Raw genomic sequence first — 72089 nt, forward strand, 5'->3', positions numbered from 1 at the left:
CTCTTTCAATATGTGGGATTCTAAATTATAACCACATTTTCATAGTATCTGAGCATAGCTTGCACAGTGACAAAGACATTTTTTAATTATTATATTAGTATCTATATACTTTTAGTATATTACTGCACTGTGTTACAATTATGGCTGCAGTGATAATGTACAATTGTGAAAGGTTGAATAGAGGGAATTTCCCCGGTAAGGGATCAACAATGTCTTATCGCATCGTCTTCACACATCACTGCCTGGAAAAAACAAAGTATTCTTTTAAAAGCACAGAAAAGGTTCTACATCTTAAGGAAACTAAGGAATGTCACATTCTAAAGTATGGTAAGTTCTTGTCAACTTTTACAGAAGAAATCATTCTGGCTGGAAATATCACAAACTGGCATGGTTTAACACAGCCCAGGACAGGAAGGCTCTACAGCGGTTGCTTAAAACCACCCAGAACATCACTGGTACCATCTACCGAACATCAGTGACATCGATGAGGTGAGGCATCTGTACAGGGCCCAGAGGATACTAAAAGACAACACCCGCAACAGTCCATTCACCCTGCTGCCACTTGGCAAAAGATACAGAAGTATTCACATTATACAATACAATAGTGATTTCTTTTAAGTTTCAATTTTTGCCCTCCAAGAGAAAGGTTTGGGCTGCCCTGCTCTAAGGCCCGTTTTGAGGGAGCTTCTTATGGTATTTCCATATTACAATATAGCCAAAGATATCTGCTGAAATTACCTAAAACTGAATTTCAGTCAACAGTTTGCAATTGACCAGGTAACCATAGCAACAGAACATGGCTCAACAGTTAACTAAATGTTGAAACTAATTAACAACGACTAGTGGTAATAGTCAGATTTCATCATTTAATAAAAAACACAACATTAAAAGATTGTTTCCATTTTTTCATTCATACTTTATCAAAGGTAATATGTTGTGGTTTATTTCTTGTGACAAAGGTACTTATTGTAAGTCACTTTGGACAAAAGTGTCTGTTAAATGTCCTAAATGTAAATATGAATGTATAAAAGATGGAGGTAAGGATGATACTGATGTAAAGTTCAGACATACAGAGTAAATGTAATGCACCAGGCAGCATTAAGGAGTGATGTCAGTCAGTCCCAGATCTTTGGCTTGAGCTGTCCTGTTGTGTGATATTACCAGAAACCTAAAAACCAATTAGAATGGTACAAAGTAGAGTGCATACCTATGCCAAGGCCCAACAGTCCCCTTTAGTCCAGTCAAGGCTATTCCAATATCAAACTCCATAGCCCTGTATCACTCTAAATGTTATATCTTCCATTACTGCTCAAACATACTGTAAGATTACCCAATCTGGACCAGCCAACCACTAAGACAACAAAACAAGACACAACCTCTATTGTGTGATAATAGTACAAGTCATTTAAATACACTTGATTTTCATCAAAATCCATATATCATTCCCTGAGAAACCAAAATGTTGGAAAATGTTATAATCTTATAAAGTTAAAGTGAGAAAAGAAATGTAACCATTTCACTAGATCCACACCAGGAGTCAATGAGGTGTATTCTGAGTAATCCTCCATCCAAGTTTCATGGAAGTCTGTTCACTAGTTTTTGTGTAATCCTGCTGACAACCCAAGCAACCAACCATCAGATAAACAAACAGCAGTGAAAAAAAATCCCTCCTGCGTGGAGGTAGAGGAAATATTCGATTTTCACTGGTCATGGCAATATGCAACACCACTTAGATTTAAACACAGCTGCTTTTTAACTTCGTTAATGGTCATGATATGATATGATATGATATGATATGATATGATATGATATGATATGATATGATTTATTCAAAGTCTTCTTGACCTATCTTTTGTATTCATTTCTGTTTAAATCTCCCTTTGTGCTATATTTAAAGCCAGTGGATGTAGAGACTACTACTACCATTTCAGGTCTGTTGCATGTTATGTTTTAAAAATGTGTATGTTGAAGTAAACGTGTAAGTAACACTGTGATCCTACCCTCTTACTGAAATTACATGCAGAAACAAGTTAGAGAGGGGTGTAGAGGCTGAGACAGAGAAACCATTCACCCTGTTACAAGACATTGTAGCATCAAAATGATTTGGAGGCTATAATGTTGCTTTAAATTTGTGGATTTGAAGCAGCCCCAAATCCTGAAGTTGCCCGAAATGTAAATAATAGAATAATGAAAAAACAGCTGGAAAAGTAAGCAGCGGTGGGAGAAATACTCAGATCCTAACACATTTGATAAATACCACTTTTTTCTCAAAATGTACAAAAAGTAGTCGTTTTGCAGAATAATATATTGTATTATCAGAAAATATTATCATTGATTCAATGATATGCACCTTACTTTAATGTTGCAGCTGGTAAAATGGGGGCAACTTTTAAGTACTTAAATACGTCCCCAGGATCAATGCAGTCTTATCAACCTCTAATCATACATCATCATTTTTAAAAAATTATATTATGTGCTCTGAATTGTAGTGGAGTAGAAGTATGCAGTGGCACAAGTGAAAATACTGCTAAATATGAGACAACAACCTTGATTTTACATGAGATTTGGCACATTTCATGATTCCCATCTTCAAATCCAACATTTACAATAAACATAATTTTGGATGATTTATGTCAAGTAATAAACCATCTATACTCATACTTATACTCTTATACTAATACTTATTATGCTGTCACTGGCCTGTTCACCTAGTGACATAATTTATTCCAATATAAATTCTCCTGGAAATGTTGTGTTTAATAATACTGTAAAAGTTCTGTTATATGGTGGATATTTCTTTGTGACTATGAAATTACATGAGAGGAAGTACAACACTTTGAGACAGAATCATTATACAGTAACCTTTGTTGTCTGCTTTAATTAGAGATTCACTCCAAATCTCTGAATGTTCTTCCACAACCCCAATATAACTAGACTTGTGCTAAAACAACCGTTTGGCCATCACAATCAACTGTAGCATCATATCATCTACATGTCACTAGTTATTTGATGACATTACTTAAAAGACTCTAGACCCAGAAATCAGAACAACTTCCTCAATAACTGTGGAATGCATCACTGTTACAGACATTTATGCTGTTCCAAAGAGTTTTTTAAAAATGTCCATAATGTAATTTCTACTGCATTGAAATGTTTTGTTTTCCTTAACTTACCAGTAAATCCAACTCAGGATCAACATCACCTACTTATAGTTTGTTATGAGTGACATCCAATTGAAAACTTTTAAGACACTTTGATTTTCATTTTGAATTTTGCGATGAATTGTAAAGTAAACACTGTGCTCTAATTGCATTCTGTTTCATCATGGCCACATGTGGCACAACAAGCCACAAGAAGTTAATTTTCATCCACTGAACTGTACCAGAATATAAAATATCTAAAAGAACAAACAAACGATCCAATCAGCTCTGCATTATGCTACCATCTGTGACTGACAACTTACTGAAGAAGAAATACTGATTAAGCATCAAGACGTATGGCATCATTTGCCAAGTTTAAATTAAACGTATCACCTTTGGCTGTCTAACTGTGGTAAGAAAAAAAAAAAGTCAAATCTCTGCATTTAGGAAAAGCAGATCGAGCAATAAAATGACAGGTGAGAGAAGATTTTCTTGCAGTGCAGGAATAGTTTTTTGTTGTTTTTAAGTTAAACACCCCCAATAGAGAGAGGCAACTATTATACATGTACGTATATAAGAGAACAATCTAAATATGGATTATATAAATGTATGAAGACAAGACTGCAGGAAACAACCTTGCAGGCATGTCAGATAGCGCATGAGATACAGAGACAATTAGTAAAGAGGAAAGAGGTCTGAGAGATACACAGAGAACTAAGTTAAGGAGAAGGGTGGAACAACAGACAATGGGAAAGAGATAAAACGACAAAAACAAATGAACGACAGAAGAAATAATACACATCAACATCGTTCACATAAATTGTCAGAACTCACCGGTCTCCAAAACACAGGAAGATACTTCAGGTGACAGCCTCATTAAATCAGGAACTAATCTGTAGGCCAGAGACAGCAAACATTAAACGCACCTCAATGACTTGTCATTATGAATAATTTCATCATTGTAACTTCAGCAGTGACTGCCACTAACCTAAATAAGGTAGAAGACAGTTTAAGATGTCAAGAAAATGGATTACCATTGCTTTGACTACATCTCAGGTGAGCGGGGTGAACGACCTGCCTGCATCCGTTTTTTTTCTTTTATCCTTACTGAGTCAACAAGTGAGGCTAAGTTCACTTTGCACAAATGAAAGATAAAAGCACTGTTATTGCAAATAGTCTGACCTGTAATAATCCACAGCAGCAGCCTTCCCAGGTGTCACTCAGGTAATAATCCAGCCGATCCATGCAGGTAAAGTGTCCTTCAGCAGTCAGGTGCTCTCCTCCGAGACGCCCAAGCAGAGGAGCAGAGGATGAAAACAGTCAGCTGAAATCCTTTTCCTGCCCCTCGTAATCCTTCAGCACAATGATCCCTGCAGGATGTTTCATCTCCTCCTCTGCATCTTCATCTCTCCTCCAGACTCCTCCACGGAGCTGTTGCACCTCTGAATGTGGGGACTGGCCGGACGCACCTGCAGCAGGACGACAGGTAAGAGGAGATCAGCAGGCTTTAGTGCCGGTGAAACCATTCTTTCATCCCTCTTCTCTCCTCAGCATCGACAACTCTGTCTGTTCCTCGGAGTGTCTCTGCCAAGAGTAGCCGGGCACAGCCGTCCTGTTTTGCCGCTCTTTGCCAAACACACAAACACACACACGCACATACACAGAGGAGAGTGTTGTGTTTTTTTTTTTGTTTTTTTTTTTTCAGCAGCCGAGCTAACCCTGAGCCGGGGCCCGGTCTGCCTTTGAGATGCTCTCTAGCCCACAAACACAAGACGGCTTTCATTATCTTGCCCGTCGCAGCGCAAGGCCTAGCTTCTAAAAGCTACTGATTTCTTTCTTCCCTTAGCCCCCTGCACAAAGGGAGGGCATTTTGTAAATTACTTGCTCGTTTCAGACCAACAAAAGGTACTTTCATTGAACCCTCCCACCCCCCCCCACTGCTCTCTCTCTATCCTCCCGCCATTTGATTTTGCTCAAATTTGATTACAAGGCTTGAAAAAGGAGAGGAAGAAAAGAGAAGAGGAAATAAGAAAGCCCCACAGATGGCGTGTTCATTCAGTGCTGTGAATGGCTTTATATGGGCTGCCTTTATACATGTGGCAATCCAAAGACGCTTCAGCCGCTCCACTAAAAAAAGAACTTGACAAAATTATTGGTTTGGCGGCTTTCTTACACGACTGACACGGGGAACTCTGAGAAAGAAAAGCCTGCCTTCTCTTTCTCGTCCTTTCTTTCGCTCTCCTTGTCTCTGCACCTCGCGCTCTCTCTGGGTCGTACACCTTCATCAAAACAAACTAAACGAGGTGTTTGATTGTGAGAGAAAGAGCGTGTTTGCCTGCCTGAGTGTGTGTGTGTGTGCGTGTTGTCATATTAATAACCACCTGCCTCGGCCCTACACGAAGCCACATTCCAAGACAACAAAGTCGCACATTCAGCAAGAATGGACAGGCAGGAAATTATTAAAATGAGACACACTCTGACCACTAGATCTGATAGCACACCAACACACACACACACACACACACACACCAAGCTCAAATCAAACAGCTCAGACTGAACTCAAAAACACTAGCCAACACAAAGCGCAGAGCGTTCTGTTCTCTCGCAGGCTATAATCCGGTTTCCACAATGGACCACTCACTCTGCACTTGTTTTCCTCAGGAGGATAATTATAGGTCTGTAGTCACACACACACATACAGCTTTAGAGCTCCCATGCTTTCTAGCTAACACACACACATACACATACACTTGCAGCGGAGGACTTGCCAATACAGAGTGAACTCTGACTTTTTACGCCGTTACCATATCGTTACACACTACAGAATGTAGGATGAAGTGATGATCTTGGACCAGGCATGGCCACTCTGGCTCAGAGAGACTAATGGACAGGGGTCAGTCAATTCATGGATGCTCTGGCCAGACATCAGGGTGCAGGTAGCAGGCTGTGTCATTCCATCAGTGTGATAAAATGGTATCCATCGCTGAGGTCAATCGGCCAAAACAACTGGACATCTTTACAAACAGAGATTCAGTCGTTGTCGGTCTTTGTCTTCCTGGTGTAAAGAAGATTCACCCACTGAGCAGCTGAACAGCAAGAAAACTGAACATGCAATGAGTGTGAAGAACAGGATCTTAACATGGGGACACTGTTCTACATCGGGAATTGCTTCAATTTATTTATCTGAGCTGTTATTAAAGCTTTTGTAAAATTCCAAACCTCCAAGAAAAGCCTGCAGCTATGGTAGCAGCACTGTTCCGCTGTACTCAGGCACAGCGGTGCTTCGGGCTAAATGACAACGTCAGAACACTAACCTGCTCATGAAGACAGTAATAACAGGTTCACTATCTAGTTTAATGTGTTACCAGGAAAACATTAAGTACAGCTGCGGCAGATGGGAGTATAAGGAATTTGCAGGTTTTTAGTTGTAAACCGAAACCCAACTTGCCACTATATGAAACATTCAGGGATCATCAAAGTGGTAGCAATTCATCCCGATGGGGACATAAATGTCAAATTTCTTGGCAAGCCATCCGAACAGTAACGCACAGATCTCAGGTGGTCTTGCTCATAAAAACTATCGTACTGATTAGTAGCGAGTGGCTGATATAGTATCTTGACATTACCTGAAGCCATGGTCCAGCAAGATAAGTGCGTCTCTCCATTAAGAGAGACGCTGTGTTCATTTACACACAAGGCACAGCAGCTTAATTCCCAACACATCGATATAATCGGGTCAGGATATACATTTAATTCATGTTATGTGTTCCTCTACACAGGTTCATACAGTGAAACTGTTCAGAGTAAAGCCATCCTCCTGATAAATCCTGAGCTCCATCAGAGCTGTCTAAAATTGATTTACACTTTGTCCTGTCAAGTTCATAACTACAACCTTTAGTCTAAAAATGATTTATACGCTGTTCTGTCAAGTTTATTACAACAGCTTTTAGTTTAAAATATATCTATACTTTGTCCTGTCAAGTTTATAACTTTTTGCTGGACTGTGGCACAATTGCTGTCTGCTGCCACAACATATCAATTCACTATGAACCTTCTGACCACACCTCATTTTGTCTAAAGCAACTTTCAGTAATTCATACATAAACTGATAGCAGTGGCTGATATTCAAGGTGCTGAACAGCACATCAGGAGCTGGGGGGAGTATCTTGCCAGAGGACACTTCGACATGCAGAACAGGGGAATCAAACCTGAATCCTTCCGATAACAAGACACTGGCTCTACCCCTGAGCCACACCCATGGGTGCACCGAGAGGACTAAGTACTTAGTGTGGCAGCTAGACCTGAAACACTTTGCGCGCTATAGAAGACATTTTTCTACTGCTGTCACAGGCTGAGTAGTACTTTACTCCTAGGTGAACTAAAATCAGCGCACTACCACTTTAATTATTAACTTTTCTCTCTGACGACACTGAAAACTGTCAAATCAAACGTATAGTTTAACCTTGCAATTCCTTTATGTCATTATCATCACTATAATAATGAATCTGTCCTGATATTACAAACCTTTGCCATGAAATTCACTCCATTCCATTAAATTATGTCACACAACATAGTGCAAAAAAAATGAGTTTCGCAAACATTTATTTAAGAAGTCTGACTACGAACCTTCACAGAGTGCATTTCAAATGTTGTGGACATCATATTTGCCGTAGTATATTTACCAACTTAAATACCATTTTAAGAAGACTATTCTTTTATACACCTAGAAAACCGAAAAAAACATGTGAAAAATGTCCTCTGTATTATGGCAATATTTAACAGTCGTGAAACCAAATGTGCCTAAATCAAGTGAGTTTGATTTCTTGTGCATCTTTTGTACATAATGTTGGATTACACACATCAGTATCTAACAGTATCACACATATACAGCTTTAGTTACAAAGCCCCCTATTTTTCTTTAACAAATTAATCTATGTACATACTTAATGTGGACGTCTTACACTAATAAACATTACACATGAAGTTACTGCAGTTCTGGAAACAGCTTGGTAAACTGAAATACTGTCTGTCCATGGTGGAATATTGTTTTAACAAAAAGAAACCCTGAGCTGCGTAAACCCTCACACACACACACACACACACAGCTTCCGAGAGCAGATATATAAAGCTGTAAAATGCTGACAGGACAGAACAGCAGCTCTCACAGCTTCCATATCTACCACTTTAGAGATATTAGTGCTACCAGCCGTCATCACCGGCCGACCCACATTACAATTTTACCTCCAACCTGCCTGACTGAGGTTCAACACAGCACATAGGAGCACACTTTCTCAGAAATGGTGATTTTCTACTTCTTCTTTTTTTTTTTCAAATGAGGACAATTTGATTCTGTTATTACAGATGAGGGCAGAGATTCCCTCCGTGGTCAGAGAACATTCATAATCAGCAGTTAGGTCTCCATCCCGCAAACCTGAAGTAATTATTGTCTCAAGATAAAAACGGAAAGCAGGGAAGATTTTTTTTTTTTTTAAAGGGGGAGAAAATAAACTAGAGATAGAAATGACCTTAATATTATTTCTTACTCTGGGCATTTCCAATAAGAGTATTCCATCGGAGGGTTTGATAAAAGGATTATGTGGCAAGCTTTATGCTGCTGGAGTCAAATCTGGATATGGAAGGAGAGCTGTTTGATTGAATAATTCTTGTTTCCTTTCTGCCAAGCTAGCAGTCCTCTTTGCGAAAAGTAAAAAATCAGCATTATGCCAGATTTACACATGTGCTCTGACTGTCTGTAGAAGTCTCTCTGCCTGTGCTGTATGTCTGACTGTCTGCACGTTTCACTGTTTGCATGTCAGTGTCTGGGAAAATGTAGAAACACACATTACAATAAACATATTTATTCTGTATTTTATGGCTGTTGATGACATTTTAAACAAGCACAGTTACCTAATGTCAGACAGGACAGTCCAACAAATGTTGATATGGCACAATGAAAGAAAAAGTGTTAAATTTGTCTCTCTAGTAACCAGGTTTAGAACATGCACATAACAGAACAAAGATCATACATTATTTCTCTTAACATCAAGAGTAACAGTTTTAGCTTAGCCACAAGATAATAAAAGCAATCTTTCTGGACTCAAAGAGGCTCAAAAGTTACGATTTCCCAAAGCATGATCCAGCTTTATAGTTCGCCTGTGTAGTTCATGGGCTGTCGGAAAAATAGGAGCATGTAAATGCAGCATGAGTACCATCAATTTTGACATGTATATCTTATAGAAGATCAAGTCCAGTTTGTTTGTTGCTGGTACTCTCCAACAATCACAGGTTTTGTGTTGTTTAAAGAATGGTCATATAACGCTGTCTCAGAAGTTATTGGTAATGTACATATTTTTAGAATTTATGAGGATTCATTGTTTGACACCAAAAGAACCAGGAAAGGAACTTGCACTTAGATTAGTTTTGAAACACAGAAAGTTTTTCAGCAAGAAACTGTAACTCCAACAATGATCATGCTGTTAATTTGTACCCAGCCCTGTAAAACGGGCGCAGATTCGGTCCAATACTGTGGAAAAAATAAAAAAATGAACTTTCACCACTTTCACCATCAAGTGTCTCTGCCTTTTAATAAACTGTGTTAACTTACTTCAACACTACCATGTATCTCATGGAAAGTCAAAAGTAAATAAAAAAACAAAACTAACCAAAAAATAAGCATTCACGTAAGTTGTAAAATTAAACAATATCTTGTGGGGGTTTTTTCTTTATATGCAGGGTAAAATTGCAAATCTACTTTAAAATCCCACCATTTCTGACTACTTTCAGAGCATGACAATATTTTTATATTTTAACATGATTTGCTGTTTGTACTATACCGCACATGACATACACAACCGAAAACTAACCTGCAGCACTATGAAATTCACTGCTAGATGGGAAAGGAAAACAATGCCCAAAACATTTTTGGTCATTCAATGTAGGGTAGACCAGGTAGAGATAGGTTGGCTGGTGTGTGGTATAGGAAAAAGAGGCTGAATCAGATTCCATTTGTGGATGAATTTTGATTTAAACTGTTAAAATAACAAAGCAATGCTCATCTGCTATTATCAGGCATCATCAACAGGGGGGGCACACTGTCGTAGAGGCGCTTGACCTCAGAGTTTAGTTATCATAACAGGGTTGTGACCTCATGACCTGCAGTCATTACTGCTGCCTGCTCCAATCAGCCCTCCAAAGCCCTGATAACGCCCTCTGGGAGAAAACAGGCTGTCGGAATAGAGGTGACATTAGATTTATGAATGTGTGTGTGTCAGTAATGTTACTGTGCATGCACGCTTCTGTGTGTGAGGGTTCTATCATGGTCCTATACTTATAAGGACCAAGACATTGTCCCAGTAATAGAAAGATGAGGAAAACCCACCAAAGTGAGGATATTTTGATGCTGCTCACCTCCTGAAGGGCTTAGTTTAGGATTAGCTCTTTGCTTCAGGGTAAAGATCAGAATTAAGATGAAGTACAGGTGAGGAATGGGGTTAAAATTAGAATAGTTTGGTGTTTTAACTTAAGTTTACGTTAAACGGTTAGGTTGACAGACTGGTGGTAGGGTTTGGGATTGACAATTTAAGGTTAAAGCAATGTACATCACTATATTTTGATGGATTTAATGTCAAATAAAGCTATATTCTAAAAGTGCCACAGAAGTGCCATTTAATTGAACATGAATCAGTTTGGTATTTCTATAAGCTACTTTGGGGACATTCTTTGCCTTTATTTAAAACAATCTGGTAGAGAGTTGACAGAAAATGAGTGGAAGGAGCAGCAGGGGTAATGACATGAAACAAACATCCTTGTCTGGATGAGAGACTTGGTTGATATGGTAATCATCCTCAGGGGGATAGAAATTTTGACCCCATATGCATCAATCCATTACAAGTCTGAGGTCGATATTTCTGAGTCTGTTATCCTGACTTCCAATCTAAATGCATCCCAGTGTGTTTGCTCAGGAAAACATGGAAGCCAGCAGCAAACTGATGTTTGTATGGCTAATCTTGGGAGTTCTGAGTGCAATGGATTGCAAAAACAGCCACACTGTTCTGATGCAGTGCATTCCAAAAACGTATGTAAACCAAAGACATTTAAAATCCCAATGAACGTATCAAGTTTTTGAATTTCTAACCATTTTTTTTTTTTTTATTCAAGACTCACTGAAGTTAAAACTCACATTTTTCATGCATATGCACACTCCCTTTTTTCTAGATTCTTCAGTTACATTCAGGCAAAACTCAAAACATAACATGATTCACTTGGCTCCCCTCGAAGGGAGATCAGTATACAGGGCCTAACACGTTGTCGCATCTCTGTAAAACCCGGCTGCCTCTTCTTTATCAGCTCACAGTGGTTTTCAGATAGTTTTATGTGCGCATGCAAGTCAACCAGAAGTCAATTCATTCCTATTGCTCTCAAGTAAGTTGAAAATGTCTAACTTTTTGGACAGAGGCGTTAAAAGGGAGGAGACAAACTACTTAAAGCATTTTGAATAGATCAGTCTGTTAAAGCCAGAGGTGGTGGTTGAATGACACTTATCCTGTCCTTTTCTCCCAAAAGCCAGTGGTGGGCTTTATCCCAGGCAGACATTCACGCAAGCGCACAGTTAAGATACACAACAGTTTTTACCAATTTGATGCAACTGCAGCTGGAATTATTATAAGCAAGGAAATGGAGTATATCGTACTAATGCACAGGATTCCGAAAAAAAAAGAGGATATTCAAACATTAGACATTAAATTTGGATTTGATCAAGTGCTCTTGATGAGATGAGCTGACCCCTTCACGTTGGGGATTGAGCCATAATAGAAGTTCATGTTCTGAAACCGCGAACATGCGCAGTAAAAGTACAACCTGTGGGGAAAAGGCAAAGTAAAAAAGTCACTGAACGTTTTCAGCGCTTTTTGTTTTGTTTTTTCAGATTTGACTGATGATTCTATACATGCAGTTTTCATGTCCCAGTGACCAATGAAAGTAAAGTTATGGCCCTCTCCCTATTCATTTGATAGCCTGGTTAGCCTGAAATAACTGCCCCGGGGTGCACTGCCAAGATGGCTGCCAAGTGGAAAGACTGTGTCCCACAGGAAGTTAGCCTAAAAGCAAATAGGCTTGGTGTATGCAAAGCTATATTAATGCATTTTCTCAAACATCTTTTCTTGCAAATGCGGGTTAATAAAGGACGATATAGTATGTTATTTTTAAGAGAAAAACTGGAGATGTGTAGGAAAATAGCCATCTGAGTAAGTGAGCTTGTTTGGAGGGCCTGTTGCATCCATTGTCAAAACAAGTTACCGTCTCTCCATGTAATGTTTCTTATTAAGAATGGTCACACGGAAATACTTCGGACATGTACTGCACGTTTAACTACCCCTGTAAACTTGATACATCAGACAATGAAAAGTGCTAACATGATTTGACAAACTGAGATATGTTGATTTGCAACATTTACAAAATGAAGAAAGCAGATGAATAAACCAATGATTTCCCTTCAATTATATTATGCTAAATGTTTAATGATTTTTCTATTGGGTAAAGTTATTAGAAGTGTCAATACTTTGTACATTTTCAATACCACATGTTTAAAAAAAATACAATATTTGCATTTGATGGTATCAAAAGTACAAAAGCTATAGCAGCACAGCTTTTCAACACATGGCTGCACAGATTATATCATTAAAAACTAGTGGTATGTATTGAGTGACTTCTTCTGTATCAGCACTGTGTTGTTAATTTAAAACAAAATTAGGAATTATCCAGTTATGTTATCTCTGACTTTCGTCTTCTTCTTGCTGTGGTAACAACAGATGTATCCCGCGTCATTTTTTCAAACCATTTTAAAATTGTGGTCTTGTGACAACCTTAGTGTCAGGAAGGTTCTTGTTGTTTTTGCCTTCATGCTCAAATACTAAATCAAATCTTAGATGAGGAACTTGCACATAATTTAAGGGGGGAAAAGTGATTTGACTAACATGACTGACAAGGCTGTCAGCAGTTCTGAGGCTGCTGAAGGCTCTGACAAAATAAACCAAAGCCCTTGAGTGGCCCCAGAAAGAATTTCAAATGGAGTTTTACAAGCCATCAGTTATGTGAGACTGTTTTTATACAGTTGCCTCTGACAAATGTTATTAATAAAAAAGGTTTTGAGATTTTTCTCAGAAACATCTTCTTTTCCTTCTCCCACTGATGTTGAAATGCATTTCAAAAATCTGGATTCAAAATCAAAACAGTACATTATAAAGCTTGCTCTTTAACAAATCAATAGACATTATAAGATTAAATCATGAATTCAAAAAAGCAGCATTAACAGGCAACTCCTTAGTTAACATGTTATGGGTAGAAAATAAAGCATACACATGTGTCAAAAAGCCATGTTCAGATGTATCATGTCAAAAAGCCAACAGGAGCACCACGCCTACTTTTAGAAACGAGTCGCTCACATGAAGCCACTCCAGAAAATGATTGGTCGGGAAAATAATCCCCTCACAAGAGGTCACAGCACCATCCATCGAAACTTGATTTTGAGCCAACTAGTAGGACAGTAGGAAAGGAATTCATGACTTCCCTTACTTGTTTTTCTTAAAAGGGAAAGAAATAAGAAAATGTTTCAGGGTTTTTAAAAAAAAAAAAATTACGACCGCTTCACCAAACTGCGTACGAGCATCTTCTGCAACAGAGCCTCAAAAACTTGTGATCCACCACATGACAAACTTTTATCAACATGTGTCCTTCAAGAATAAAGACCGCAGTGCAAAGCTGACTTTTGCATCAAAGCGTGCAGGTCACCTCGGTCCACGCACATTTCAGCCTCCTCAGGGCACAATGCAAAAGTCAAACTCACAAAACACAATCAAATGCAGCCCTTCATGAATCAAAACTTAATATTATCCTTCCTCATCTCCTCCGGCAGCCTCACAGTCTACCTCCTGAGTGTTTGAAAAAAAAAAACACCCTCTCTGTCCCTAAAGTATCTTATTGTTATTCCTAATCACTCCTCTGAATCATAAACAATCTCACAACTTTTTTTCTTTTTTTTTTTTTTTATTCAGCCCTCTCTGTTTATGCAGTTCCCAGAAGGCATTGCCTTTTAGACTCTCCCTCTCCGGCGGCAAAGACGTCAGGAAAACAAATAGCGGCGGAAAACAAAACAAAACAAAGTCTCCTGAAATACCTTGTGGATGCCCAGAGGAAGGCGCTGGACAGACAGATGAGCAGATAGGTTTCCTCTGTCCTCCTCTCTCAGGCTGCCTCCTCTCTCGGCGTGCTGTGGAGAGTGACTGCTCACAGCCCGCCTGGCATATCTAATTAGAGCCAGGCTGTTGCCACTATCGGGCAGAGGATCTACCTCTCCAATCTCTCCTGACTCAATCTTCCCCATCTCTGATTTTCTTTTATATTTATGCTGGAATATTTAATTGTAGACAAAAGGTTACTCTGGGCTCTATTCATCGCACACAGGCAGAATAATCTCCTTTAAAAGGCTTGACATTTCAGGCTTTTCAAAAGGGGCTGAAAAAATTATATCCCCGCTTTTGTTAATCAATGAAGTAGAACTCCCCCGAACAAAAGAATTAAATTGCTTGGTTGGGTTAATAAAACACACAGAAATAGCTGCTTCCTGTGGGCTTTTGTGCTTGCCACTGGCTCCCCCCATATGCAACCAGCACTGTAATTCCATATGATTTGGGGGGCAAAACTCTCATTTCTCCACACAGTTGGCTTTTTAAATCCTATTGAATGAGCAGTCTGTGAGGCTGGCTGATTGGGACCTCTTGCCTGAGCCTGGCTGCCTGGCTGCCTGGCTAGCAGAACAGGCTCTCTCCATTCAAATATGACTTCCACTAAGGAGAGACAGCAGGTCCACTACAATTTACAATTTCTATACTGCCCCTGCCTCAGAAAAACATTGTAATTATGCAAATGATAGGGGCAATAATTAGGCCCTTCACTGTCCCATTGTGTTAGCTGCTGTCGCGTTTCAGTCCAATGGTAGGAGAGACGCAGCAGGGCACGTTCGGGTTGAAATTGCTCCTTACAGACAGCCTGCAGATGTTCACAGCATCTTCGCTCCTATAACTAGCCATCAATCTGAGCCAGGGTGCCTCTGCGCACTGTTGCAGCAGACTCTGGTTTAGCTGTGGGAGAGCTGCCTGAGACTGTCACTGCAACATACAGCTTTATAAGCCAGCGGCCTGGTGGGATGTGATACACTTCACTGCCGTCACTGCCTTTTTTACGAAAAAGCAAGACAACCTGTCTCGGCTGTATGTATTCGGGCGAAAGTCGCATCCTCTCTCCATGTGTTGTCACCAGTCTGTGGTCTCGCTAATGTCCTGCCCTAACCAAATCAATTTAGGAGTGGAGGTATAAAGTAACAGATGGAATAGAAATATTGATATGAAGTACCTCGTTCATTGTAAATTGTACTTAAGTATAGTACTTGAATAAATTGTAGTGACATTCCATCACAGGCTATTCCTAAATTTTAAACTAAAATGCGTATTATTAATGGTATTGAATGAATAATCTTGCAGAGTGGCGCACAGAGAACGATCTATTGCTCAACATCGGCAAAACAAAGGACCTGACTGTTGTTTTAAGAATAAAAGAGGCAAAGACACACCCCTGTCTACATCAGTGGGGCTGAGGTGGAGCAGGTGGACAGTGATGGGTTCCTTTGCATCCACAATACAGAGAACCTGTAACGGTCACCACACATCCCTGTTCAAAAAAGCACAGAAAAGGCTCTACTTCTGACGGAAACTCAAGAAGGTTAAATTCCTGTGCAGAGTTTTGGTCAACTTTTACGCAAGAGTGATAGAAAGCATCCCGACAGGAAGCATCACAAACTGGCATGGTTCGTGCGCAGCCCATTGCGTACGCAAAAGTTGTGATCTATAAAAACAAACTTGATGGGAGAATGTGCGCACCTGTAAGTAAACTCGGATCATTTTGGAGGGAAGGGGAACTGGCGATACAAAAGGTGAGGTGGTGAGTTAAAGCAGATTGTAGTGATGAAAGTGAGAGGCATTATTCTGTGCATATTAATACATCTTTGTGTGGCACAGTGGCTGCCTCCCCCCCCACCCTTCTCCAGTCTGACCATCTCCCATCCTGTACATCTTCAAAACCAGCACATATAGATTGTGTAATTTAAGACTGTGTGGACATAAAGTCAGTGACAGCTCTCGCACAATCTTTACACTCCATATACTCATTGTGAGTCGTCATAATAATGCAGGTGGTGTCCCCCAAAACTAATTTTCAATTAATAAATTAATTGTGTTCATGTATCAAACTTCCACTTTTAAATGATATCCTAGGGTGAAGGATAACACTGATCGCCAAGATCATTTTGGCAAGTTGGACAGTATGTCAGTCTGATCACTGTATACATATAAATACTGCTCGGGCTTTTGGGCGCAGGTACACTTTAAGCATGGATCAAGTGCAAAGTTTTATAAATGAGACCCCAAGACAGGAAGGCTCAACAGCGGGTGATTAAAACTGCTCAAAATATCACTGGTACCCATCAGTGACATCGGTGAAGTGAAATGTCTCTACTATGATTTTTTTACTTTCATTAAACAATTTACTTTCATCACACAAACTTGTATTGCATACTGACATTTTACCTTCGCAACCCACACTGACTGCAGAGGCCTGGATGTGAATTCCGTGTATTCCCTGCAGCTACCCTCTTCTGTCTGTGGATAACCAAACAAAAACATTACACAAAAGTTCAATTAACATTAGGTGACTTAGAGCAAGAATATCACTTTTGAAATAATAATTAATATTTTTCCTCATCTAAATGAGGCGGAAATACATTGCTATGAATTCATACTCAACAGATCACAACCTTATTGATGAATCTTTGGAGGTTTTGAACTTTATCCTAGTGGGTTAGGATGGCTTATGTTAGCTAATGATAGCAAACTACAGTATGATATTGCCTGCTTTAGTCGACATTTGGCTAAGCTCTTTGATTGGCTTGATGATTCCTCTGCTGTACTAGAGCAGGACCACAATACTTGGATTTTTGTGGAACTTCTACTGCGGGATATAAGAAGTACAAATTCAATATTCAATATATATCATACTATACATTAATATATTATATATATAAATATTATAATATTATATGAATTAAAAAATATATAATATCAGATATCATTAAAATAGTAAATATAGATATATATATATATCATCTTTATACTTAATATTATATATATAATATGTGTATATATATATATATATAATATATATATACACACACACACACGTATGTGTTACAACACTGAAACAAGATAGTAATGGTAGCAGGTCTATTACAGTTTCAAACCTTATTGTCCAAAATGACTCATGCAATAAATAGTAACTTAGCATCTTTTACAACATTTGTGTTAAAAAAAACGTTACCAGCCCCATAAACATTAGCATTCTAGCAAATACAGCGTACACATTTAGGGTTTACGCTACATTACTTTACAGATAAGCATTTACAGACTATCTTATTGGATATCCACGTATAGCCTACATGTGATCAGCTGTTATGTTATTGCCTGGCTCTGCACACCATCTGAAATCTTCAGATGCTAGCTTAGCCAAAAGTAGCATTTAAGCTAACACATAGTAACCCAGCTCTTTCAAGTTTACATCATTGAAATTCCCCTCAAAAAAGTATTTTTACACTTCTGCTTCCATAGAATTCATTTAGAGGACTGGAAAACAGTTATGTCATGTGAGGTAGGTGAGGACAAATAGTCTTAAATGAAATAATAATGATAATAATAATAATAATGATAATAATAATAATAATAATAATAATAATAACAATAATAATAACAATAATAACAATAATAACAATAACAATATAGTAATAACGGGCCCTCATACAGTGTATATAAAACTTACATCATAATAGTGTGGTAATATGTAGTAATGGCTGGAATTTATCTGAGTAGGGAGCTAGAATTAACCAGCCACAAAAACATGAGGATGGTAGTAGCTAGTAACCAGCGTACCCAGTTTGAGAATGGACTTTTCATAGCTGTTAGGCCAGCAACCGGCTACTACTGGCAACACAGGCTACCAGCTCCTATTCATACCAGCTTCCATCTCTTATTTGTACCAGCTACCAGCTCCTATTCTAATCAGCTACCAGCTCCAGCTTTGTACGAGTTCCTATTCGTACCAGCTACCAGTTCCTATTAGTACCAGCTACTAGTTCCTATTTGTACCAGCTACCAGTTCCTATTAGTACCAGCTACTAGTTCCTATTTGTACCAGCTACCAGTTCCCATTCGTACCAGATAACAGTTCCTATTAGTACCAGCTACTAGTTTCCTATTAGTACCAGCTACCAGTTCCTACTCGTTCCAGCTACCATTTCCTATTCGTACCAGCTACCAGTTCCTATTAGTATCAGCTACTAGTTTCCTGTTAGTACCAGCTACCAGCTCCTATTCGTATCAGCTACCAGCCTCTATTCGTACCAGCTAAGCAATAAGTACCACTCTTTCATCATAACCTGATCTTTCATCTCAGACCTGAGCAGCTACACCACCTGTACCAACCTGGCTGCAAGCCTTTCTTCCAGAAAGTTGGGTGACCAGCTGATTACCAGTTAACTAAACCAGCTTGAGGAAGCTGGTCAATCAGATAATGACCAGCTAGGTTTTGAAGCTAGTTCTTGCTTGGTTTAACAGCACATTTAAAGTGTTTACAAATAAAGTGTTTACAGATAAACATTCACAGACAATCTGTAAATGTTTATTGTATTTTTTATTAACATAAGCTAAAATTAGATTTTAGTTCTGTAACAGTAGCATTTAGCTTAAACCCTAGTCACCCACCAGCTGGCTTAGTTTAACCTAGCTAGCTTAATCATCTTTCATTAAAATAAAATAAATAAAAATCTGGTTTTCATTACCATCAAAAATTTTCTTGTCAAACCCCAGCATCTTCTTCAGTAGATTTCATGAGGAGGACTACAAACACGGCTGTTTTATGTGGGACAGGTGAGGGGAACTCAATATTCTCGCAGGTGTGGCTGGATGTTCACTCCGCCTCCCCGCGAGGCTGCAGTCAAGTCGCGCCCTGATTGGACAGTTTGACCAGAGAGGAGGGACTAGCGCGTGTCGAGATTTTACGACAGCTCCACGCCATTTCCGGCAAAACATATGCACACCAGAGTGAGGAAAACATGAGAGGTCAAAAGTTATGGTCCTGACTTTTAACAGAAACGAAACGTAACACACAGACATGGTAGGTCGGACTTGTTATTTACAAACCGCAACGACGATCTGAAAACGGTCGCTTGATCGGTTACGTCAGTCGATGCGTCCGACAACTGTCATTCTGAACGGCTAAGCTAACGTTAGCTTACTCGTGTATGACCCAACACGATGTGACCAGACGTCTGATTTACTCCTGTAATTCAAAATAACCCGGGGAAGCGTCGATTGCTCAGGCTTCATAAGATGCCACAGCTCGGTCGTGTGCAATTATGTCTGCAGTGCAGCCTCGGGACAGCTCGTCATGATTGTTTTACTGTGTGTGTTCACAATGTTTTTGTGCTCTTCACCTGCTCCCTCTGTCTCTCTCTCTCTCTCTCTGCAGGCCAGTTCCATGGTGGCAGTGGGACTGGCTCTGGCAGCAGCTGGATTTGCAGGTCAGTATCTCCTATTAAAGCTACAACCTTTACCAGGGGAGGAGGGAATGTTGCTGTCAGCCTGACACATATGGTTACTACCCTAATTGAGGATGTGTACATGTGAAACTGAGCTTCAGCTATCCAGTGGTGTGACCAATCACCTTGACACAACTACAAGTTCAAAGTTAAGCGTCACGTTAATCTCTCCCTATTCAGTATTCATTCACTTGCACTCTTTTGTATAAGCTTGCATAAACACGTGTGCATTTAAGTTGTTTGTCATTTTTGCTTTTTATTTACCCATGTATACCCTTATTTCCACCCACTTGTATGTTCATAGCATTTGAAGATGAACCTGTCCTCTGTCCAGTCAAGACTGGTCAAGAACACTGAGATCAATTATACACCCTAGTCAGATTCCTTGGATGTGTACACAAAACACCAGGGACACACACATATAGACACTGGGAAATGTATAACACTGGCTTTTTATCGATATGGATAAATAGAGATGATTATATCAAGTCACATAGTGCAGCATCTACCCACGTTAAGCACCTTCACAGTTGGTGAAGTCGGCTGTCAATTAATACGCTCAATTGTGATGCGGGTCAAAATAATTGCAATATGATTCTTTGACCATATCATGCAGTCCTAACTTCCACTGATATTTTCTCCGCCTCTTCTTTCTCTCCCAGGTCGCTATGCCATGCAGGCCATGAAGCAGATGGAGCCTCAGGTGAAACAGGCCCTTCAGAGTTTCCCCAAGACGGTAAGAACAGGCTGCTGTTGTGTTTTTGTTTCACGAGTAAGGATCAGTCAACAGACCCGCCATGATGAGCTGTCAAGTGTGTATGTTGTTGTTGCAGACTTTTGGAGGAGGGTACTACAGAGGTGGATTTGAACCAAAGATGAACAAGAGGGAAGCCTCCCTGATTTTAGGTGTCAGGTATGTAACCACTCATCCACCAGTTGCATGTCAATGTACATGCACTCAGCTTCACTTATCAGTACTATTATTAACACTGATTATTACTATAGTAATTCACTGTTGTTGTTGTTGTTGTTGTTACTCTTCTTTCAGTCCAACAGCCAACAAGATTAAGATCAGAGAGGCCCATAGAAAACTAATGATCCTGAACCATCCAGACAGAGGTAGGTGAGGCTTTAAATTGAGGCCAAATCCCAGCCTCCTAGTGCGTTGGTTCGAAAAAGGTGAAGACGTTTGTGTGGAGGGATTGACAGAGATGCTGGTCGGAGCACAAAATTAAGATGCATATGAAATTTAACCATGGACCGTTTGTGTGCATCACAGGTGGATCTCCCTACCTGGCAGCGAAGATAAATGAAGCGAAGGATTTGATGGACGGCCAGATGAAGAAATAGAAGTGAAGACCCAGACGATGACATACAGTTAATGTGATTCCACACCAATCTCATCTATGACATTGCACTGACCCACTTGAGCGATTACTAGATTTTTCTAACTGATTATCAAATAAAATCACTCTCTGTAATTAATGGAACTGTCCCTGGTTTGTTAATGCTTTATTTCGTTTTCGTCTCTGAGGGAGTTTTACACCTGATGGGAACTTTTTCGCAGCCTTTTGGTGTAACGGCCACCTGTGTGTCAGTGTAGTGGTGAGGGAGAGTTCACTCTCGGTTAAAAGGAAAAAAAAAAGTTCAGTGCTCAATTTGAACCGTGTTTTCACAGTTACAGGGTTCGTACACATTTTTCAAGGTCAAATTCAAGCACTTTTCAAGCACTTTTAAGGGTCATTTTTAAGATTTTCCAGCACCTTATTGCTGGGGTGAAATACGTTTCTAACGGAATATATATACTTATGACTTTTTTTCTTCACTTTTTATCACCGTTATGTACATTGTATCATGCTGTAAACATCTAAAATTACATTTTATAATAGCAAAAACTTCAGAAATTAATTATCCAGTCTGATCCCAATTTTGTGAAAGACAGTTATAATGTCAAGCACTTTCAAGCACTTAAACTAAAATCCAAGCACTTTTCAGACCTTGAAAACACAAAATTGAAATTCAAGCACTTTCAAGGATTTCAAGCACCCGTACGAACCCTGCAGTTAGGAATATGCTTGAATTTGAATATACCCTTTCAAAAGAGGTTGATTTCAGAATAATCTGCTGTTTCATCTACAGTCAGTCATGTAAACCAAAAGTCTGACATTTGAAATGAAACTATCCAGTCAATCATACTTGAAAGCTCTCTGTTGATCCCTTACACTGGAAATGAGCATTGAATAATCCTGATAAATACATAAAAGTTAATGACAGCTGGTTAAATAAACAAGGTGACAATATGCATTGATTCCAGTGGGTATACAGGCATTCTGTAAACTTTTACACTATAGCGTTCATAGTAACAATTTAGATGTTTTGATAAAGACTTTGAGTCTGGTACCTTGAAAGTGCCCGAATTTGTCTCATGAGATGTTGTGTGAACCCTGTACAAATAAAGAACAGCAACAGAGCACCATATTTGTACAACTTCTGTCATATTACTTTTCATCAGAGAGACAAATACAGGCAGGTTTTAGATCTACATGGAAGATCGAGTTTATTTAAGAACTACCTGCATACAAAACATATTGCACATCAACCAACCAGAACGATCCATTAAAAAAAAAAAACATACTGTAGTTGACCCAACAAAAACACTTGGGATGTGACAACTCTCAGTAGTCCAAATTGTCATCTGTTTGAAAAGAAACCCCTAGGTAACGCATGTTTTAGTGTCAAGAAAAAGAAGAGCTTCTCTTGTTTTTTTGTTTTTTTTCTTTTAAATACTGTACATTTCTTAAATAAATAAACCAAATAAATCTCCTTCCTTAGTGGAACAGTCGTGACCAGTTTCCAGCCAGCCAGTCTGTGGAAGAACCATGAAAATGACATCATTGTCACCTGGGCTCGGTTTTCCAGAAACATCTCGTCACCAGGGTAGTCTGGTTCTTACAGCTCAAACAGGATTTTTGCAATTTGAGATTTGAACCTCAGATACAACAAACGTGCTTTGAGTCTCTTGAAGTAACTAGATTTCTCTGGTCATATTTGATATCTTGACCTACCTGATGTTTAGCAACGAGATGTTTCAAGGAAACCCAGCGCTAATGGCTACATCTCTGTCCAGCAATAAACATTAACAGTTTCCAGACTCAACTACAATCAACTTTTTTAACAGAAAACGTTTATGTTTCAGTGCAAAGAAAACAACTCTTCTATTGTTTTTCTTTTCCAGACACGCTGTAATAACATTTCCTCTCTGACTGAAGTGGTTGCATATTGAAAAACAGAAAGCAGCTATTGTCAAACTCTTCAACAGATACATATATAAAGGATAACTGGACTCATTTTCCCCACAAACATTAAGAATAAACACACCTGATTTTAAAAAGATATGTCTCTGAAATCCTTTCAGTGTTTGCCTCCACCTGCCTGTGGTGACATAACGGTACGTGTAGACTGAGGAGACAACTCATCTGGTTCATCTGTGGCAGGCTATGGTCACCACGTAACACAGAAATAAGTGAAAAGATTTCAGATGGTGTGCAGAGCCAGGCAACAACATGTTGAATCTACTCTCAAGGCACAACAGCTGATCACATGTATGTCAAACATACGTGGGTTTCCAACAAACCAATCTGCACTGTGGTACTGCACATGCAGAACATTTAATTTACAAACTACTTCAGATGCACAAAACATCCTGAAAAAGGTTGTGGAAGCATCTTTTTAAGTGCACCAAGTAAAAGGTGGACTTTTTTTTCCTAAAACCCTGCTATGATATTATTTATATCAATAAAAAAAGGAACTGCTGCATTCATACCACAGTATGGGTTTGAGTGGAATCCCTGTCTGCATTTTATAAATACTGCGTTCAGCCCGACCTCTCCCTGAGCTCTCAATGAAGAGTGGACTGAAAAGTACGGTTAAGTAGATGTCTGTGAGTGTGTGTGTGTCTGTGTGTTTTGACTATCTTTGGCAAGCTCATACAGGAAGTACTATTGTACAAAAACGGTAGTAAAATGAATAGTTGGACAGAACACATGTGTAAAGGGGAGGTTAAGGTTCAGACCTCTAAAATAGTGGAACAGGTTTCAAATATTTGTAAAGTAAAAAAAGCAACAGTGCTTGTTGTATTTAAATGTTTTGATTTTAAGGCTGCTCCACAGAGAGGGAGATTCAATCGAGTGCAGCCAGAGAATTTAAAATATTTGAAACCATTTCCTTTGCTCCAGTCTGACTAGGAGAGTCCGTTTACAACGGGCTGCGGGTTAGAGTCTCCTTTGTAGGAGACTTTGGCGGGCCTCTCAGTGGAAGACGTAGGAGCACTGGTGGCACTGCTGCCCTCACTGTCGGCAGCATTGTTGTTGGAGCCATTGGTGGTGGCCGGGGCAGACGGCGGGCTGTTCTCAGCGATAGCATCCACCTGACCCTGAACAGAAACATAGGACACAAAAATAATTAACTACTAATGAAACTAAACAAATTCACCATAGGTAGTCATACAATAAACTAGGATTACCACCTCACAGTTGCATGTCTGCACACCAGTGGCAGTTACAGAGCTATGGCATTGAATAATGGCCAGATATTATCCTCTTTGTCAATTATGTTAATCTTACCATGATTATCACAACATTGTTGAACACTCTTGAGGTATCACATTCACAAGAATGGGACATGATGACGTCACAGTGACCTTTGCCAGCAGAATCAAAATACTGCATCCTTGAGTCTAAGTGGACATTTGTGCCAAATTTGAAGAAATTCCCTCGAGGCATTCTCAAGATATGGCTACATTCAGTGGTAAATAAAATCAAGCTTAAAAACCAAAAGTTTAATAAGTGATCTTCAAGCATCAAGAACTTTAATGGATCTTTTATAAGGTTTATCTGTTGTTTGCTAACAGGACATTTAGGTACTAACCACATCCTTATTTATCTTGGTGTCCTTTGTGGTCTGTCTGCTCTGAGATTCAGCCCTGGATATGTAGTCAGCCACGGTCACTGTACAAACAAGACAACAAAGAAAAAAATTGTCACGACATTGTCTGTTTTCTTTAAATAATTCCAGTCCAACAGTTCATCTGTCTGGAACCTGTCTGGCAATCTGAAAGGAACTTTTCATCACTTTCAGACTCTCTTCTTTTTGTGGTATGCACTCGCCTAACTTGAGTCCTTGTACATGTGACTTCTAACACAATATCACAGAAAAGTAATGTTAAAAGTTAAGGCTTACTATGACACACACCAGAAACAGAACTGCCGTTAGTGTCATGGACAGCCTGATCACATAAAAACAAACCTAGTAGTCTAGATGTTAGTAAATAAAAAAATACAAAAAAAATACAAAGATGCATTCTTTGCTTTGCACAGCAAACCACTACTGAAAGCCAGTCAACCAACCACATCACAGGGCAACACACGCTTACCAAGCAATGAAAGAGATCTAAACAATTTTAACAACTTTTTGGTTTAGTATGTCGTTGGTGGCACACAAACAAACGCCAGGCCTGGTGCATAGTCTTTTAGACAAGCCTTTAGGTGCACAGTTTAAGAGAGGGGATTCTGGCAGTTGCTATGGTTACCTGGCTGCCTCTCCTCAGGCAGACGGATGCGACGACGTCGACTACGGTTACGACGCTGAGGTTTAGCCTCGGGCTCATCTAGGGGTGTGAGGTTGTCACAAAGAGAGGGATTTGGGGCTTAAAATGCTTTTAAACCAGAGACCTGTCTTTGAACTGCACCTGTGCCTTTTACGCCTACTCAAAGAAATGTATGGTGGACTTTCTGATAAAGATATGCTGCGAAAGCTGTTTTGTGACCAATGTGTCCTGACAACAATGTTTTACCTGTATGCCCTCTTTCAGTATTGTGATCGCATGAAGAAGTCCAGTAAATTGACGGATCCAGATAAATGAGACTTCCATACCTGTTCCATTTTCACTCAAAGAGGCGTTGTCTGACTCGCTCATGCCGTCCATCAGAGTGGCGTCCTCGTCTGTTCTGCGTCGCCGAGATCTTCTGCGTCGGTTGGCAGGCAGGTTGGACTCACTGGCGTCTGTATCAGCTGTCTGGTCTGTCTCTGTGTTTGTCTCCACAGCTCCATAAGCATGGTTGTCCTCATGGTCCCGAGGTCCTGCTGCAGTTTCGTACAATTTACAGAAAATAAGTTATAGTTAAGTCGAACTACCATATGGCTTTTATAAGACGAAAATGTTTTTGAGGCCCTCTCTTTATCCCCCTCCCCTCAAGAGTGAATTTTACCAGAGCTGTTGTTGTATCCTCCCCTTCCTCCTCTTCCCCGTCCTCCAGTCCCTCCTCGGCCTCTGCCGGGTCCAATCCTCCTGCGACCATCTCTCTGTGGGCGCTGGCCTCTCTCCCTCTCCCTTCAAGTCAGTCAGTTGATAAATCAGGCGATTGTTAAAAAAAAAAATTCTAAATGTTTATAGGCATGATATGCAGGACTTTCCTAAAAAAATTCAATAAACAATGTCAACACTCCTACAAAACTAATGTTCCAGGTTATGTCGCTGTCTGAGTGCGGCACAAGCTACACACACACACCCTCACAGAGTAGTTGCACTTTGGCCGCATTCATACAAAATCTAGAGTGGAGCAAAAGGTGTGGGTGTGTATTTGTTCTTTAGTCCATAACTGCCATGAAACAAATCAGGATATATTATTTTATTTCTCTGGTTCCTTGATTTGTTTTCACCAATGCCACTCCCATTTTACATTCACTCTCTGAATTGCTCTGCCACCCCTGCTCCTTCTCTCTCTGTGTCTTGAAGATTGAGCCAGGGAGGAAGTCACCGACTTTGAATGCTGTGTTTACTAACAGCAAACGACAAATCCTGCAAGTTATATATTTAAACATAGGCATGCTCAACGCTCTAAAATTTAATGAAAGAGATGCTGTCTTGTGCATTTTATCAACTAAAAACACCAGCTACAGTTTGATAAAAAAAAAAAAAAATTACCTGTCCAGGTCCTCTCCAGCAAGGGACCAGTCACTGAGCTCATCCCTGCGCTCTGAATCTGTCTCAGAGGCATTGGACTGCTCTGAGTTGGTGCCTGGAAACATCAAACAGGAGGACAGAGACGGTCACAAAGAAAGGCCCAGACATATGCAAAAATGTTCCTGTTTTGTTTCTCATTTCTTGTACATTCTCACACAGACAACTTATAATGCCACAATATCTGGCAGCAAACAAGATCTTTAGGTTTTTTTTATTATTTGCTTTTACACAACTGCCTACCATATCCAGTGCTGTAGCTGTGGCCTCTGCGCCCACGCCCCCGACTATTGTAGGAGCGAGTGGTGTGTGAAGAGGATGAGGAAGCATTGGCACTGCCATCTACTCTCTCCCCTCTCTCCCTGTCAGCTGGTCGGTGACCCTGAGTGATCTGACGTAACTGTTCATCAATCTGCATCCTCTCCAGACGAAGCTGTTCAACCTCCTGGAAGGATAAAATGAACCAGGGATAATGGTCAGATTAAAGAGAAACAAAATAAGACAAAAGGAAAGCTAGGAGCTGAAAACATGTGAGATTCTTTTTCAGTTTGTCTGGATGAATATGCATAATCATCATACACACATCTACATCATATCCAGTGTGACTTGTGTTGCTCATTCTGAGTCTTGCTAGGCTTCTTCCCTGTTTAACAGCCACAATCTGCCTTAGCTCTTCCTCTAGCTGCTGGCCCTCCACAAGAAGCTCCTCCATGTCCTACGGACACACACGTGCATGGACACACACACACACACAGTGCAAAACAAACACACACAAAGCACCAACACAACATGCAAACATGCAAACAGCACAGGGTACACATTGATACATGCAAAGTGCAATTTGTATAAGAAGTGAAATACACAACGCAGAACAGCAAAGTGATTATCAATGGAGATTATCATAGGCTTGAGAAAGGTAAAATGTGTCACAAAACCATGTTTTAATGAAATTCTGTAGTTCTGCTGTAGTTTGCAAAGCTTGATCTCCAGATGAAATAAAACATGTTTGTTTGGCAGAGACCAGGAGAAATGCCACATCATTGTGATTTTACTAGTTTTTCAATTACAATGAAAAAAATGTAGTCATCCATAATAATAATGAATTATATGGCAATATCTGTAAAAATAATCGCAATTTCACTTTTTCACCATATCCTGCAGCCCTAATGCCAGCCTATACTTGAAACTACAAGTTAACTAACTGTGACTGATTGAGCTTGCATTCCACTGGATGCATGTGCTTTGCAGAACCGCTCTGGTACGATTTTGCTCCGTGCCCCGTCGTCAGGCAACCCCCACTCTGTTTTGAGTGGGGGTATGTGTTATAACACAATAACAAAAAGTGTTCCCAACCAAAAGATTAGAAGAAGTGCTTGGATTTGTCTCTTTGTTTTAGATTTTTATGCTGGCATCAACAAGGAGTGGTTTATTATGAGAATTAACCGAATGATATGTTGTCGTTTCGGTAGGTGACGTCCTGTCTGTTCTGTGCTAAATTTGGCTGAATTGCAGCGCCGCGCTCCGGCATCCGGCAGAGATAGCAGCCTTGCCTATCTGCTACAGAAGGGTCCGTACTGCCGGAGCTGCAACGGAGTAGATACCTAATGCAGTGGAGCCAGTGGAAGAAACACATAGACTAGAGTGAAACCTATCAGCTCAGTGAAGGAGATGGACTGTAGGGGTTAGCCTCAAAATGCGATAAATTAAAAAAGACGCTTTCTCTGATACGGATTTGATTTATTTAACAAAGAACCTACAATGGTGATCAATTATTCAGTCTCCCCCATAAGTCTGACATTTCCTGAAATTTTCAGCATTTCATCACAAAAGTGGATAAAACTTTTATGATGTTACCTCAAAAATTCCTTGTAGCAACTGCAGCCAACATATTATTAATAGAGATCGACCGTTTTACATTTTATTGAGGGCCAATACTGATATTGATTATGAGTAATTACTGATAACAACATATATTTGCAGTAAAAAAATATGTAGCATAACCAGAATGGGATGTAGTTAAATTACATTTAGTTAAGTACAGTATTTAAATACAATGTTTCTTGTATTCTGTATTTCTATTTGAATTTGGATTGGTGGGATGCAAGAATAGCTTGCCATTAATACTCAAGTATATAAAAGTAAATAGTGCTGCACGATATGCCAGGGGGAAAAAAGAATTAACACTGCGATCATCTGAATAGATAGAGCCATTACAATTAGTCCCAATTTAGTCAGAACATCAAATCAATTTTCATAATGAAATCAAAATAATTCAAATATAAAAATGATGATATGACATCTTCTGGAAAATATAATTTGAAAAACTGTATGATGGCACATTTTACTTTCATCAAAAACCTGCAACTCCTTTGATTTGGATATTGCTCTCGTTTTATTTCGATAATATTTTAATTAATCATTCAGCTGTACAAGGAATACTTTTGCTTTTTTTATGTATGTAGTTTGTAGGTATCCTAAGCTGTTTATCAATTATATTAAACTGTTTATTATTACTGATTGTTTGTTCATACTTTCCTAGCAGGTATTTCTTTATTCCATGCACGGCACAAAATCAAAGTGTTACCATTCAGATTTTAGCAAAGCTTATAAAGTGCTGTAGACATGCTAGGGGCCACATAAACTCAAGTTAGCATGTATGGAAATTATTCCATCATGTGGTCACTGCTTCACTTCATGCTGCCACCTGAATTAAACACTGGTTAGCCTATAGACGCATGAGCAGGCTGCCTGAAATGGTGGTAAACTGAAGCCGTGGCATAGAGTGAAAGCAAGGAATTAGCAAAAACAGGCATCAAACTCAAGAACCCCCCCACCCACGACTCAACAGACACACACGCATATTCATAGGTATCCTTACATTGAGATAGGAGATGTGGTACTCCAGCAAGACCTGGACATTGCCAATACTCTCCTTAGTACCGACAAAGGTGAATGGGACCATTCCCTGTGTCAACAAAACACAAAAACACAACACACATGTTAGTATGGGAGTGATGAGGAAAGTGTCTACAACATTTGTATGGAGCAAAACAATAAAAAAAATTAACTTGTGACACTGGATCAGTACTCTACAGCAGTTTTATCAGAAAGAGTTAAGACATGGCAGTAGCAGGCTTACTTCTTGTCGGGGCTGCTTGTTGTCATTGTCTCCTTCTATCCTGACTCTCACCACGCCAGACTTGTCCACAATCTCCTGGATCACCTTACCGTTCTTACCAATCACTTTGCCTGGAGACAGAGAGCAGGTAAAAGTTGAGAAGGTAACTTTTAACAATGAAACTGAGTTGCAAGTCAAAAAGACTTTCATGGATTAAACATGCTGTATTTGTCTGTCATGTGGTACCCTTGTCAACATTAATCATAAAAGTTGTGAGAATTTCCCTGCTCAGATTGTAAATGTTTGAGTCTACATACCAACAAGGTTTCTGGGCACCTGAACAGAGTCTTCCAGAAATTCCAGGAAGCCCCTGGCCTTCTTCACGGCCTCTGCTGACTGAAAGACAAAACAGGATTGAAGAAAAGATGACTTGTTGCTTTACTTAACACAATGTAGGCAAAAATGGTGTATGGTACTCTTTAGAAGAGAGAAAAGAGTGATTAGAAAACATTCCAGGCACTCCAAAAAAGAAAATATCAAAAAACAAGAAAGGAAATATTTAAAAAGCATACACTGTAACGGTTAAATTACTCAAAAAAGGCAACCTATTGGACCCCTGGTGAGGGCAGTCAAACCTTATGGTCTTTTGCTTTTGTAACAACACAGGATTACTTTAGTTGTTATATGTTAATGCCAATAATGCAAATATTCACTCCTCCAGACAAATCCGTACCTCTCCATAAATCCGGAAAGTGCCTGTTTCCTCATCAAGCTCGATGGCAGTGACTCCCGCCACTTTTCGTGCTTGCTGGATGTTGTTGCCATGGCTGCCAATGGCCAGGCCCATCAGATCCAGTCTCACTATAAACTCCTCCTGGAAGGATGACACCAGCTGCCTGGAGCTCTACACAAACCCAAGAGCCAAGTTTGATTTATTAGTTAACATTTTCAAGAAGTTAATCTTTTAAACCATTTTAAGGCCAAAACTGAAATGCATTTAAGTCATAAGTTAGTTGAAAGTGTCAAATATGTTATTGCTCTCAAAAGAAAAGTCAAGGACCAATCTAACATATTGTTTTCTTTCTATCTAACTCCCATTATAAATGGGAGTATTTGTGGTATTCATGTAAAAATCCTAAAAAGCCAATGTAGCCTATGCAAATATTCTTTTCGACCAACTCCTTCACCTTTACCTTTTCTTCATTCACCTGACATCTAAAAATTACACTCTGCTTTTTGCAGATTTATGATCAGTGTGAAAAATCATTTTTATTATATAAATATTAAAGGCTAAAAGAGTTCCTCCCCATCACCACCGTAACTAAACCATGCCGTTCTTGTTACCAACTGACCTCCAGGTGCTTTGTGGCCTCATGGTTGCGTGACATCAGCAACAGCTTGGTCCTGATGCTGCGCAGGTGCATGTCACTCAGCAACGACACACGCTTCACTGTCGCCTCATTGGTGGACTACAAACACAAACGCACATAGGGGTTATAAATGAAAGAGTTAACATATGTTCAATTGTGTTATCCACTGCACAAACATAGTGGGCAGGACAAAGTTGAGACATATCATGTAGTAGTCCGAATGTTATCATAAGTATTTAAATGCCACCACAGGCCAGTTACCACAATCACTAGTTGGCTGGTCTCAGGGCAGTATGAGATGCGACAGGCTCCGACTGCTTTCTTGAAGTCCTTATGGGCATTTTCATTCTGGCACCTGTTTTATGAGAAAAATTCTGTTAAACTTCACTAATTATATATAATATATATATAATATATATATAATATATATATAATATATAAATATATATTATATATATATATATATATATATAATATAAATATATATTATATATAAATATATATTATATATATATATATATATATATATATATATATATATATATATATATATATATATATATATATATATGAGAACAAGCATGTGAAGTGTAGTGGTACTGGTAGTGTAACACTGCTGTACATACGCTTCTTGTAGATCCTGAGGAACGGGGACAGTGCACTTGTGAAAGGAGTTCTTGGTGATGGCCTTGTTAGGGTTGACTGGACGCAGACGGTCAAAGGTCACAATCTCATTGTAAGTGGCGTCGCAGGCAGCATATTCTATCACATAGAACTGAAAGAATCGACAGGCACTATGTGTAAAATAAAACCTACATACATCAACATAAAAAAAATAGGCATGTTGATCTAAATCATTTTCCAAATAGCAGGTTTTAACTGGCACTTTAACAATGTAACAGCACATTTGTTATTGTATTAATTTTCATGTAAATATAGAGAGTATAACATCTTCCTGATGACCTGTACTCACATCTCCCTTCATCATGCGGACTTTAGCCAGCCACCAACCACCAGGCTCCTGATCATTGGCTCTGGAGAATATCTGAGGAAGATTAAGACCAAGATTGAGACATTCCGAAACGGAAATAAGAGGAAACCAGCAAAGAAAAAAGTAAAAGTCTTTATGACTGTTTCCTCCTTACCTCGACCTCCTCGTCCTCTCCGATGTCCTTCTTCCCTTCAGAGGGCGGTGGCAGCCTGACATCACTGAAGGGCACCTGGCGCTCTGGCTGCCAACTAAAAACAAGATGGTCATTTATCTTCTAAATTTTGAATTTGGCATGTTTTATAAAATCAACTAGAATTCAGGGGAAAGACACACTCACTTGTTCTCAAAGGCAATGGTGAGAGAGTCATCGTGGATATCTTTGACCAAGCCCTGCGGGACAGACAGACATAAGTAAACATGTGATTCTTCAAGGAAGCTCTCTCCTTTCAGTTCTGCTGGTTATCTAGAGTAACAAAGACTTTTGCTAAAGAGTTTTCACATTACTTTTTAATGGTTTTGGGAATCAAACATAAAACTCCTTTCAACCATATTGTTCTTGGTTTAATAGCAAGACTGTCAGTGGCAGACATCTTAAATGTTACGCAAAAAAACCTTTAAGAAAGTGTTTAACCGCAGGAAAAATGGCCCTTGAGCAAAACTGAGCAAATATTTTGTGGTCCTACTTCACCGGACAAACTACAGAAAAGGGGCTTTGATATTCCCATTTGGTCAAAAGGTAAAAAACCTACGATAGCTAGAATGCACTACACCACACAGGACCAACTACCAATGCTGCTGATGGGCGACATATTGCATGTTAGGCGGTGGTTTTGACTTGGGAGTCCAGTTGTTTAAGCCTCTCTTTTCAAGACACAAGAACAATAAAGCAGCCATTTCAGGTTTACAAACTTTCTCTATTGCATGCTAAAATATATTTCTGAAAATATTCTAGGAAAGAAATAGGCAGTGTAGTAAAAAACTATTGGTTTAAAGTTTATCAAAACTGTCTAGTTTGGTGCAGATTTTTCTGAGATGCACCTGACTTGATCCGAGAGGGAAAGAGAGAGAGGCAGCTTTCTCTCAGTCTCTCTCTGTCTCTCTCTAGTGATCCGACTATACTCTTTGTGACCGTGGATGCAGGCATTAACAAAAAAAAAAAAGAGGACGTACAATCTGTTGTTGATACAACAGCCCTAAAATCTGCCAGATGACGCCTTTTGCATCCTTTGGTGGATTCTTGCCAGCGGAAGAGTGAGAGGCTCTGGGCGTAGGCAAAATCGAGAGAAGTTTACCATCATTCAGTTGCATAAACTACCAATATTGAAGTATCACAACACTGGTTGAAAACCAACAAAATTTCCGTTTAAGTATCTGCATAACTGTAGTAGAGAAATACATAAAAGCCACGATGTCAGTTTGTCACAAAGTGACATGAACAATGCTTCCAATGCAGTGTGTGTGAGGAGCTAACGTGGTTAGATGCTCTTTAACCTATCAATTATTTATATCATGTTTCAAACATTATCTGGTTACAGCTTCTAAAATGTGAGGATTTCTCACTATACTACATTTTAAATAATACTAAAATTAATATCTTTGGGTTACGGACTAACTTGGTCAGACAAAACATATGATCATATCTAAGAAATTAAAATGGGCATGGCATACTATTTAATACAAAAGACTAAAAAAAAAGTTAAACAAATGGCAAATTAATCAACATTAAAATAACAACTTTAGATGCAGCCATAGTTGACTTCTTTTCCACATAATAAATTCCAAGATTAGCTGTAAATAACCGTATGATTGGCCATAAAGAAACACCTGAACTGAACATTTCCTTGATGTTCAGGAATGACAAAATATGTAATCAAAGCCATATTGTGTTAAAGTGAGAGTCAGTAAAATAACATGTTAACAGAATAAAACAAAACAAATTAAACAATTTCCCCCCGGGGATCAATATAGTATTCTGATTCTGATTCTGATCTCAATCACAAAGCCATTTAACGTAAGACTTCAAGATCCACCCTGGGCATTGAACACTGTGACTCATGAAACCAGTGCTGGGTAGACAGAGAGAGCAGTGAGTACAGTATCATATAGTTGTAAAGGAGTCATCTGAGGAATGAGGCCTTGGGGGTGGGGGAAGAAGAAGCAGAAGAAGAAGAAGAAGAAGAAGGGGCGCCTGTGGCAGAGGAGACGAGATAAGGAAAGAGGAAACACACCGACGAGGTTGAAGGAAAGGAGACGGGACTGTTGCAGGCAGCCAGTCTAGAAATAGCTTTTAAGTCTACGGTATCAGTGACCCACTGCTGACAGGCCAGCTGGTCCAGATTGACAAGGAACAGCTGGCTCACACATACACATAGAAAAATAGCTTCGGCGTGATGAAGTATCAAATAATAGACATCCGTTGGGTTGATACAGAGAGCTGAAAATCACTGTCAGAACTAGCCGTGTTGTCCACAAAATATCACATACTGTAATAAGACACAGGGTCACACGATAAGGGATTTTAAAAGCTCTGATTACAGATACACAACTCCATCAACCCAATAAATCATACAGAGTTAGAATGAGCTCCGTCCACATTTCACTCGATCCACATCTTTTGACGTCAACAGTTAGACCACTAGCAAGTTAGCTAACTTTTAGCTTGAGGAAGCTTCAACCGAACCTCAAGTATAACGTATAAAAGCCTTTATCGGTGATATAGTCGCACTACCGCGGTCATAATCATGTTATTTTCACTCTGAGAATAAAGAAAGGTTGCTAAAAAGTGATAGTTGGCGACGACTCGCGAGCGATGCTAGCTCAGCATGCTAATATTGGCTAGCATTGCTAGTACTAGCTAATAGCGACCAGTTGGTGGGTTCGGAGCGAGTCGGAAACTGTTGTTGTGGACCATGACAGTTCGGCCAAAATACTGTGTCGTGTAGCGTGATTTCGTGTCTGTTGCTGGATTGATAAGTCGGTATTTACCTTGTAATAAGCCCCGTTGGAGCCACGGACCTCCACCGCCAGTTCTTCCATATTGGACACGCAAAGGATGTTGGGACGACAGGTGCTCCTGAAAGCATCAGCGGTGAAGTTTGAGGAGTGGAGAGGTGACTGCTGCACGGCGGCGGTGTGGCTGCTGCTCACAGACTGTTGTACCGCGATGGGTATAAATGTAAGTTGCTTCAGCGTTTAATTATGTTTAGTGAAGCTTCATCTGACATCATATTGTTGTATTTTAGTTGTCTTAGAGAGCGTAATAAAGTTTAACTCCAACAAACAATCGTATGCATCAGTCCACAACCTGTTAACTGTGATGGAATGTAGATTCACTCTAGTACTGTACGTAAGTACAATTTTGAGGCACTTGTAATTTACTTGAGTATTTCCATTTTGTGTTACTGTATAGCCTACTTCCACCTCACTACATAGAGGCACATATTAAACTTTACTCCACTAGATTTATCTGATAACTTTACTAGTTACTAGTTACTTTTTAGACTGAAAATTGACTTCAATTACCACAAAAATGCTGTAATAATAGACCAAGTAGAAAATCAGTCAACACCCAACATACATGTTAATATATGTATGAGTGACTTCTACTTGTACTATTGATACTTAATAAAGTTTGTTATTATCAGATATTTGAAGACGTTTACTCAAGTACTATTCTGAAAAGGTGACCTGTACTTTTCCCACAGTAATATTTTAACACAGTAGTTTTAACACGACACTGCCAGCTAGTTCCAAATCTGTAACTTACGGTGGTGGACAGTAACTAAGTACAATTACTTAAGTGCAATTTTGTCGTACTTAATTGAGTATTTCTATTAACTGCTACTCTATACTTCCACTTCACTACATTTTAAAGGCCAAAGTTGACTTTTACTCTTCTACTTTATCTAATAACATTAGTTACTAGTTACTTTTCACATTACATGTGGCAGCAATCTGATAAAAAAAAAAAACAACAGTACAATAATCACAGAAATGCTGTCGATAATCAGTCAACATCTAGTGTTGGAGCTATTTGTTTGTTGTTAGTTTTACCAAGTAAAACACACGATATCTTTACTTCTACTACAGCATGACTTTTGGTTTCCTTTTGCAACACTGCCTGCCAGACTAGTATCACACAGTATCTGTAACTGACAGTCGTGGAAAGTAACATTTACTTTTGTTGTACCTTTTTCCATTTTCCATCTCATCTTTCTGATAAACTCAAATCCAGAGGCAAGTACACATTGACTCTTACTCTGCAGATTCAGATTAATAAATGAAACTGAAACAAACAAATAAATGATGATGTATTATTATAGACTAAAGAATAAGTTCACCCAAAAATAAAAATTCAGTCATTGTCTGAAAAGTCGGGTGAAATTTTGTAGTCCACAAAACAGTTTTTGAAGCGTAACAGCAAAACAGCCTCGCAGCATTCTCCGAAACAATTTAAGTAAATGGGGACATGTTCTAAAACTCTACTTTTATCAGTGTCTTTTATCACACAAGTATCTGTATTTGTGTAATAACTTGAGTGAAGAATGTGTGGACTTTTGCCACCTCTTATTGTAGCATCTTAACTTGGACTTGATATGCTGTTGCACCATGTGGACAAACGTTTTTTTTTTCTCATATTGACACTTTTTTGATGTTCCTGTTGTTATGTGACTGACATTTGGATGCACTAATGCAGTATAAGACATAGAATCACGGCACTCACCGTTGCTTATTCGATGCTTTAAAACCAGTAAAATCTACTGTGGCAACTGATTATTAAACTGTATCGCACTCATGTTTACTTTCTATTTCCCTTGAGTAAAATGATGACCAATTGAACTAATGGGTAAAATGATCATCCGTCAAGTTTTGTCACATTCGGCTCATTTCACATCAGATCTTCACTTGTTCTCCACAGATGAATAATCCGGTGTGAAAGCTGTGAAATACAAAGCAACCACCTTTGAGGCTCAAACATGCCAAAACAACACATTTTTAGACCAAAAGCACTTCACTGAAAATACCTCCAGCGGATGTCTCGTGATTCCAGCATCACTCAGTCCCTAATTCATTCATCTATGCAGCTCATGAATAGCTAGGTAGAGGTAGGTGTTTCTTTAGATTTAGACTTTTGAGTGTTTTGTTCATTCACATTGACAAATTATTGGGGGGCTACTCTAGAATAAAGGCACATTGAGAGAAGGAGTAAGTCGAACAGAGAGCAGAGGCTGGCTCATCTTTCAGAAACAACCACTGTGACACCTAGTGGCCAACAGTTATCCTCCTGGGGACTGATACTCTTCTGCATCAGGTATTTATTCTGATTTGGTACCAACATGAGATACAAGCTCAATGGTAAAACGATTTCCAATGGGTCATATCCGTGTCAAATCAAGCTAAAATGTAGACATTTATCACAGGAAACAATTTGAGCAATTTTGGATTCTCAGTGTGACGTGACAAGTTGCTTTAGGTCAGGTTGAGACACAAAAGCTCATCATTTTTAAGATGTCGCTAAAGTCGCCTCTGCCTGGTCATAAAATCCAAATCATCACTCGCAACAAAATGTTGGGTATGACTTAACATTACTGAACTGGAGAGAGGTTTTCAAATTCGAACAAAAAGGAGCAAAGACCAAAATTCCAAAAAAGTGACTGGAGGCAGCCGTCACTCCGTCTAGTTTTGAGGAAGAAATTCAAACTCAGAATTGTAATGTTTCCAGTATTAATGAGGTAATAATACACATAGAAACAAAGTAAGGCCCTAAGTCACAAACACACACAGTTACTTGCATATTGTTTGTTTGTCCTTACATGTACTTTTTATTTATTTCTCTATGTATTTTTCCTCTGTTTTTGGTTTTATGTAAAGCGTCTTTGAGAGCTGTAAAAGCGCTGTACAAATAAAATGTATTATTATTATTATTATTATTAAGTAACAGCATTAAATTGTGTTGTTTGATGTGTAGTTTTTAATAGTTCAATGAGACACAGAGAACATAAAATAAAAATAAAACATCAATTAAATTAACTAAATAAACAAAATAGTGCCATCCATCCATTCTCAACAGAAATACCTCCCAACTGACCGCCCCCCTCTCTCGCCATGACATTACACACAGAAGCTTTTCACCATATTGTCCTGTGTACAGACACAGTATTGATTAGTGTAGCCGTGTATAACAGTAACATCAACTTTAACCGTTCACGATAGTACACAATGATTCATGCAGTAAAATAAGTTGAGTTAAAACACTAACTCATAGCAGTATTGAAGCAATGAGTTACAAGAGAAAGACACCCTATGAGTTTATTCTGGCTGGGTGAGGCCATTGCAGGGAGTACTGGCCTCTCAGCACTAACCTAGTCAGTTCCCCAGGTAAGTAGTCAAGCAGAGGACACCGCATTTCAGTAAAGGACCTCTCATTACCCTTCAAAACTGCACTGATTCTTTCATGAGTGTGGACCCTGATTATCTCCCTGTACCACAATGTGGAAGTAGGTGGCTTATCCTTGATCCAGTTAATCAAAATACATTTTCTGGCCAATAATAGTAATTTGTCACATAGTTTGAACTGTAAATGGGTTAGAGTCACCAACTTTGAAGGAAGGTCAAGAAGGAAAAGGCCTGAGTCTTTCTTAACCCTTACCCGAAAGATGCCACTCAGTTCCTGAGAAATTGTACCCCAAAATCTTTTAATCAGTTTACATTGCCCAAAGTAATGACAGTAGGCTTCAATCTCTCTTTGACACTCATTACACAGAGGGGACGCCTTCCAGTCCATCTTATGAAAACGAAGACAGTTCGTTTATTTAGTATGTTTATGTGTGGAAATTTAACCAATGCAGATCCGTCTCCTCCTGATTAAAGAGTCTTCCCCAAAACTACATATTACACCTTTTAAATAATCTTTAAAATTATCTTAATTATCATTTAGGACTATCTTTCTTTGTTCTGTTTATTTGTTTTACATACGTAAATAGAAAACCAAGAGGGAATATGGAAATAAAAAAGTACATGTGAGGGGGTGGTAGAAACGTATACTGGCTCATATGGAAACCACACCCAGATGTAATGAAAATGTCACACTATAAGTATAGAGTGAGAATTTAAATGCAGAATAAACTGACATTTTAACAGTTTGAACATCAGCTCTTCAGAGTGAGCATTATTGCTCCAGATCAAATGATTTTGACAGCTGAACATCTCTAAGTCTCTTTTGTGTAAAGACAAAAACACAGAATAATCCATTCAGTTAACATTTAATTCCACAGTATTTCATGGAAAACCGACCACAGGGTATTCTATAGAGAGGAAGAGGAAGATTCTGATCCTGTCTAGTTGTGTAATTATGGAGTTATTAATACAAATAAATCTAAAAACTTTAAGTTAAATCCCTATGTCTCACTTTAAAGACAAATGTATATATTTGAAGAATACTGATGTCAAAATTAGTCAACAACTGCAGTATATAAAAGAGAGGAGTACTTGGTGCAACAATGTTGGCAAAGGTCACTATAATCGAACAGATTGCACAGATAAGTTGAAAAAGTACTCACCCACACGATATCTCAGTGTATTCAAAATGCATAACTGACACAATAATATAGGAACGTTTTTAAGCATTTATTGTGTTCAAAACTTCAAATTTTCCCAAGAATCCCATAAGTGAACTTACTGCAACCATAATATCGAATAGACTTTTTCATATTAAACAACACATTTTCAGTCTGATCAAATGAAAAATGTGCTTATTTAATATAACACAAACTCCATCTCAGTCATTTATACAGGCAAAAATGACCACTCAGCCTTATAGTATAACTAATTCCCTGGAGGTTTCACATTCAACAGGTACATGTTTTGTCCTTTCTGTTAATACAAGGACAGAAATAAATGGCAGCAAACGAGGCACATAACGTCCCCAAAACATTTTCATCATTGTCATGTTAAAACATAACAGCCAATCCTTTCCAAAAAAAGGATCTATTATAATATTTTTGTTTTTTTCTACTACAAACTCTGGAGGAGCTGTATGAACAGTAGTTACATGTGTACGAAAACAAAACAAACTGAAATAAAGTCAGTGAATATTACTGCCCAGAAACTGAAATCTGGGTTGATACAATTTAATTGATTATATATTCAAAGTCCTTTTATCATGTGGATTTAGACATCTGAAAGAAAATTGTTAATATATGCTGACATTTAAAACATTTTCAGGTTTTGCTGTTTTTGGCTCCCTGTTTTTAATATTCACTGGTGAAGACAGGACATAGTGATTTCACTATAGAAGTAAATACTTGAAAAATGTAACAAGTAAACACTTCAGTATTATGTTGGTGTTTGTAAAAAGCTTTAACAGGCAGAGTAATTATTGCACAGCGGAATTAAGACAAATTATTTCACAACAAATAACAAGAAATAAAACACCTTCGGGGATATTTTAAGGTATGTTTCGATGCATTCTGACTGTGTGATGAGGCAGAGATGAACACGGCGTGTCCCTGTAGTGTTTGCACTGTGTGTGATTCAGCGTGTGTGTGTGTGTGTGTGTGTGCGTGTGTGTGTGTGTGTATGTGTGTGCGCATGTGTGTGTGTGTGTGTGTGTGCGCGCAGCTCTGTGGTGAAAATATTCTGCTTGGTCTGAAGACATTACCACAGACCCTCACAGTCTGCCTGATAGTCTGTTCTCACGTTCTGATTTAAACCAGTTTACCAATTCCATTATGCTAAGCCCGAACACTGGTTGGGAAATGATGAACGATTATGTGAAACACATAATCTCCCTGCTGCACCATCACTGCAATATGACAGCCAAATTTCATTCATCCTATCCAATTTCTTCCTTATTTAAGGAAAGAAAATTACTGGTCCCAGTAATCAGATATGTAGCGAGGCTGTGTGCAAGAGTTAAGCCCACTCCCATTAGGCTTTCTGCCTTGCTCCTGCTGTAGTCAAATACATGCACATACACACACAAACACACACACACACACAGGAAGACAGTTACACATGTTCCACATGTCTGACCCTCCTCAGTTCTCACATCCCCTTTCACCCGTTTCAAGGACTATTATTTGGCCTTGATATATTCTCTACAACATCATCCGTTAGTGATGCCAGTTTGAAACACAGTGTCGTTTAAGTGGTTTAGAGAGCTGCAGACAGGCAGCTCTCCCCCCCCCCCCCCCCCCACACACACACACACACACACACACACACTTCAAAACTCTCCCCTCCTCTTCTCTCCCTTCTTCTTCAAAAGGCCTGCACAAATGTTCTTTTTCCAAACAACAACATCATTTTTGAAATGGGGCTAAATTACATAAGAATGCAATTTTGTCTTTTCTGGCTGTGATTATCCTCTGACAAAAATCAAATGTAATGAGGAGACATTATTTTTGCGCCGATATTCACTCCCCTTCTCTCTCTTTTTCTATCACCAGCGAGCTGCTACATTAAACAGCATGTCATTTATTGCTAATACACTCTGGATATCACACGCTCTTAGTCTCACAAACACAGGCAGGTGTATTGAGCCTATGACTGTTTGTTCCCCTCCACACATGTCCAATTTCTCCCTCCAATCGGGAATGCATTATAGGTGTAATTGAAAATTAGAAGTACATCTTTTCTTTTTTTCCGGCGAGTAATTTATCAGGCTTCATTGTTCCTGAGTGACACCTCCAGGGCCTGTTTCTAACAAGGAGCCTGGAGCACCGAGAGGCTTTCTGCTTGCCCGGGCCCCGCAGCGCTCTCTCTGCTTTGTCACTAATTGTGGCCTCCTCTCCACTGAATTGTTATTCGGGTAAAAGAGCTTGTTGGCTTGATGCAATGAAGCTGGCGGTGACGCTCTCACCATTATCAAAGATACTCTTGATCTTTTCAAAAGCAGGAAATAGATTTTTTTTTTTTTTTCCCAAGCCCCTGTTCAATCACACGGGGGGTTGGCGGGGGAAAAAAGTAATTTGCAATGCGTCCATTAGTTCTTCATTAAAGCAAGATTAAATTGCACCTCAAATCACATCTGCCTTTTCTAGAGTAAAGGGTGACAGTTTTAGGGCCAAAACTAATTACTAGTGCCAATGAATGAGAGAGGAAAACAGGGCTGTTTTTACATGAGATAGTGTGGCCTGTCATTATATTCAGACTAATTCCACTCTGCCTGCTCTCTTAATGAGACCAGAACGTCCTCACATCTCTCTCTCTCTCTGTATCTGTATCTGCCCGCGCTCCAAATGTATAATTTTGATAGCACTTGGAGTTTGCATTAATTAATTTTTCTGCGAGACCTGCTACAAGTGCCAAATCTGTGATGTTCTGAATTATCATTTAGAGAGAAAGAAGAGACAGACAGAGAGACAGACAGAGAGGCAGGCAGACAGAGAGGCAGACAGAGAGGCACAGAGAAAGACAGACAGCTGAAGGAAAATAAAGCTGAGACAAACTAACTTTCACTCTGCTCCGCTTAATTTCAGTTTTCCTTCTTTGTCTTCTAGTTATTATAAGTTTTAGTCCTGCTACAAGCGAGTTAAATATTTGTTGTTGTCTTGAATAAAAACACACATTGTGAAAATAATATAAAAAGTAAACAGAAGCAGTAGCTGCATACAATCATCATTTTACCTAGTGTGGGCATCAGATTTACTGTAGTTAAAAAACCGAAACAAAACTTTGAAGACGTCAACTTGGGCTTTTTTTAGGCATTTTTATTCCATCCTTAACTCAAGTTTTTGATCGTTTCAGTCTTGAAAAGGTGACATGAAGCTCTAAATGATGCTTCAAAAAGTCCTTTCCGATCCTCTAAAAACATCAAAAAGCAGACATTTATGTCAGTTCTCTTTGGTGTTAATAACATTAAGAGAGTCATTGAAAAGGATTTTCAGGAGCAGATTCTGATGCTTGCAATTAGCACAGAAGCCAACACTAATGATTTGTAAGGCCACACTATCAGCCTCATGGTCACTTGATGTATAGTAACAACCCAAGTTAAAAGCATGTTTTCTTTTGAATCAATATTCAGTTTTTCTCACCACAGCTCTGCACTTCTGCTCTGGTAAGGTTTAGGCACATAAACCAAGTGGTTAAGGTTCAGAAAACATCATGTTTTGGCTTAAAATGCCTTTTTGGTCGCCACAAATACAGCTGGAGATGTCCAGAGGTGTCGTTGAAAACATCGGTTTTGTTGCTTTCACACTTACAAACGTTAAAGCGCAGACTCGAACTGTAGTCACTGGCGTGGCAGCCTTGTTGCCTGCAAGCCAGGTTGTAAACATGTAATGTGAATGTGATATGACAAGTTTGGTGGAAATGCTTAGTAGTTTATGAAATGTACAAATCCGATCGTATCTATGTTCTGCAGAAACTTCAACTGCATACATTTTATCCTGGCAACTGGGATGATTGTAAATCCACACATTTAATTTTTGTCGTCATGAAGGACTTAAGTGCATTCAGTTAGTTTCTGCAGGACACACCTGAGTCACCATCTCTACCAGTAATGAAAACTCTGACAAATGTGCTGCAGCTCCGTGAAAGAGTTTCATAGTTGTAATTTGCATCCTGTGCAGGAAAAGCTGCTTTATTTTCTAGTTTTACTGCACCTCAACACCAGTACAAATTTCTGGCCACTTCCAGTAAGTTGCTGTCTGCTTCTTTGCCCGTCATTTGCAAACCACCCTGTTTTTCTGAACCTGGTGGTAAAAATCTGAGTGCAGAGTAATGCATATGGCCCGGCGCCCCGGCTCCTTTCTTCCTCTCCTCTCCTCTCAGCTCGGATCGACACACGCTCTTCTCCTGCGCTCGAGGTTGAGGGTGGTTAGATTAGTCTAAGAGCTGAGAGCAGCCAAGTCTCACAAACAGGATTTAGCATGTTGTCTCACAGTGGCAGCCCTGCCTGGGATCACATGGTACTGATGAGCCCTGGGGCATAACATGCTTATGGCAGATACACTGCGATTTACAGAGACAGGAGAAGTGCAGAGTACACCAACTTAACATGTGTGCATTTGTTAACAGTGCACAAAGTTGAGATGTTGGCATCTTTAAATGAGTCAACAATGTTGTGAGGCTTTACCTCTGCGCTGTGTATAAATCTCTTAATGCACATTACAGGCTTTTCAGAGTTGCCGGCTGATTAGCCCTCTCAAGACGATTTTTGCCATCCTTAAAATATTTTTTTTTCTACACACAGTGCATTTTTCTCCTCGCAAGGTACCAAACCGCCTTTCCTTGCAAAAAAATATATATGCACTAGCACTAATTTTTTAAGCAGAGGAATCACCCCACTGGTTTCTGCTGAAGTGAGATTTGGCTGCAGAGACCGCGGTGGTTCCAGAAATTCAAACCTCATACCATTCCAGGCTGGGCTTATCCTAAGCTTGTTAGTATGTGTGATGCCGGGACCGATAGGGACCTCTACATTACCATAACGCTGCTGAATTAACTATGATCTTCCACTGCACCGGGAGAAAAACTGGCCCACAGAAGTTTTGCAATATGCTGTGCAGGATATTATGATAACATGCTATAATAAATGTTTATAATCTACTTAGTGGAGGACCAGGGTTCAAATATGTTTCTATATTAGACTTATTAATGCTCCCACAGATTTTCTGTTCCACCGAGTGAAATATGCACACTTTGCCAGAAACGGGAAAATAAAAGGTCTCAGAGGGATGATTAATTAAAGTGGAGATTGAGCAGTGATACATCACACGACAGAGAGAAGTGCTGCAGTTGAAGTGTGGTTAAACACTGCATCAAACTAAACCACCAGGACGGTCACCATCTCTGGTACTGTTTCTGAGAATTAGGGGCTTGACCTACCGGAGGAGTTCATATTCTACTGTTTCAGATAAATTCCACATCATGAGTTGTTTTAAAGCTTAAATATATAGGGTCAATATTCATACTTTTGGCTGTTTTGAGGTATATATAATTAAAACAATTAACTGAGTTTTTGTATTTCTGCTTTAAAAAGACATTTGGATAATCATAAAGGGTTGATCAAATATGCTGAAAACATACTTCAGCATTTAAATCAAATGAAATGCAAAGAATATTACAAAAACATTTTAAATGTCTGGTCGAGGTGGGGTTGCGATGGCTGAGTCACACCTCAGTTGTTCTCATCAAACAGGACACAAACGGGGCTTTATTAACACCTTGACTTACAATTTTCCTTTTTTCCTCTTTAATGTTGGAAAATTCTACACTTTTTTAGCAGCCTTGTGTGAAGTCTGTTATTACCAACTCATTTATGAATCTGTTGTGTAATATATAAATCCAGGACTTTGTGATCAAATGGAAATATTCTACATGGTGAAGTTGTCTGCTGTGAGTTTTGTCTCTTTTTTTGAAAGGAATTACAGTCAAAATATGAGTGTAGTGAGTTACAGTTACACTCAGTGGATTATTCACATGATATCATCATATGCACATTATAAACATGATATCAATATTTCCTTTTTCTACATCACGGTTAATGTCAGTATTGGTATATCGTGACACCCCTACTCTTGGGCTCCATTTAATACACATTCACTAGAAATGTTGCCTGATTCATGGTATTTTTTGGAAACACCTTGACAACAATTGTTGGTTTGAACAATGTTTGTGCAACACAATTGCCAGAATACATATTAGCAAAGTGCGTTAATATGTAGGTTAAAACTTTACGTTTTCTTTGTTTTGCTTTTCTTTTTGTTCAGTTTTCTATTTTTCTTCATCACAATGCTGTACTTATACTCAAGTTAGGTTTAGGCACAATTACCACTTGGTAAGTATTAGAAAAATATGTTTTGGGACTATCTGAAAGCAATTGTTCAACATATTGGTAAAAGTGCTTGTTGGTTTTTTTGGTGTGAGTTAGTTGAGACCAGTCTCACGATACCCAGCTCACCATTCAACATGTTATGTCTCTTTTATTTTTCTCCTTTAGCTCTGGCTGTTCTCCAAGCTCCACTGCTTCTGGTCTTTCTTATTTGACAATACATCAAAGACTTTTTGCAAATTGATAACACCGTACTCTTTTCTTGCATTGTTTGGGTTACCTGTGAACTGTCGTAGAAGCAGAATCCCTCATACTCCAACAATGGCTATCTGCCCCATATTCCACAGATGGCTGAAGGAGCTTGGAAAGATGAATTATGTAGAAGACCTTTAATAAAAAAGTCAATAAGAAAAGTATCGTCATAAACATAAACAAGTGTTCAATAACCCAGCAGAAGTTAACAGACTCGTACATTTTATGTGCTTGATAGGATGTGATAAGATGTTGGGTTTCTGATATATTATAAATTATATTTTTCCTTTTTGTTTGTTGCTTGGTCTACTACAATTGTTGCATATATATTTGAATTCTTGTGCTTTGTACATTACTTAATCGTGCCTCTGTGTTTAGTCAGTGCTGCCATTATTTTGTACTGTACGCTGTACCTGTCCTTTTAAAAACACGATGAACAGACTTTATAAAGTTTTTTTTTGTTTAATCCCTACAACAATTAAAGTGAAAAAATTAAAACTTGGTTTTCATGACAGTTTCTCTCCAGGTGCTCTACAGATACTGGCAGGTGGATTTCTTAAGAAGGAGCATAATGGGAATGAATAGGAAAAAGTATATTTACCAAAATGTCCAATGACTACTGTAAACCGAAATGGGTGCTCCAACAGTCGCCAAGATAAAATGTTGGCAGTTATGTTAATAATGATTCTGCAAGCCACAGATACGTCCAAATTTGTTGGTGTCATATTGACATGTCTACAAAACGTGTCATATCAAGTTCACATTACATTTGTATTACCTGACTTTCTTGTCTGGAGGTAAAGGGAACAGTGTTGGAGTTACTGGCGACAAGGCTTTAAGCGTGACACCACTGGATATTTGAGCCCTTTGGACAATTTCCAACTGTGTTTGTGTCGACCAAAACAGGTATTTAAAGCCAAAACATAATGTTTTCCTAACCGTGACCAAGTGGTCTTTGTGCCTATACCAAAAGAGAGCATGAACACAGCATTGTGTCAAGAGAGGAATAGAAAGTTGAACCCAAAAAAATTTAACGATCACTGGTGGATCAAAGGTGCAGGGGGGCAATGGCCCCGCTTGGTGCCCCCATGTTTGAAAAGTAACCTGTTGGTTGCACCTATGGTAGATAAAACATGATCAAGTGCCCACTGGGTTGCTCCTTCCGATGGACAAAATGTGGTAAAGTACCCTCTGTTCACTACAAATATACCCCCCCCCCCCCCCCCCCCCCTTAATTGTGGTGCCCTTTTATTTTTCACCCCTGCCCCTAAAACATCCTGAATCCACCACTGGTAAAGATGCAACAAAAAAGTGTAAAGTTTTAACTTATGTGTGGTTTTGTGGAAACATACTTGGGTTGCCCAAACTCTTGCAGTGTAGCATCACAGAACAGAACTTCACTGTTCTGACTGTATATAAATTAATAATCAATCACTGCAGCAGCTGAAAGTCCTCCTCTGACCTGTGCTGTTAATCTGACTGCCGGGTGACTGTTACTGTAGAAATAGCATGAGGCCTGTACACATTCGAGACGTATTAGACGACACACTCCTAAAGTATCCTTATTATACCGCTCGTCTTATTTTGATAAACAGTAATTTGGTGTCATGGAGGACAGTGCTGAGTGAATGGGACTTGTCTGTCTATCTGCCTCTCTGCCATTCACACCATTTGTCTGTCGGGTTAAGACTCTCCTCTCTCCCTCTCTCTTTCTCCGTGTTGACACATATACATATCACACACCGGGATTAGCATGACGGTGACTGTAACAAACCTCTCTTTTGAAAAAAAAAAAAAAGAGAAAGAGAGAAAAGGGGGGAAAAAGCACCCTATTCTATAGTGGAGGTGCCCAGCCAGAAAATAGCATACTTAGACAACAATGGCGTGGTAAGTACCTTAGCAAGGATCAGCGCTGGCAGAGTGAAACACATTACAAAACAATGGCTGACTGCCTGCCTGCTTGGCTGCTTGGATGGCTGTCAGGAGCTTGCAGGGCTGCCATGAGCTGCCATGCTGTTATTTGTCAGGGGAAGAGAAAAGGAGACAGAGACACACATCATCATCTCGCTCCTCATCGCCCGTAACGGCGAGTCTAATCCCGCCTGCAGACGGATCTCCCATGATCCCCCTCTGCAAAGTGTGGCGTGTGATGTTGTTCCACTACATGACAACAACATGGACGTGGATGCAGAGATGACAGGAGGGGATGTAAAAAGTGGCAGTTTGATGCGGTTTGGTCTTTGCATTGTTGAGTTTAAAGAGAGCTTTAAAAACAGATACAGTGAGGTAACGCTCGCAAGTACAAGGAAATAGATGAGGGCTGGGCAATGTATAGGACATATATCGTTATTGTGATGTCAGACTAATTACTGTCTTAGATTTTGGATTCTGTGATATGACATAACTGTTCTTTTGCTGGTTTTTAAACGCTGCATTACAGTTAATCGGTGTCATTTTCTGAACTTAACAGACTGTATTACTTGTTTTAATACCTAGAACCTAAAACATTAGGTTTTTGATTGTATTCTTTTGCCCGGACGTAGCATCTTTGAGGTGCCTTTGAGGAGATTTCAAAATATCGAGATATACATCGCGTATCGTGACATAAACACTGCAATATTTTTAAGACAATACTGCCAATCAGCTGTAAAATAGATGATTTTAGATCATCACTACAGCATTAAGTCGGTTAATCTGCAAAAATTTTGATGAATTGTTAAACTATTTTTTAACAATGCATATATATTTATGTTGTGACACTTTCTGGTTATAGCTTCTTAAAAGTGAAGATTCGAGGCTATCTTTGAGTTTTGTATTGTTGGTCAGAGTTTTCTAGATGTCCCCTTGGTCTAGGGTTGCAGCAGTATACCAGTTTCAAGATATACAGCTTGATGGTTATCATAACGTGCACATTTGCTCACCGAAGGTATTGAATTTGACTCATATCTGTGTTTACCTTATTTCAAGTTTAACGTCTGTCAGGACCTAATATTGTGTGAAATTATAACAAAGCGTTTGCTTAACCGAAAAACACCCTCCGCTTTCATTCCCTTATGGACCATTGTAACTGATAATGAAAGTAATAATCAGAATAGTTTAATATCGTGATATTTTCTGAAATCATATCGTTAAAAACCTACGTTGAATGGACCTTTTTCACACTAAACAATCCATCAACTCATTGATATATGAAAATATTCCCGAGTTGTAGCCCGAATACATACATAAAATAAGAGTAAAATATATATTCATACGAATGACGGAAACAGTCACACTAATGGCAGATTTTAGTGGGTTTTGAGGACAGAATTGGATAAAATAGAAACCGCTTTAATCACGCTGTAACAAAAAAAGATTAACAATCCAAAACAAATTAAAAAGCACAATCCTAATTTTTTTTTATATAAAAATGACAAATAATCCTGCTGTTGAATTATGCTAAAATAACACAGAGATTATCCAGCAATTATAAACCTCCATATCATGCGTTCAAAATTACACATTTACATTCCAATATTTTGATAGGATCTAAATCAGGAAGTCAAATATATTCCAGTTTTATTATTGGGCCAATAATGAGCAGAGATTGTTTAATGCAAGTTAAAAGAGGAAAAGGGCTTCTGTAAGTAGAGGGGGGAGGAGGAGGAGGTGTGTGTGGGGGGGGGAGAGGGGCGTTACTAATGATATAAGAGAAAATGTTGGAGCATCTCCTGGAAATCTGGCAGAAATCCTAATGTCGCTCCTGTCCCCCTTTTAATGCAAACCAAATGAGCCGGCACTGTAATAAGAAGCTTCCCAGAATTAGTTTCCGTTTGCAGAAAATTGCGAGAAAAAAAAAAAAAAAAAAAGACCCTGGTACTTTTATCTATGAATTTCACTCCAGCATAAGCGGGGGGGAAAAAAAGAGAGAAAAAAAAGGCAGACCCTCCTCCGACATTATTTGGATGACGTTCCATCAGTAGCAGCAGCAAGAAATAACATTGTGCAAATTCTATGCATGTTAATGATAAATAGGAATCCACCTGCTCACAGATAAAATGAGTTTAATTTCCCCCCACCCACGCCCATGTGCCTGCCTGGCCTTTTAGAAATTACTTATGCACAGCTATTATTAAAATAGGGCCAGAGCAAATGAGAAAGAAGCGCTATCTCTGCAGAGAGTGGCTGGGTTTAGACTGCTGCTACTGCTGCTGCTGCTGCTGCTGCCAGGACTCTCTGCTTCACACAGTCAGCGTTTCTTCCTCACACACATGCACGTGCACAAACACAGACACACACACACACACACACAGACTGATGCTTGTGCACACACGCCACACCTCCTTCTCAGCTCTCGTGGCAGCTCTGACCCTGTGTTTACTGAATTAACCCAAATCCTTTTTTAGGGGGAGAGTTTTTGAAGTGTAATGGAATTTGCAAGCTTTGTGAGAACATCTATTTGTGCGTGTGCGTCTGTCTGTGTATGCTAATATGAGGATGCGCGCGTGTGCTCCGGCGTGCATTTGTACACTCGGACGTGCCTGCTTGTTTTGTATCTGAGTGTAATTTTGTTGTTGGAGGGAAATTTCCTTCGGTGTGTACAATGTGCTTGTCCCTGCATCTTCAGAGGAGCTGAGGATGTAACAATTGAATGCTGAAGGCTCGGGAAATATCAGTCATAAGTGACTAGAATATTTATCTATGCATGGCTAAATAGGGAGGGGGGGGGGGGAAAGCAAAATTGGGAAATGCAGGGAGAGAACATAGGCCGGGTGTAGAAAGAGTAAAAAAAAAAAAAAGAGGTCAGAGCAGGCGTGTTGTTGTACACTGGGTTCTATATATGCTCTGCCACCTCTGCTCCATTAGCAAATCAACAGATTCCTCTCATCTCTCACTTTGGCCTTGAACACTTCCAGAACATTCAGCCTTTTTATCCACGCCAGCTGAAGTATGTTCTGATTGCTCTCTCTCCAACCTGAACTCCCGCCTCTCTCTATTGCTCTGATTCAATAATGAGTGTGAGAAAAAAAACAAAAAAAACAACATCCACACTGGAACTCATTAGGTGCAAATAGAAAAGAAAAGAAAAAAACCTAAATTGTAACTGAAATTGAATACTCGAAGGTGACATCCTGACATTGTGTGAAATTAAAAACTGCCTGGCAGACAGAAGAGAGCGTTCACCTGCCGGCACAGGGCCGTGTTGCAGAAACAATGTTTTCAGCTTTGCGCATTTTATATTGAAAAAAAAAAACAAAAAACAAAAAAACAGCCGCGTGTAGGCAAGAATGCTGAGCGCTGAATGCCTCAAACGAAATGAAAGAAATAAAAGACACCATTATGCCATTAGGCTGCGAGGAGTAACTCCGAGGATACGCAGAACAATGATGTTTGCATTTTGTCTTGGGGCGTCCTGCTGTGTGCGTGCTTTCTAATGACTGCTCACTGGGAGGAAAACGGCCCAGCGGGGGGTGTTGGGGCTCTAATAAATAAGGGTTCACTCTCCACTTCGCGCACTCTCAGGGCAGCAATTATGTCAAAACAGTGTTTATGGTTGTAACAGTAAAGAATATTTTCTGTCCGGTGAAAACGTTTCCTCCTGTGCTTGACAGGTTTTCCTTTCTGCTCGAAGGCTGAAGTTGAAAATTACGGTGCCGCTTTGTGATGATGTCACCACGCAATGTTTCTAAATGATACGCTATAGTTTACAAATACTGTGGTTATTATTATTACAGAGCGTGAGCGAACAAAAACCCTGGAGACGTACTATTGTGTTGACACGCTTCACTGTATGATGCCTGCAGCGTGTAGTTAAAGAAGGAATGCTGTTTATTCTGTATGTTCACTGGTAATGTTAGGATCGGTATTTCACCGCGTAGCAACCTACAGCGGATTTAATGCAGGAGCGGTTGCAAATCTTTTTTTACTTTACATTAGAGGTCTTAAAAAACATATTTGTGGTTGCTATAAACGGATGATGACATCTGTGGGTGTAAAGAGGCAATAGCCAGGTGTTTGGGGGAACAGCAACATTTAAAGGGCCTCTATGTCACAGTGGATTCAATTTATTATCACTTTTTTGATTGTAGCGTGATGCGAAAAATGACTAACATTAGTTTAGAAATAGGTAAAATAATGACTGGCTTCTAACAGAACACTCCAGTTCCACGGAACCCGTTTAAAACTGGGGTAAGAGGAGAGGAAAATAAAAACTAGGCACAAAATATAAATCATTATTTACAATTTAAAGGTCCTTTTTATGAGAAACGCTCATTCCCCACTCGAGAAAAATACATTGAGGTGGCAGCGGAGCCAACCAACATCCCTCAAAGTATTTGTTCAAGTCGTGTACAAGTTGAATCTACTTACCTTACAAACAGGACCTTTGCAACAAAGAGTAACCTGTTAACTGACGGAAAACGAGCGTCATCTCGTCCGCCTACAACTGTATGAATGGACAAGGTTAAAACATATTCAAGCAGAAACTCGAAAATCTTATCAAATTCACCACAGTCCCTCCAAAAGGAATGCCCACGGGTCACACAAAATAAATAGGAAAAATGCAAAAATAAATAAAGTTATGTAAAATAGCTACAACTGAATGTTAATATGATACTGTTGATCAAAACAACTACAAGCAAAGGATGGACGTTTTAAGGCATTTCTGATTATTGGTTTTTAAGGAGATGCTGGGTTTTGTTCCAGGAGTCAGAGGCACTAAAATCTACAAGCATTCTTTTCAAGTTCAGACTTAAATCGTGGAAACGGAAGCAAGAGCCAACAGGTCTGATGAAGTCCACCTGCTCTGACTGATCATTTGAGCAAGGGCGTTATTGATAAAGAGACACCTGTAGCACGTCTTTCTTTTAGAGAAGACCACCCAGCCTCATCGTACGGTATACAATGACAGGTGCCGTCTACAGCAGCCCAGAATGGACCAACCCAAACAAACAAACAAAAAAAACCCACCGGCTCTTGAGAAGGCCTTTGTTTTTCACACTTTTAGCATCCACTATATGTTCTCCTGGACTTTTCAGTGGAGGGCTATTCAGTTGGTTGTAATCTGCAACCTCGTCACTAGATGCCACTTTAAATCCTACACACTGTACCTTTAAAGACTGACTGTCTGTGTTCAGATTGCCGTCAGGTTGTTCAAAAAAACAACACATTTCTGTAAAAAAAATACTGAGTGCCTCCTTCTCCTGGACACGTCACAGTGTCAGTGTCCAACAACATGACCATGTGAACCAAGTGTGCACGGTGGATTATAAAGCACCTATGCTTTTAACACAGTTTTTTCCTTTCCCTCAGAGTAACAACGTCCATCAACACAGACAGGACGATACGTGACATTAGTCTTTCATTTAGTCTATAATGGAAAGGTGAAAGCAGATAGAAAAGGTGCCAGACTGCCAGCGTGACAGAATCTGCAGTCAGCCTTCATATTCCCGACAAAATGTCACGCCCAGTGGCAGACAAAACAGAGGCTTACACAGAACCAATCTAAACAGGGATGGTGTCATTAATATATAGGCATTACATTTTGCAATCAACATTTCTAACCATCTTACCAAAAAAAACACCAAAGCCTGCTGACATCTGGTGCAATGTGAGTATATACAATCAGGATCTACTCCTGGGTCATTTGAACTTGCAGGTTCTTATCACCTCCACCCACCCCCAGTAAGGACTCCATGAACTGCAGCGTATTTTTCCATCTATCTTGGTCAGTCCGTGTTGAGTTTGAAAGGGAGAATTAAAGTTAAACCGCTGTCGGTGTCTTCTGTGTGGTCTGAGCTGAATCAGCTGCCGGATTTGTACTGCACATGTGCAACGCTCAGAAGAGATGAGAAAAACGCAAGATGTCTCTTTGCAACTGATCAGCTCCGGACATAATGTGTGTTTAATTCAGAATTGTATTGATTATGACTTTTTAAAAGATCTTCTGGATGTAGCTGTGTGATCTGCAGCTTTCTACTGCTTTAACACACTGATTTTGGTGTGAAAGTGGTTTCACTATTTAAGAAAAAAAAATAGTCTATTGTCAGTTTAAGTAACATTTTGAATGCAGGATGTTTAATTTTTATGTTAAAGTATTAGCTTTTTTTATATTTACGGTGGGTTTTTGGCCCTTTTACCTCAGTAAAGGATCTGAATACTTCCTCCACCACTGTTGTTTTATAAATTATGACAGAGAAAGAGATGTTGCTTTGATTTTTGTAAATTGTGGATGAACCCTGGGCTCTGTGTGCGCGGGGATTGTCTTCAAAAGGATGTCATCTGAACGCATTCACTTTTTTTAAAATGCGAAGGAAAAACAAATCCGTTTTGAGCAAGTCTGTTGTCACATAAACGTTGCCTAAAACTGAAACTGCGCTCTGTTTTATGTACTGTGACCACGAACGTATCCAGACTGAGCTGACACCAGGGGGCTGAACACACTTGCATGCATACTTTCCAGCTTTACAGAATGGTATTCCAACCTTTACCTAAGTAAAGGATCTAAAATACTTCCTCCATCACTGGATGAGCTGATGCCCAAAAACCTCCTTCAGAACAGTTCCGGATGACTACAGAAATTATTTTAAAAACGTGTCTCCCCGTGGAAGAAGTTCGAGTCTCCGTGCCGTATTGTGACAGCGCTGAGACGAGGGCCAGTGACAGCGGCAGGGTGAGAGTCTGATTGAATGGCAGCAGAGGACCGTACATCTTTAAATTCCTCATTATCCACTAACACACAGGCACCCACGTCTGCTCCTATTCCATTACTTACTCCTCCGTATTGTCATGCTCCGGGAATTCAATGTAGTGCCTTTTATTGTAGAAAATGAAAAATGTCATTTTCCTCTTCTCTCTCTCTCTCCCCCTCTCCTAACACTAATTTAAAATGTCTCATCTCCTTCTGCGTGTTCAACAGTCTGATTGCCTCAGTGCTGAAGAAAGAGGCCTAAGAGGAGGAATCCCCTCTCTTTGTGAAAAGGAGTCCAGGTGGGAGCCGAGGACGAGGACGAGGAGAATAGGGCGGGATGATTCACGGAGGTGAGAATCTGCAGCTTCATCAGAGTCGGTCAAGCAGGACAGCTGCTGCTGCTGACCCCCCGAACTAGTGCAGAGACCCGCACCTCCGACGACTCAAGGTCTCCTTATTCGTTTCCCTCCAGCAGTCACAGCGCTCTCCCTGCCTCTGTCGCTCTTTCTTTTCTTTCTCCACCACTTTTTCACTCTCAGCTTATTGCAGGGTCAGGACTTAACCTCCCAGAGAAATAAAGTCCTTCAGGCCTGCAGAAAAGGACAGTGAGGAGGTGCATCTGTGCCTGGAATATAGTATACGTGAACACGTGTTTATGCTCGTCCACGAGTGGGTTAAAACCTTATCCAAACGAGTGAATGAAGGATAACTTTGCCCTTCTTCACAAGGCGAAGAAACAGCAACGGACACTAACATGGCTGGTCTGTCGTCTGAAAAGCGGGCGATTAAAACCGCTCAGAAAAATCATTAGTACCCATCAGACACACCAACATCATCGAAGATCTAGCAGCACCAAAAGCCAGGCGTCACTTGTTTCTTAGCCAAAAAGCTGCACTCGAACACAGCACAAAGACTATAGCTGATGGCTGATGTACAAGAAGAAATGCACTCCATACCACAAGGCGCCGTTTGTCACTCAAAAAGGGAAAGACTCCAGACTGTGGATACACATGTGGTTGTTATGGTAAAGCAGCGTCTGCCTGACAAATTTTGCACCATTCTCGCTAAAAAAAAAAGCCACATTTAATCAAAAACATATCTGATACAAAGTTGGAAATGGCACTGGTGAACAGGTGGAATCCATTGATTCATTAAAGAGAAGCCACAAGGGCAGCAAGGGCAGCTTTCAGTCAAGACACTGGCAAGCAGAAGGAGCACGTAGGCAAATCCGTGAATAAAGATCTACAAAAATACATAGAAGAAATAATAATAAAGTACTACAGAAGCACTGGGGACACAGGCGGGAACATGAGGAACACAGCAGACACAGGACTGACGCAGGGAAAACAGAACAGACAAACTGACAAAGAAAAACGTAACACACAGGCTTAAATAGACGGGGACTAGTTGACAAATGAATAGGAAAAAAGGGGGGAAAAGGACAAAGAGAGGAAGTGAACAGCAAAACATGACACATGAGAAGAGAACAACAAAATAAAACAGGAAATACCTAAACCATCTCACCAATGGGCCCCGTCACAGATCCTGCTCGTTCAGTCGGCTGGGAAATTGGCAAACTAGATCCAGCGGACACAACGGTGGCCAAAGGCTGACCATCAGCCCGGTGTGTCGGGACCCTGAAAGACATCAAGCAACAGCATGGTCACCAATCTGATACAGGGTCAGTATCCACTGTTGTACTGACAGACTACAGAGCAGCTTCTTTTCTCCGTCTGAGAGACTCCTGAACTCATCCTCTGCACCCTAACCTAAAAACTTGTGAGTTTTATTTTATAGAATGTATATATTATTCAATTATCTATTCATTAAATTTACATTTTGGAACTACAACTAAAATCCTAATCGTATGATAATCGTGCAATTGATCTTGAATCTTAAACAACCATCCCTGTTCTGTATTGTGTATTTTCAGCATTTGATTCTGACAGGAAATTATAAAATGTTCCCATCGGTTAAGCTGTTGGCAGTTTCTTTTTGTCTTTCTTGCTTTTCTTTGTCTCACATGGTTGTGAACTGAATTTGTGTAAACTCTGTGTCCTGTTGGTCGGACAGGAAAAGTACATTCAAAATGACACATTTGGTCCTGGGTAATTGTGATGAGCATTTTTTCCGTCCTCTGACATTTTACTGACAAAACATTCATTAATTAATCGGGAAAATAATTATTATTTGTAGCTCTGGTGGACTTTTTTTTTTTTCTATCTATGTCTCATTACGTTCCAAACCTCATGCTCCTTGGTTCACCATACACGATTTAAACATTTCTCCTTATTATATTGTGTTGTGATTTTTCAACTTACAGAATAATACAGTTCTTCTGCTGTTATTGTTGTAATACACCAACACCTCAATACTGCCGTTCTTGTTGCACCGAAAAGTTAAGAGAAAAGCTATCATGAGCCGGTGTGGTGTGTGGACGTAAAAACTGGTTTCAGACCTGGACAGGGGCCAGGAATACATTAAGGAGTGTTTTAAACACTTTTTAAAAATACCATTTAATTTCACTGATTTCAGGTCCACAGTGAGATACGTTCCAAGAAGACAGATTTTCTAGCAGCAGCCCTGCTAATAAGATGCTGCATCTTTATTAAAGCCACCACAATGAGCCAGACTGTCTGCTACAGATTCACTCACAGGTGGTTTAAAACATACATTTACGAACGATACAATTAGTTACTTAAACAAAGGCAGTCAGCTCCATCAGTATGGACAAGAAAGAGACTACTGAGTTCTGTCCTCTCTCCTAAAATCCACTGCTGGTGTCCAGACACAGTGCACCACTGCCCTCCAGTGGAGAGCCGCAGAACTGCAGATCTGAAGCCTCTCCAGGGTGGTGTTTCTGCACTTTTAAACATTTAGGTGCTTTCACTCATGGGTCGGAGAAGGCAGATTTTTCTCAGAGGCAGAGGAGAGTCAATGTCTCTCTTAGGACCATTGTAAAAAACTGACATTCTAAATACGGCGGTAAAATAAATCTCATTGACTCTGAGGCACACAGCACGTTAAAACAGCCTCTGAATCTACAGAGCTGGTTCTTTTTTGTGTTACCATGAATATCAAACTGGAGCAAAATACCAGTTGCTCAGTTTGGTGACAGTGACAACCTCAGTGTGAACAGTGAGTTCACAATGTTTACTGTCAGTATTACGAATATACAGGACTGGGGAGTGGTGGAATACTTATAACGAGATTAAGTAATTAGGATACAAAAAAAGGTAATTGCATTCCAATAACGCTACATTAAAAAAAAAAAGACTGGTATTGTGAGAAACTGAATACACACGTGTAATCTTACAGAAGACACATTCATTATTAAAATGAGATTAAAAGTAATCTTATTGATTTTTCTTTTCTCTTGTCTTTATTTGCAATGTGTTTGACATTGAGGTAATCCACAGAAAGGGATAGTAATTAAGTTGCATTACTTACTAATATTGTGATACTTGGATAGTGACTACAATTTTTAAAGACGTAATTAGTAATTGTATCATGATACATTTCTTAAAGTACCCCTCTAAACCCTGTGAATATCTATACGAATACTAAAAGGATGTCCAACCGAAGAAAGCTGCATCACCTGTGCTTTGTTGTCTGTGTTGAAATAAATGAGCAACTGCTAAGGACACAGCGACAACAGTTTTACTTTTTCAAAAGATGAACAATAGCAGATTTTTACCGATATCTGACATGCTGATATTTTCCAAATCATTTAAGCCGATTTTGAGATTCCCATACTGATATATGCAGATGTGTTTTCCACCTAATTTCACGTACAATGCTTCTAAATCTACACATTCGCTGGGTGAAATAAGAAAATGACTTTGTCAACGGCTCACAATGCTGACACACAATTAAAGCGCCATCAGGCCAATGTCAACATTTCATTTTTAGACCTTTATCAGCTGATCTACTTAGCACTCTGGAGTAAACCCTCATTACATAGTGTAATGGCTGTAGAAACAAGACATCATCTGCGTATAGATTGTTTCCCTATAGACATCACTCTCACAATGCTCTTCAGCCTGCCCACTGGGCTCCATTTGTCCCATTTAAAATGTAGGCAGCATTACGGCACAAAGAAAGAACCTCTGCCACTGAGCGACCAAAACAGGAAGAGCCATTGTTTTCCCTGGTCACTGTACTCAGGTGATTGTAGAAATAATACTAATTGTGGAAGTTCTGATGAAGGCGGCAGTGAAGTTGAAGAAGGAACTGACAGATACGGAGGTAAAACAAGAATGAAGACGCGGCCATTCGCTCGATCGAGGGCGCTGGTGTTGTGTCACAGTTGGTTCCCTTACTGATTTGTGCTTACCGCCAGGACATGAGACGGTCCAAAACTGGCATTCTTTCTACCAGACCATTACGCAACAAAACCTGCCTGATTATTAAAACAACCAGGTGTTTTACTCTGCCTGTTCATGGCACTCAGATCAAGGTTTGTAGGTCAACTTGGGATTCTTACCATTGTTTTTTCCTTTAGACAATAAATGATGCAATCGGCATGTTGCTAATGCTGTGTTTCCGCCAGTGGCGCTAACAGTAATAACATGGGGAAACTGTGAGGGGGTAAAGCTTAAAAGTTTAATTCACCTTGATTCATTATTTGAGTATATATCAAATGTCTGAATAACTCTAAATCATTTCTTATTTGAATAGTTTGTTTAATTGATGAAATTGCATTTGTCGAGTGTCTAATAAATACACAAGAAGATACATATAAAACGCCTATGAACTCTAGTGCATTTAAATGTGTTTATGTGTGTGTGTGTGCGTGTGCAGCCACAAACCGCACCGTGTTCAGGCCCACAAAACTCAGAGGCGATGGACACAATTATTATTACCATCATGAGATTATGTCAGATTTCAGGTGTTTTTTTTCTACTTTCTATTTCAGATGAATTCAATGTTTGACAACTGTAATTGAAAGTGTGCAGAAAAAAAATCACACTGCATCCACATACCGGTCATTTTTGGCACACATAATGGCACAAGGATAATCCATGTGCTCAGTGATGCGTCTTGCTCGGGACCAAAAACTCCCGCCGTGCCTCTTTATGATGACCCACAGTGTGAGTGAGCACTCAGTGAGCCCGGAGCAGAACGTCCGCGGGGTCTCCTGTAGTCAGTATTTATATAGATTAAGATGTCAGGCGAGCGAGACAGGAAGGACAGGATCAGTGTGTACAGTATGAGATGAAGAGGCTTCTGTATATTAGTGGTTAATCTGCCCTAACAAGATAGACTGGGACATGCAGCCTCTCTGCTGCATCACTGATGATGGAACCAGTAATGATGGAGGCGGAAAGAGAGAGGGAGGTTGGCAGCTAAGCCTGAAGTAAGCTACTTTGGCGCGGGGCGACGCACGGCTGGTCGCATAGCCTCTGGTGTGTGTCCAGATATTTAATCAAATGTGTGTGACACCAAGTAGCTTAAAGCACCAATAAGCCATAATGCCACTTTGGGTTTAATTGGCTAATGTTAAAGGGATGAGAGACAACTAGACGTGATTCGGCATCTACAGAATAACAAGATGGAGGAAAGAAGTTGGCTCCTAATATCTGACATCTACGAGCGGCCTTTATTATAGCTTCAACATTATTTTCCAGTTAAGGTGAAAGGGTCAGCTAGCCCAAATCATAAAAAAAGGGTCTGAAAGAACAAACTCTTTCTGACTTTTGAATCTCCTGTCAACGTCCTCACACTCACTTTCTTTCCTAAAGCTGCTCAATATAACGGACAGCTTGAAAACCTTCAGTGTTTTGACAACTTAGGAAACTTCATCTGTTGGCAAGGGCCATGTGGTAAGACTTTCGGTGGAGATTTTTTTTTGTCACTAAGCCCAAAAATGAAATGTCAACCTCAGGTTTCTCACTCACCCCCTCGTTTAGCACGAAGCCAGCTACACAGCTTCAGTTTGTCTACGTTTGTGCTTACTGTGTTTCTAATAAGGTGGAAGTGAAATAGATCTTTATTTGCTGTGCCCACAACATGGCGAAATGACACGAGTGGCCTCTCTGTGAGGCTCTACTGACACTGGGCTTTAAGCTAAATGTTAAAGTTACCAGTCATCATCCTCCATGAATGTCTGCAGCACATTTTTATGGCAATCCACCAATAGCTATCGTGATAGGAAAAAAAAGAAAAAAAAAGACAACAAGCTGGATGCTGGAGGTCAGTATGGACGTGGATTATGCTGCATTCACGCGCTCCTCTGATGGTCGCACTTCTCAACTTGGGAAGTGGTTCTTTCAACGTCGGTGTGTTCATGTGCGTTGTGTCGCAATGTGGGAGCAACATGGACGCCAAAAAGAAGTTGTTTTGCATTTTATCACTTTAAAACAACACGTTGACAGCTGTTTTCACTATTTGAGTGACAAGGAAGAGTAAAGAAAACGAAAGAATGACTGCACTGGTAAACATTTCCTGCCATCAACCCAATTGCTTTGTCTCACACTGCAAAGGCCGGGTCCCTGAAGGATGCAGACCCTGATATGAGACACAGCAATAGTTTACCTTTGTCCGCCATGTTTCAGCGCCATGTGACGTCAACAGAGGGCAACAAATGTTTTTTTTTTTTTAATTCCAAAAGCAAATGAACGCACATTTAGATCTGTTAACGAGCTCAAAAGCGTGTCTGGATGGAGACTGTTTTTGCTCTAAAACACTGCTTACAAGAATTATCGACAGAAGCAAACAGTTAGCACGGCTCAAAACAGTCCCATGTTAACAAAATCAAAGATGAGCTATGATCTGCACGACACACTTTAAACATTTTCACGGGAACTACTTTCTAACAAAGAAATGATATGAAAGGAAACAAAAATCTCAAGCATCTCCAACAAAGAAGGATACAACCAGAAGTGCCTGCATGGCTGGACACCACCACAGAAACATGTGAAAATATGGAGATTTTGTCATTTGGGTGAAGCAACCCTTTGACAGTACCCCAGATCAGTGACTTGTGACGTTACCATTTCCTCTTTTAACTTTTGGACTTTCCCCAATTTTCTCCAGCGAAGTGATTGTGGGGGAAAGCCGCACAAGCCAGCATTGCTGGCTCTTCCCTGGACATCAAACAGGCCCGGTACACAGTCGCTTCCATGCATGTTCAGGATCAATATCCTGCTGGAAAATGAATCCTCTTCCACACATATTACTGGGCCAGAAGGGATCGCATGCCTCTGCAGAGTACACTGGTATTTCTCTCTGGCAGGTGTGTAGCTGAGTCACATGAAACAGCCCCACAGCTCAATAATTCCACCATCGAGTTTGACTGGAGTTTTTTCACCGCTGTCGCATTTACATCATCACTGACCGAGGCCTTGAATATGCAAGCTCTTCGCAACCGTAAAGTTAAAACTTTGACTCTTTTCACGGTACAATGAATGTTTCATACGTATTGGGTCCACTTCGGTCGTGATCTGGATGGAAATTAATAAGGTTTGTGAAATTCTCTCAGGAGTGCATCGCACAGCTGCCAAAAGGGACTTTTAAGAACACACGTTAAGAACAACGTGACTACAGTTTCCTGTACTCTGCACTATAGATTAGTGTTGTGGAGCTCTCAATGGGTCTTTGTCTCAAGACCACTTTTTGAAGGACAGAGTCTCGCCTCAGACTTGACCACGTTTTTCACTCGGTCTCTTGCAAAGGGACTTTTATTTCAAGATTAGTTAAGACCTTGCTGCAGGGATATCACTGGAATATATAACGGTTTGATAACTTCTGTAATTTATGATGGTTTCTATTAGACAAGAGTCACTTAGAAAACCTGATGCTCACGCAATATATTCCACCGTTGCTGATGGATGGTAAAACATGGAAATGTTAATGGAAAAGTTAATTTCAGCTCCTTCAGGTTTAAAATTCCCACAAATAAAATTAAACTCTGATTTTGATTATTATATCTAAACATATCTAAAAAGGTACAACATTGAGATATCGGCCGAAAGACGCACAGCCTGATGGGTATGCTGCTGTGAAACGGAATTTCCCCTCGGGATTATTAACAAAGTTTATAAGTCTAGTCTAAAATGACATCAGAGCACTGAAACAGGGTCTTATACAAGGTTTTATACTGGCCGATGAGAGAAAACACACTGTGATACATCTGTGATGGGGTAATATTGACTGGCTCTAAAATATATAGCAATAAAAGAGGTGAATATAGATTTTTATTTCTCTTCTGTGGGTGATTTCAAGCAATTGTGGATCTTGGTTTGCCCATGGTTTGCAGGTGTGTGTCACGCAGTGATGGAGTCACACTGGTCTTGGTCCTGACTTGGTCTCGGTTTAGGTGGTCAAGACTCCAACACTGCTTGTGACAGTAACATAGAGAGTAACATTCAGTCAGTGTTTGGCATGAGTTGTTTAGAAACACTATAAAACACTTATTAGAAGCATAGAACCAAGTGTCTAAACATTTTAATTAAATGTTGAAAAGGAGAGGACTTGAGTAAATGGTATGTCAACAAGATATTCAGAAGGTAACACTGAATAATTTCTCAGAGTTATGGAATTTTGATCAGTTCTAAATAATGCAGTGTTGAATAAGTATAATCCAAGTCAATAATTGCATTTTTTTTTTTATACAATATATTTTTCTCCTGGGTTTGCGCTTTATGAGTCGCAGGGAAATGTTCATATTGCTGCCTTGATGCCTCTGACAGAATTAAGGACAAGGATGCTTCATCTCTCCTTAATTTAATTAGAGAAATATTTAGACTCCTTTATCATTAGGCAGGCGTTAACAAAAGAACACCTTTACCTTCAGACAGTAGTGCTGTGTCTAACTCAAAACATTTCAAAACTCCACTAAATGAAGAGGACTTGATACAACATGCACTCTTGACATTTAAAAATGCTTTATTTACTCAACAGAGTTTGTTTTACAACAGGAAAAAATGTGTTGGAATCCGACGGTAACATCTTTGTTGTGTAAAGCTTGAAAAAGCACTGCAGCACTAACAGTCAGGTTGTTGTGGAAAAGATTTAAGAAGCCACAGAGGGAATGCACAAAATGGCACAAGGTAGTCAACATAAGGCAGTTATCTTCTTTAACAGAAAACAGTCTCGACTTAAGACGGACACAAAACAAGAGATGTCAAAGCCTGTGGAAACTGACTGCTGATGAACGTAATAACTCAAAATGTACACACAATGTCCTCATGTCCCAGTCACAATAATAACATGTTATCTAGTGTTGATTTTGTTTAAACGATACTCTCAACCCATTTAGATGAACATTTTAATACCCAGCTACAGTTGTTCACAGGCCTTAAATCTACCAGAAAGAACAAGACGTTTCAAAGCAAAACAACTCGAGGGTTTTCTCTAACACTGACGGCAACTCACAACAACTGACAGTCAGTCAACAACATATTTGGCCATTGTTTCAGCAGGATAATCTTAATGTCCAGTCCAGAAAAAATGAATACACGACACAAACATCTGTTTCAAAGTCTTGTTTCACGAGTATCTGGCTCATTCTGGACTTTTGGTTTCAAGTTATTAATTTGGCCTGACTTTTTTCTCCTTTTCAAACTTGGCAATCTGATTGAAAATATCCATCAGGTTAGAAGGGAGGTCTTTTTTCGGACCTCCTCCTGACAGTGATGTCAAACCACTCTGTTTATGATTTCCAGCAACCTCTGCCCTTCTACTGTTTCCAATCTCTGACCTGCTGCTCTCGTCCTCTACTTTCCCCTTTCTGTCCTTCTCTCTCTGTGCCTCTTCTACCTCCCGTCCTCTGTTCTCATACCTACCGCCGTCAAACGAGTTCCTCTTAGAGGAGTCATGTCTCATTCTACTTTCAGAGTGTTTGGACGCAGAACCAGAGTTCACAAAATATTCAGATTTGTAACTGGATTTCCGTGAATACCCAGACTCAGCCGACGAGCAGGACACTTTCCGCTTTCGGTTCTCGTCTAAGCTGCTTCTCCTACTGGAGGCGCTGTCTCTACGGTCTTTCCTGTTATCTTCCTTACCTCTCTCCCTGCTCTTATCCCTCTTTTCACTACTCCTGCTTCTCCTCTCTGCTCTTTCTAGGCTTCTGTTCAGACTGCTTTTCCCTCTCCTCGTCCTGCTCTCCTCCCTGTCCCTCCTCTTCCCGTCTCTGCGTGAAGAGTCGGACTCTTCGTCGTCTGAAGCTGCAGACAAAGAATACAGCTGACTGATCCTCCTCTCGTCAGCATCCTTCTCATCTGCCTCCTCCTCATCCCTCTCTCCAAACCCTGGGCCTCCCTTTTGGTTGAGAAAGGTGGCGGAGGTGTCGGGAGGAGCCGGATACCATTCCAGCTCATCCTCCTCTTCCTCCTTCCTGTCTTTCTCGCTCTTACCCTCCTCACTCCTCCTACTTTCCCTGGAGGAGATCCTCCGATGACGCTTACTTCCCCGCTCAGACCTCCTCTTCTTCTTTTTCTTCTTTTTGGACCTCCTGCGAGAGGAGCAAGACGATGAAGAAGAGGACTTCCTCTTGGAGGAAGTGGAGGATGATGACGTAGAAGAGGATGATCTCTTCCGTTTTTTCTTCATCCTGTAGAAAAGACATTTGCTGAATTTTTTTTATCGAACAGGAGATGCTTTGAAGTTATGAGATGCCCTACATGCCTCTATATGCAGCGTGTTTACCTGCCATACCTTTAAAGATCAGAGCCAACTCACCTCTTCTCCTCTTTTAAGATCTTACGCAATTTCTCAGCGCTGGTCTGGCTGCTCGTAGCTTTCACCTGCTCCTTAGCCAGCGCTTCTTCTCGCAGGCGAATGGATTTCTTTACAGTCGCGAGGCGAAGCAAGGCAAGACATGACATTGGCAGGCAAGAGTCCACAGACATATTCAAACACACACACAAACCACGACCCCAAGACATGCAGCAGGGACCCCAAAAATGGTAATAAGCAATTCATTCATTTTTTTTTTTCAGTCATTCGTGTGGGATTAAAAAGTATGGGGAGGAAAAGGGAAGTTAAAGTTTTGAGATGGACAGAAATACATCACAATCACAAACCACAGATGAAGAAGAAACAAATGGAGAGTCATTTATTTACCACAGAAGAAGTGGTGTGATCCAAGAGCATGGTAGTTTGCATAGAAGCAGAGGGATGGACGGAGGCAGTGTGTAAAGTGTGTGTAAAGAAAACAAATAGTATTTGTTCCCCATTGAGACAGAGACGGTTTCAACGTTACCATATGCAGACCGGGGACACGATGTGGGACAACAGTGTCCAGTAGAGAAGACGTCGTCAGTCAGACGATTTTTGTTTTCCGCCCCCGCAAGACAGGTGACAAGACCATGGCAGTTGGAGGGTCAAAGGGCGGAGTCCCAGGGTCGCAGACACACACATACACCAAAACACTTCATCAGTATTACAAACCACAGCGTCGGCAACATGAAAGGGTTAATGCAAACATTTTTTATTCACGGTGGGAGAGGATGTTCACAGAAACGCTCCTGACAAAGTAGAGCAGCTGTAGTTGATTAGAGGTGCAACGATTAATCAATCAGTCCACTATTCATACAAACGCCAAACACAAAGTCTATTTTAGAATACAAATCTTTAACTAATATTACGCTTGCTAAGACACACAGAGGTTTTAATTCTACCGATTTAATTCTTAGACTTTTGTTTCCCAATAATTGGTTAAGGATCAGAGAGTGCTGAGGAACCAACAGACAACTGGTTTTACACCTGTCCTCGGATCTTAACTGTCCTCCGACATACTTGGCAGCCAGTAAAGCTACCTCAGATGTTCTTTCCTGCCTGAATCAAACACTTATGAGTCTGTATAATATGTGTGGTCAGGTTTCACAGGCCTTCCAGTAAGAGGCGCTGCTTCACTGTCATGCCACAAATAAAACACTGAAGTTGTGAATCTGCTTCATTTGATTATAAGACTCACTTGTCTCTATATTTGACATTGAAATTTGCTACAATGACTGATGAGTGAATGAGACTATTTTTTATGAGTTGTATGAGTATTCATTATTATTAAGAAAAAATCCTGCATAGCATTATCTTTAACAAAGCTTTGATATATGTGTGTGTGTGTGTGTGTGTGTGTGTGTGTGTGTGTGTGTGTGTGTGTGTGTGTGTGTTATGGCCCGCTCACCTGTATAGTGTCTGTGATCTTGCGCAGGGCTTCCTGTGCCTCAGGGTTCAAATCATCGAGAGACAGAGCTCTCCTGTACAATCCCTCCGCTGTTACTAGTTTATCCTGTTCTTCAAGCCTAGAAACACACAACAACAAATTAATAGAACAGTTAATCCAAACAACATTAACTACATTCCTAAACTGCTGATTAGGAATGATCAAACCTGTTTTGGATTTGGCAGTGTCATACACATTTTACTTAGGAAAGGTACTGACTCATGTTTTAAAAAATATTTTCAGCAGCAGAGAAGGTGTTAACTGCTTGTGATGCCTCTTATTTCTGAGCAGCATGTTAATGATTACCTTTGGATACATGTCCATTTATAGACACAGATCACACAAGACAGATATACCTGACCTTGACGCAATACATCCGAGAAATACAAACAGGATATCTAAAGGCTTCAGAACCCATAGATTGTATATAAACATGGACAACATGAAAGCTAAAAAAAACTGAAGCCTAACCATCATAATCACCCCCTGGCAGCTGGCTGCAAATCTAAAATCTCACAATACATATTAAATATATTTTCCCCAAAATCGTTTTGCCATTTCAGGTCGTAGGACATCGATACTGTGGCTCTGACACCCAATTACTACAGCAGACTCTGGCTCCAAATGAAATCATGAGCAAAAAATGGTAGTGCCCTTATGCAGGATGTTTGAGCTTCGTTTTTTTTTTTACAGTGGGAGGAAGAGCAGAAGTGTCTTTATGAATGTCAATAGTATGAACACAGAACAATTCTGTCAAAGACTCAAGACACATTTCCTGCTGCAGGGACATACAAAACATATTGCCAGTGTCCTGACAGCGTATATGTGAACATTGTAAGTGCTGTAATTTGCTCTAACCTGCTTGAAGATAAATTATTACAATACAATACAAAACATCCCCCCACCACCACCTTTGCTAACAATCAAGCATATCTATCACAACTTACTTAAGTTTTTCTAAACGAGTATGCAAAGACCACATGTACCCTGAAAAGATATTACTACATCAGTGTATTGATACTGCTGGATTTTTAGCATTATCCTCTTATTAGTAGGGATGCACCGATTGATCGGCTGGTGACCGGAATTGGCCAATTTTCATGTGATCGGCCATGACCCGCAACCGGCCGATGAGTCAGAGATATGCCGATTTTATGCTGGTCTTAATGCACTTGCCCATCACGTGATCAACATTGCGCAGCATCAGCACCACGTGCACGGATGTGTAGTAGAGAAGACCTCGCAGATTACAACATGTCAGCTGTATGGAAATTATTCGGCGTGAGTGAAGAAGACAATTAGTATGCAATATGCAACACCTGCAAGGACAAAGTTGGGCATGGAGAGACAAGCGATCTCATCCGACACTTAAAATAACTTCAAACGGCGGAGTTTGCAAAGTTTGACGAAGCTAGTAAAAGGTCAACACTCAGGGGCTAAAGGTAAACGCCAAGTTACAGCTAGCACTGAGACAAGTCAACCTCCTCTGCTAGCTTATGAACTACGGAGCATGAGCCACCTGTCACTCTCACTCCGCACCAGTGGAGGTTAATTGAGAACTTGATCACTCTCCTCACTCTTTTTTTGAAGAACTTACACAGAAAAAAAATCTTCGACAGCAACAGCTTCAGACCATGCTGAAACTGTTTTTATACATTTATAAATCATTACATTTAGCGATTACAGCGCATTTAGAAGTGTGTGAATGTCCCACACTTGGAAGCATAATATTTTGATATTGCACTTTAAATTAGACAACTGATAAGTTGATTGTATTTCTATGTTTAAATTTTCTATCAACGAAAAGAAAGAAAATAAATCTCCTTCGTGTGCTGTAAAGTGGTTTGAAAAAATGAAATCAGAATCAGCCCAAAAAATGGCAATTGGTGCCTCCTGATTCATTAGCATTATTTAATTGAAAGATCACACACCTCTAGACAATAATAAAGCCAAGTCACTGTGCTTACTGTTTTCCTCTCTCCACCAGTGTCTGGCAGAGGTACTTCTTAGCATTGCGGTGATCCGGGCAGCTCTCCAGGGCCGATTCAAAGTCTACGATAGCCTTCATGATGCTGCCTTTGTTAGCAAACCTGTGAATAAACAATGGAGGAAACAGATGCCAAGAACATGAAACAATGATTAATGCATACAGAAGGATTATACAGTTGTAATTGCAATGCTTTAAAGAGATGAAATATTAACAAGCAAATGTTAACAAGTGAGCAGTATTAGAGCACTTTCCTGCATCAATTATATGTTCTGTTATGAAGGACTGGAGGTGTTCCCTTCTGGATCATCACAACAGTATTCTTTATCAGATTTAAATGCGAAGGCGGTAGAGTTATCTCTATGTTGTGAAGAACTTAGGAGCATGTATTAAGCTGGGGTGTTGGGTAACCTCTTTGAGGAAAAAGTAGAGTATTTAAACTAGAAATGAACTTCTTAAATCATAGTCTGCTGCCTGAATCAATTATCAGTTAATCATTCATTTACATGTGTTAATTAAATACAATTGCACGTAACAGTATTTCTTACTTTATTTGTATACATTTGATTAGCAAGTATTTGTAATTTGTAACAAGATACTATTTACTATTGATGTATTTGTGATTGATTCTGATGGCTGCTTGATACATTTTTCAAGACAAAACTTGCTAAAGAAGTCCACCGGGGACCACCTACAACCATTATATATGGGAAAAGTAATTTTGTTAATTTCGATGCTCTCCTCTGAGGCTCAACGTTAGCACCAGTCATAGGCCAAATGATGCTAAAATTGCTTCACTGACCAGCCAAAAAAATAAGTCAAGCTACTGAGCGGCTCTTAGTGTGAACATTCACCAACCATTTAGCCAGTGGACAAAAAGTTAATTTCATATCCTGCTTGCTACATTCATCTAGCTCAAGCAGTGGCCATAGCTGCCTCGGTGCTGCACCCTTTAACCTTATAGTATTTGGGAAAACCCTGATAATGATATGTGCAATTATAAACAAGCAAGGACAGCTTTTATTTGTAGCATGGGCCACAGAAGTATGAAAGGAAAGGGCGCGGTACCTAAATACTGTTCCTCATACTTTCTTAGACACACTCGGTCAGTTCAGCTTCAGTTTGAATACTCGCCAAAATGAAAGTACACAACGTAATTTTCTTGTTAAATTTCCAGTAAAGGTATACAATGCATTAAACTTTCCAGGGTATGTCGACCCATGTAACACTAGTAATGACCAGAAATCATGGGAGGCACGATATGGATTTTTTCAGCCGATACGATAACTGATAATTACCTTACTCTAATGGCTGACAGATGTTATGAGCACGACAACCGAGTGTTTGTTGTTTTTCTTCTCTGCTTTTATTGGCTGCTCACAAAACAACTTTAAAAAGGTGCATACCACGACCTACTTTGTGTAGATGCTACACTTGTTAAGTCAAAAAAAGCAATTTGGCTTTGTATTATCGGCTATATTTACCAGCTATGAGTTTTTTTTAACCGGCGATAACTAAGGTAGATTTTTCCATTATGGGGCCAATAATTTATCTGTTCGATATATATCATGCACCCCTATTCATGACACATTAATCCTCAGGTAGTTTGTATAAGAATTAACTCACAATGCTCCTCGTGCCACCAGCGCTTCTACATTATTAGTGTCGATATCCAATGCTTTGTTGTATTCATTCATGGCTTCCACATGACGACCATGTTTGAAGTGGTCCACACCTGCACGGACACTGAAAGGCACACAAATGACATGCAAAAAAATCTATCACTTACTTACTTACTTTGTGCTGTTGTAACTATGAGAGACAATTGAATGAAACACAATGAAAGCGCTAAACCATCTACATATTTCCTGTGGTCAAAAGTTTTGCTTTACCACTTCAAGGCCCATGATGCAGACTGCTTCTTCCTGATAACAGAGGCAAAATCGTCCTCTTGGAAAAGCTTGCTGAAGAGAAAAGATGCACAGTGAAGAACTCTAGTGACATTCAAATCATACTTCTCTCAGTATTGAAAGCGTTCATTTCATTCTTTATAGACTTCAGACACTATCTTGCCAGGAATATTGTTTTATTGGTCGTTCAGTTGAGATTTTATTCAGTTTATAGTGTTGTAAATATTACTGTTGCTGCTCAAGAGATAAAGTTACATTTAGAACATTAAATTCAAGTCCTATTCTGAATGTATTCTTTTTTCAGAAAGCAATGATTTTGTCATGAAAAAGAACTGTTAAGCATACAAATAAAGCCATGAAAAGAAGTATCAATACGAGTAGAAGTATCAATAATATCCTAACAATACCCATTACTATTAATGACGTAACTGCAACTTTGCTTAGGATTGTCATTTTCAAATTGACTGAAATCAATAAATACAAATTTATAAAAATGAGCAGCCTGTTGCTGACAATACAATCCTCAAACTCAGACAAATCACGTATGTTGACATGTTTACCTTTGTAGTCCTCTCATCATTGATGGCGGGTGAGTGTCAGTAACCCCCACCTTCTCCAGTAGGTAGTCCACCACAGAGGGGTTGTGGTAACCATGGCAACTCATCAGTATACACTCATAGGTCTGATTGGAATCTGCAGCTGCACGAACACTACGACTAAGAGGAGAGGAATCAGATTGTCATACTAGGACTTGATCTACAATAAAAACACTTAACAGAAAATATCCCAGTTAGAGCATTTCATAATAAAAGGGTGTATTAATCTTCTCTGGCAAAGTAAGACAATATAACAATATATACATGAGCATTAACTGGGAATGCTGCTTGTCTGTATTAAATACTGAACAGTATCTCGAATCATCGCAAGACGACCATGACAGAATGAAATGGTTGCTACCATCAACAGACAAATTTCAAAGCGTTAAAAGTTGCA

At 39.7% G+C, this 72089-nt stretch overlaps 3 protein-coding genes and 2 long non-coding RNA genes across 12 annotated transcripts in view; 2 read left to right on the forward strand and 3 right to left on the reverse strand.

Moving 5' to 3' along the window:
- Positions 1 to 3973: 3973 nt before the first annotated feature.
- Positions 3974 to 14473, reverse strand: LOC115591336 (uncharacterized). Its single transcript, XR_003985939.1, has 3 exons — positions 14311 to 14473; positions 4323 to 4609; positions 3974 to 4033 (listed from the first exon to the last, which is right to left on the reverse strand). It is a non-coding gene; the product is annotated as an uncharacterized LOC115591336 (long non-coding RNA).
- Positions 14474 to 19250: 4777 nt separating this feature from the next.
- dnajc19 (DnaJ (Hsp40) homolog, subfamily C, member 19) lies at positions 19251 to 21318 on the forward strand. Its single transcript, XM_030433271.1, has 6 exons — positions 19251 to 19409; positions 19764 to 19815; positions 20496 to 20569; positions 20667 to 20746; positions 20882 to 20952; positions 21113 to 21318. The coding sequence occupies exons 1-6, from the start codon at positions 19407 to 19409 to the stop codon at positions 21181 to 21183; spliced, it is 351 nt and encodes a 116-aa protein (XP_030289131.1). The 5' UTR covers positions 19251 to 19406; the 3' UTR covers positions 21184 to 21318.
- Positions 21319 to 22364: 1046 nt separating this feature from the next.
- On the reverse strand, positions 22365 to 35445 carry fxr1 (FMR1 autosomal homolog 1). Of its 8 annotated transcripts, none has more exons than XM_030433265.1 (19): positions 35316 to 35445; positions 32668 to 32720; positions 32485 to 32578; positions 32313 to 32384; positions 31966 to 32114; positions 31601 to 31694; positions 31322 to 31438; positions 30703 to 30873; positions 30287 to 30365; positions 29991 to 30100; positions 29730 to 29816; positions 27435 to 27566; positions 27095 to 27296; positions 26816 to 26909; positions 26100 to 26221; positions 25765 to 25974; positions 25421 to 25498; positions 24760 to 24839; positions 22365 to 24265 (listed from the first exon to the last, which is right to left on the reverse strand). In XM_030433265.1, the coding sequence occupies exons 1-19, from the start codon at positions 35364 to 35366 to the stop codon at positions 24074 to 24076; spliced, it is 2187 nt and encodes a 728-aa protein (XP_030289125.1). In that variant the 5' UTR covers positions 35367 to 35445; the 3' UTR covers positions 22365 to 24073. The 8 variants fall into 8 exon arrangements, with proteins under 8 accessions (XP_030289125.1, XP_030289122.1, XP_030289126.1 ...); XM_030433262.1 differs by having other exon boundaries at positions 29730 to 29822; XM_030433266.1 differs by having other exon boundaries at positions 27495 to 27566; positions 29730 to 29825.
- Positions 34361 to 57002, forward strand: LOC115591337 (uncharacterized). Its single transcript, XR_003985940.1, has 2 exons — positions 34361 to 35505; positions 55256 to 57002. It is a non-coding gene; the product is annotated as an uncharacterized LOC115591337 (long non-coding RNA).
- A 6891-nt stretch (positions 57003 to 63893) lies between these two features.
- The window catches only part of ttc14 (tetratricopeptide repeat domain 14), a 14247-nt gene continuing 6051 nt past the window's right edge, over positions 63894 to 72089 (reverse strand). Inside the window, exons 6-12 of the mRNA XM_030433487.1 lie at positions 71657 to 71812; positions 71079 to 71150; positions 70813 to 70932; positions 69167 to 69289; positions 67161 to 67278; positions 65714 to 65820; positions 63894 to 65585 (exon numbers count right to left, since the gene is read on the reverse strand). Coding sequence (XP_030289347.1) covers positions 64562 to 65585; positions 65714 to 65820; positions 67161 to 67278; positions 69167 to 69289; positions 70813 to 70932; positions 71079 to 71150; positions 71657 to 71812 — 1720 coding nt within the window. The 3' untranslated portion in view covers positions 63894 to 64561. The remainder of the gene's footprint in view (positions 65586 to 65713; positions 65821 to 67160; positions 67279 to 69166; positions 69290 to 70812; positions 70933 to 71078; positions 71151 to 71656; positions 71813 to 72089) is intronic.

This window comes from Sparus aurata, chromosome 11 (assembly GCF_900880675.1).
Source record: "Sparus aurata chromosome 11, fSpaAur1.1, whole genome shotgun sequence".
Lineage (NCBI taxonomy): Eukaryota > Metazoa > Chordata > Actinopteri > Spariformes > Sparidae > Sparus > Sparus aurata.

Coding starts and splice junctions, on each gene's coding strand:
- dnajc19 (XM_030433271.1), top strand. Junction 19,816..20,495: donor GGCAGCAGCTGGATTTGCAG/GTCAGTATCTCC, acceptor TTTCTCTCCCAG/GTCGCTATGCCATGCAGGCC. Junction 20,570..20,666: donor TTCAGAGTTTCCCCAAGACG/GTAAGAACAGGC, acceptor TTGTTGTTGCAG/ACTTTTGGAGGAGGGTACTA.
- fxr1 (XM_030433261.1), bottom strand. CDS start 35,366: ATGGAAGAACTGGCGGTGGAGGTCCGTGGCTCCAACGGGGCTTATTAC. Junction 32,721..35,315: donor CCAACGGGGCTTATTACAAG/GTAAATACCGAC, acceptor TCTGTCCCGCAG/GGCTTGGTCAAAGATATCCA. Junction 32,385..32,484: donor GAGAGGACGAGGAGGTCGAG/GTAAGGAGGAAA, acceptor AATCTTCCTCAG/ATATTCTCCAGAGCCAATGA.